Raw genomic sequence first — 72,089 nt, 5'->3', positions numbered from 1 at the left:
AGTTTCAGCTGCAGAGGATTGCTCCAAAAGGAGATTTGACCAAAATAGGGCAGGTTCTGGGATGGGGTGAACCACCCAGAAGAGGGTCGTGTGATCCCTCTAAGAACTCCTCCCAATGCCCTCTGCCAATCAGAATGCAGCACCATCACCCCATAAGTCCCAGCGCTGGGCAGAGGAGGCCATCTCAAACCAAGAAGACGTGTTTTAGAAATCATGGAAAGGCTGAGAGGAAACATGGACTCCTTTGCCACCCCTGTGAGAACTTTGAACTTTGTTTTAACCCCGAGGACCTTTGGACTTGTGTGGAGAAAACGTTACAGCAGCGACAGTTCTGAAGAGGATGAGGGAGCAGCCAAGGGGATTCCTTTGGCCCAGCCATTGATGGATATGCCAGAAACCAAACCCGAAGTCCAACCGCTCATGACGCACCCCGATGAGCATGGTGGCCTCTCGTCGTCCACCACCCTGGAGGAGGAAGGGGATCATGGCTTGGGGGAGTCACCGGCGGACAAGGTGAATGGAAAAGACATCGCTCAGGTAAATGAATGATTAAGAAGTGACAGTCGATGATGGGGTGTAATGGGGTTAGGAACCTGGGGTTGTGTAAATCTAAAAACAAGCAATGGGAAAAGACGGTTACTCACCGTTGTAACTGTTGTTCTTCGAGATGTGTTGCTCATATCCATTCCATTAGGTGTGTGCGCGCCGCGTGCACGATCGTCGGAAGATTTTCTACCCTAGCAACACCGGCGGGTCGGCTGTGGAGCCCCCTAGAGTGGCGCCTTCATGGCGCTGAATATATACCCCAGCCGACCCGGCGCCCCCTCAGTTCCTTCTTGCCGGCTACTCCGACAGTGGGGACGGGGGGCGGGTTTGGAATGGATATGAGCAACACATCTCGAAGAACAACAGTTACAACGGTGAGTAACCGTCTTTTCTTCTTCGAGTGCTTGCTCATATCCATTCCATTAGGTGACTCCCAAGCCCAACTTAGGTGGTGGGGTCGGAGTGAGACATTGCCGTGTGCAAAACCGCTGATCCGAAGGCAGCATCGTCCCTGGACTGCTGCACTAGTGCATAGTGAGCTGTAAACGTGTGGACTGATGACCAAACCGCCGCTCTACAAATGTCCTGTATCGGAACATGTGCCAGGAAAGCAGTCGAGGAGGCTTGGGCCCTCGTGGAGTGAGCGGTGAGGTGCGGTGCTGAGACACCTGCCAGGTCATAGCAAGTCCGGATGCAAGACGTAATCCAGGAGGATAGGCGCTGTGAGGAGACCGGTGAGCCTTTCATTCGGTCGGCCACTGCAACGAAGAGCTGCGTCGTCTTTCTAAAGTGCTTTGTGCGGTCAATATAGAAGGCCAGGGCCCTTCGTACGTCCAGGGAATGCAAACGTTGATCCTGGCGAGTGGCATGTGGTTTGGGATGAAAGACCGGGAGAAAGATGTCCTGGTTGATGTGAAAAGGAGAAACCACCTTAGGGAGAAAGGCAGGATGTGGACGAAGCTGCACTTTATCCTTATGGAAAACTGTATAAGGGGGCTCGGATGTCAGCGCCCTGAGTTCAGAAACGCGCCTTGCTGAGGTGATGGCTACGAGGAAGGCTGTCTTCCAGGATAGGTACAGAAGTGAACAGGTGGCCAGTGGCTCGAATGGAGGACCTGTGAGCTTGGAGAGAACCAGGTTGAGGTCCCACGTCGGGACGGGCTGACGTTGTTGTGGGTACATCCGGTCTAAGCCCTTGAGGAATCTAACGACCATCGGGTTAGAGAATACCAAGGACGCGAGTTCCCCTGGGTGAAAGGCCGATATAGCGGCCAGGTGAACCCTAATTGAAGATATCGCCAACCCCTGATGTTTTAGGGAGAGGAGATACTCCAAAATGAGAGGAATGGGTGCCTGCAACGGGGACGTGGCTCGTTGTTCGCACCAACAGGAGAACCGCTTCCACTTGGCCAGGTACGTGGTGCGTGTTGAGGGCTTCCTACTGCTCAGCAGAATCTGTTGGACAGAGTGCGAGCATTGCTGCTCTGCCTGGGTGAACCATGGAGCAGCCACGCCGTGAGGTGGAGTGATTGCAGGTCGGGGTGACGCAGCCGGCCGTGGTCCTGCGTGATGAGATCCGGATACAACGGAAGCGGGATCGGTGTCTGAACCGAGAGTTCCAACAGTGTGGTGTACCAATGTTGTCTCGGCCACGCTGGAGCGACCAGAATTACCTGTGCCTGGTCTCTGCGCAATTTGAGCAGTACCTTGTGGACCAGAGGAAACGGAGGGAAGGCGTAAAACAGGTGGTCTTTCCAGGGAAGGAGAAACGCATCCGAGAGGGAGCCCGGAGCTCGACCTTGTAGGGAGCAGAACACGTGGCACTTCCTGTTGTCTCGGGATGCAAACAGGTCTATCTGGGGAAACCCCCACCTCTGGAAGATGGAATGTATGATGTCCGGACGGATAGACCACTCGTGCGTCTGGAAGGACCTGCTGAGTCGGTCCGCTAGAGTGTTCTGGACTCCAGGGAGGAACGATGCCGTGAGGTGGATTGAGTGGGCGATGCAGAAGTCCCACAGGCGAATGGCCTCTTGGCATAGGATTGACGAACGTGCTCCTCCTTGCTTGTTGATGTAAAACATGGCCGTGGTGTTGTCGATGAGAACTAACACACATCGGCCACGTAGGAGGTTGAGAAATGCCTGGCACGCCAGTCGTACCGCCATCAGTTCCCGAACATTGATGTGCAGGGCTAGCTGGGATGCAGTCCACAGGCCCTGGGTATGGTGTTCGTTGAGATGGGCGCCCCAACCCAGAGATGAAGCGTCTGTGACCAGGTGCAGAGAGGGTTGTGGGGCGTGAAATGGTATCCCCTCGCAGACCACATTGCGATCTAGCCACCAGGTGAGGGAGGCCAGGACCGAGTTCGGGACCGTGACCACCATGTTCAGACTGTCCCGATGTGGACGGTATATTGATGACACCCAGGTTTGAAGTGGGCGAAGCCGAAGTCTGGCATGCCTGGTTACGTGCGTGCAGGAAGCCATGTGACCCAGCAGGGTAAGGCACGACCTCACCGTGGTCGTTGGGAAGGCCTGGAGCCCTTGAATGAGGCTCGTGATGGTGCCGAATCTGTTGTCTGGCAGGATGGCTTGTGCACGTCTGGAGTCTAGAACTGCGCCGATGAATTCTATTCTCTGGGTAGGTTCTAGAGTGGATTTGTCCTTGTTGAGTAGGATGCCCAACTCGTTGAATGTGTGCACTATTATGTGGACGTGAGCTTGAACTTGCTCCTTGGTGCGACTGCGTACCAGCCAGTCGTCTAGGTACGGGAACACCTGTATCCCTTGCCGACGAAGGTATGCTGCCACGACAGCCATACATTTCGTGAACACTCTTGGGGCCGAGGATAGGCCGAAGGGAAGGACTGCAAATTGGTAGTGCACCGCGTTCACCACGAATCGCAGGAAGCGTCTGTGAGGTGGGTAAATTGAGATGTGAAAGTATGCGTCTTTCATGTCGAGGGCGGCGAACCAGTCTCCAGGATCGAGGGAAGGGATAATGGCCCCCAAAGAGACCATGCGGAACTTCAACTTTACTACGAATTTGTTGAGTCCGCGCAAGTCCAAGATGGGCCGCAGACCTCCCTTGGACTTGGGGATCAGGAAATAACGGGAATAAAATCCCCTGCCCCTTAACTCTATCGGAACCTCCTCTATGGCCCCCATGGCCAGGAGCGTAGAAACCTCCTGAATAAGAAGTTGCTCGTGAGAAGGGTCCCTGAAGAGGGACGGGGAAGGGGGGTGGGAGGGGGGGATAGAAGAAAATTGGATAGCGTATCCCCTCTCCACCGTGCGGAGGACCCAACGGTCTGAAGTTATAAGGGACCAAGCACGGTGGAAGTGGGAGAGGCGATCCCGAAAGGAGGGGGTTGGATCCTGGGGGATGACTGGGGCGCCGTCCTCGACCGCACCTTCAAAAGTTCTGCCTGGGGCCTGAAGGTGGTCTAGGTGGCCCCTGGTTCTGGCCGGGTTGAGGGCCGGTCCACCTTCTTCTACCACCTCGCCCTCGCCTCCTGGCCGAGTCCTGTCTCTGACGAGGTGGGGGGGGGGGTAGAAGCGCTGAGGCTGCGGCCTAAATGGCCTGCGCTGAGGGCCCACAACATGCATCCCCAGGGAGCGCATGATTGTTCTCGAGTCCTTTAGGCTCTGCAGGCGAGAGTCCGTTTTGTCTGAGAACAATCCGTGTCCCTCAAAGGGGAGATCCTGTAGGGTTTGCTGCAGCTCCGGAGGCAAACCCGAGACCTGAAGCCAGGAGATCCTACGCATAGCGATACCCGAAGCCAGGGTCCTCGCAGCTGAGTCTGCTATGTCCAAGGAGGCCTGCAAGGAGGTCCGAGCCACCTTCTTGCCCTCCTCTACCATGGCTCCAAACTCTTCCCTGGACTCTTGGGGAATCAGCTCCTTAAACTTCCCCATAGAGTTCCAGGAGTTGAAACTGTAGCGGCTCAGCAGCGCCTGTTGGTTCGCTGCTCTAAGTTGTAGCCCTCCGGCTGAGTAAACCTTACGGCCAAACAAATCGAGCCGCTTAGCCTCTTTTGATTTAGGCGCTGCAGCCTGCTGGCCGTGGCGCTCTCGTGCGTTCACTGATTCCACCACCAGTGAACACGGTTGGGGGTGGGTATACAAGTACCCATAGTCCTTAGACGGGACAAAGTATTTCCTTTCCACCCCTCTCGCTGTGGGTGGGATAGAGGCAGGAGTCTGCCATATCGTATCCGCATTCATTTGAATCGTGCGGATCAGGGGTAACGCTACCCTCGATGGGGCATCCGCTCCAAGGATATTCACGATCGGGTCGTGAACCTCCACTATCTCCTCCGCCTGCAGGTCCATATTACGGGCCATCCTGCGCAGAAGATCCTGGTGAGCCCGAAGATCTATTGGAGGCGGGCCTGTGCACGATGTGCCCGCCACTGCCTCATCGGGAGAAGAAGAGGAAGATGCCTCCGGTGGAACAGGATCCAAGGGCTGGTCCTGGTCTCCCTGTTCCTGGGCTGGAGCATCACCTGTGCCTGGGTCCAGGGTGTCAGGTGGTGCGGACCCAGAGGCCTCCATGCCCCCTGGCGGAGGCCGAGAGATGGTGGACTCCGGGGCCCCTCTGACGGAGTGACCGGAGCGAGAGGTCGACGCAATTGGAGCCCCTTGCGCCTGATGGTACGCCCACGGGGTCCAGAACGACCAGTGAGATGGGCCATGAGCAGGGTCCTCTGCTACCTCCTGCCAATGGCCTATGTCCTGCTCCTCGGCTTGACCCTGAGGGGGGTATGCCGATCTAGATACTTCCTCAGAGGAGCGGGACACCGATCTCGATGGCCATGGCGGTGCCGAGTGCGTCGAGACGAATCCCGTGGGATGCGGTGCCGCACGGTGCCGGTCCGGGGATGTTCTATCTCCACGCGGTGCCGGCGATCGGTGCCGGGACCGCGACCGGTGCCGATGACCTCGTCGGTGCCGGGAGTCGGATCTGGACCTCGACGAGGACCTGGAGTATGCCCGGTGCCGGGAGCGGCCTCTCGACGTCGAGCGTCGACCGTAGCGGTGCCGAGAGCTACGTCTCGACGTTGATCGGTGCCGACGATCATATCGGTGCCGAGACGTAGAGCGGTGCCGCGAAGAAGATCTTGGCCGCGAGTACGACCGGTGCCGAGATGATATTCGGTGCCGGGACTGCGAGCGGCGTGGGGACCTGCTTCGGGACCTGGAGCGGTGCCGAGGTTCCAGTCCTTGTGGAGGGCGCATCAAGGCAGGTTTCCCCCTCGACTGGACCGGGCGAGTCAGCGGTGCAGTCGGTGCCGGTGGTTGAGGCGGTGCCGGCTCCGTGAGAGCTATTAAGTCTCTCGCCGCCGCGAAGGTCTCTGGAGTCGACGGTAGGCACTGTATCACCGCCGGCCTCGGTGGAGACGCTATCTGCACCGGACTCAACGGCCTCGGTGCCGGAGTCGACGGTGCTGGAGGCACCTGTTTCCTTTGCTCCACCGGCGGACGCGGCTCTACCCCCGGCACTGGGGGAGCTGGCGTCTTCGGCACGGACGTCCCCGTTTTATGGGCTTTTTTATGCCCCGGGGATAATGATCGGCGCCGAGGCACTGCTTGCGGTGCCGACGAGGTCCGGTGCCGGGGAGGCTTGTCTGACGCCACTCGCGTGGTCGTCAAAGCCGGTGCTGCCGGTGCACTGCGCACCGAGGTGCTAGGCGCCGGGGTCTGGCCCGTAGAGGGAGTGTCCGGGCTAAGTGCCGCCTCCATCAGGAGTTGCCTGAGCCGAAAGTCCCGCTCCTTCTTGGTCCTTGGTCTGAAGGCCTTACAGATCTTGCACTTATCTGTTTGGTGGGACTCTCCCAGGCACTTCAGACAGGAGTCGTGCGGGTCGCTCGTGGGCATAGGCTTCGCGCAGGAGGCGCACTGCTTGAAGCCGGGAGCGTTGGGCATGAGCCCGGCCCCGCGGCCGGGGAAGAAAGGGGGAGACGACCCCCTTAATCCCCTGAGCTACTTAGAACAACTATAACAACTTTTTTAAAAACTATTTAACTATTCAACTATAAACACTATAACTATAACTGCTAATAACCAACAAAGCTAGGGAGAGTGGAGAACAGCTAAGCAGCGCTCCACAGTTCCAACGACCGTCAGGGGCGGTAAGAAGGAACTGAGGGGGCGCCGGGTCGGCTGGGGTATATATTCAGCGCCATGAAGGCGCCACTCTAGGGGGCTCCACAGCCGACCCGCCGGTGTTGCTAGGGTAGAAAATCTTCCGACGATCGTGCACGCGGCGCGCACACACCTAATGGAATGGATATGAGCAAGCACTCGAAGAAGAACTTACACTTGTTTCTTGTCTAAAAATCTCTTGACAGCTCAACGATGCCTTTCTAGAGGACCCGGAGGCCTGGTCAGCATTGCATCAAGCAGCGAAGATGAACTCCAAGGATGATGGCTATGAGGAGTTTAGGAGGAGGTTTGGCATGGAACTCGCTGAGCCAGTGCCACGTCGTGAGCGTAAAAAATTATAGGGACTATTGTACGCGTTGCTGTTTGTGCTGTTCTTAATCACTGTCTTAGGGAAAAGCTTTTTGAAGATTCTGAGGGCTGTGTCATAGATGCACCAGCCCCCCGGCACCATGACCGTGTGACTTGGACTTCAATGGATATAAACTGCAAGCTCCGGGGCTTGTGTGCTGAGCTGTGTTTGGAAAGCTTATTGAACACTATTATTGCCATAGGTTATGCTATGCAATTTCTGTGCCTAACCCAAGAACATTTAATGCAAGGGGTGACCTTGATAAATGCTGTGCAATTCAGTGGAGACCCTGATCATGTTTTAAAGAAAATGCCCAAACCGGAAGATGCCTGCTTACAGTGTTATGTTGACCGTCTGGTCCACATAAAAAGTGACAGAACCCTGCTTAAGAAAAAGACATTTTGTAAGAAATCTAACAAGATTAAGTTAGAGAATGGTGAGGGGACAGCCTTAGAAAGCCTGAATCCTCAGAAAAGTATATTTTTTTATGATTTTGAATACACGCAGGAGACTGGGTTGCACACTCCCAATTACATTTTTGCTATGTCCCTAAAGCCGGAAAAGTCCTGGGAATTTAAGGGCGATGAGTGTCTTTCTATGGCTGTTAAGACCTTTCTTGGCAAAGAGTTCCAGGACTACATATTCCTAGCGCACAATTCCAAAGGTTACCATGTGTACTTCATCGTTAGACAGTTACTGAAGGAAAAGATGTGCCTAGAATTGATCACTCAGGGAAGTAAACTAATGTATGTGGAAGTTAAGGTCCTGGGCATTCGTTTTATAGACTCTTTAAACTTCTTGCCCATGAAGCTTAGCAAGCTCCTGCAGGCGATGGGGTTTGAAGGGTGCAAAGAGTATTTTCCACATTTTTTTAACACTTGAGAAAAATCAAAATGACATGGGGCCTATGCCCGGCGTGGAGCACTATGGTGTAGAAAGCATGATGCCCAGGGAAAAAGCAGAGTTTCTCGACTGGTATCGGGACCACAGGTATGAGATGTTTGACTTGCAGAAAGAGCTCGCGTATTACTGTGAGCAGATGTCAAAATTTTGAGACAGGCTTGTATCCTATACAGAAAAGAGATTATGAAAATGACGGAGAAGGGAGATATAGTAAAGAGAGGACCTAGTAAATTCACTGAGATATAACTGTGTATAGACAAACGATATCCACCTATATTACAAACCTAACCCCAGGGAAGAAATTCACTATTATGATTTTACCAGCCTGTACCCTTTCGTAAGCAAAACCCAAGAATACCCTATCAGACACCCCAATATACTTTATGACAAATTTGGACCCCTTGCAAATTATTTTGGAATTGCAAAAGTTAAAATGTACCCCCCACGAGGCTTCTTTTCATCCTGGGGACTTGGTGCACTGTGGAATTGAATGAGGCCATAGCAAAGGGGTACACAGTGGCTAAAATATATGAAATATGGCATTTTAATGAAAAATCTGATGAACTGTTTTCAGAGTGCATAAAATTACACCTCCACCAGAAACAAGAGGCTTTAGGGTATCCCAGCTGGTGCACAGACAAAGAAAAACAAAATAAGTACATTAACGATTTCTACCAGAAAGAAGGCGTGCATTTACGCCAACACGAGATCAGGTTTAACCCCGCTAAACACCAAATCGCTAAACTGTTTTTAAATTCTCTGTGGAGTAAATTCGGCCAAAGAACAAACCTACCCAATAGCAGCATCGTGAGAAACCCTGACGAACTCTTTCAGTACCTGTTTCCCCCCCCACTACGAGGTTTCATCCTGTGAGTTTATCGAGGATGAAACAGCGTGCGTGTCTTGGAAGCATGCAAAAGACTAGTACTCAGTCTCTGGAAATACCAATGTTTTCATAGCCTGTTTCACCACTGGTTACGCCCGCTTAGAACTATACAACCTGCTAGACAGGTTGCAAGAGCAGTGCCTGTACCATGACACTGACTCGGTGATATCTGTGAAAAGGGAGGGTGACTGGAATCACCTCTGGGAGATTATTTAGGGGACCTCACGAGCAAGATCCCGCCAGATCAACACATCACCCAGTTTGTGTTGGCAGGCCCGAAAACATATGGGTATAAGCTGTAGAGAGGAAAGGCCTGTATGAAAGTCAAAGGTATTACCCTGAACGTAGCAAACTGTGAAAAGATCAACTTTGACAGTCTGAAAGATCTAGTCCTGGACTATTGCACGGGTCTGTGAGAAAACACCTCAAAAAAGATAGAGGTGCAGCAGCCCTCTATCGTAAGGAACAAAAAATCAATGGCAAATAGAGACAAAAACCCTTCATAAAACACAGAAAGTCGTTTACAAGAAGAGGGTCCTAGGAGAAGGGTTTAAAACCCTGCCCCATGGCTTTTAAAATGGATACAAGGTGGAAACACCCCTTTTCTGTAATTCGTGCGGGGCCTAGCAACTGTGGGAAAAGTTACTTTATAAAAAATGTGTTGGATAATGCCAAACAAACATTGTCTGTTATGCCTGAGAATATTGGATAACATGGCTATCAAAATCATTGCAAGATACGCATGTCTGGGCTTGTTGAAACATGTTTTGAGCAAGGCTAGGCATGCCCAAGAATTTAAATTTAGTTTTTACAAAATTCATCACCATCCGGTCATTTTGCACTAAGTCGTTAGAATACAATTTTTAAATCCGGTCAAAAGATAAACCCTTGCTACAATGATGTAAGAAAAACTCGCAGTGATAGCCGCAGGGAACAGAGCAGGGGTCTTGTAATTATCTATTGTGAAACACAATGTCTGTGGAATTTTTGTTTAAAAATTTCATAATGCTTTTAGGAAACAACACGCTGTTTGGGGGGTGCCCGTATGAGTCAAAAAACTCTCCACGGTTACGCTCCGCCAGATACAAGGCGAGCCAGTGTTCACCAAGTTGGTTGTGTGGATGCGTGTTGACCACCAAAGCTAGGGGTCTCTGAGATAGCTTGCTGCCAGGGAGCCAATCACAAGGGAACACATCTAAGAAATTCTTTTTCGTGTAATGGGCCATTGATAAGACATGTAAGAGCTGCACGGTGTCCATGTTCACGTATAGTCAAACAGAACGTTTCTCCTCTGATTTATCTCTCTGACGTTGTCAAAAACCCCATACACGATCATATTGACGGTGATGGTTAAAGCCTTCCCAAAACGTATTTCTGTTCTCAGGTTCCCGGTTTTAATCAGGGAATAGTGATCGGCGCATTCCTGGTCGGGAGACGGGTCAAAGGCAAACAAGGTGTAACCCAGTGTAAACTCCTCACGGTCGATTAACAGAGAATGATCTTTCGTGTGTTTACCAGCTGTCTGTACCACATTCATGTATTCTCTCACGCAGCGTCCTGCCTCGAAGTCTGGTTGCAGAGGCTTGGTTGGTATCTGTTCACCATCTACATACAAGGCCAAAAAATTAATATCATAATGTTGAAAATGAAAGGGATTTTTTGTGTAACTTCTGCTAAAGGCATCATTATCCACAAACCCCAGGACAAGCATTTTGGGTAACTGTCCCAAAAACAGGTTCTCTTGGTTACTGACCCTGCTTCTCGCGGGGATGCTAAACACTCTCATTCTCACACGGTCCATGGGATATTTAGCATTAGCGGTAAGCAGGGCCTCCGCGTGCCCCAGATGAACACTCGGGGTCACCTGTACTTTCTTCACAAAAAGCGATGCTGACACAATGCCATTAAACAGAAGGCGTCTTTACTGCGTGTCAGTTTAATTTTCACATCCACTCCGTTCAATAAAAGTTTTTCATGAAAAAACAGGTCGCTGCGTAGATGACCCAGCAGCTTTACCATCCTGCTCTGGGCAGTCAGCTTTGCACGCCTCACAAACCCTAGATTCCCGCCATCCAACTCTGTTTCTTCGCTTGTCTGGCAGTGTCTTTGTAAAACAGGCCAGTGGAAAATTGCGTGGTAAAGGTGTCGGTGCTGTAATTGAGCGCCGATTCTATAAAGGCCCTGTAAGGGTAACAGTTGTTGCTTTGGCTTACAAGGGCGTCTCCCAGCGTGACATTCAACTGACTGAAAACAGAGGCCATGGGGTAATTCACCAGGCCCACTTCAGCGTCCATGGCTTGTTCAGTTCCTTCTCCTTTTACAATCTTGCAACATAGCTACAGCAGTGTGTTGTTTAAATCCATATAATTGATGCCATTCCATGCTATAAAAACATCAATGGGGACAGACTTCGTAACAGCCGATAGAGGCGGCACCTCGATGTAGATGCTTTTCTCAATGCTGGTCTGGGTAGGGGCTATTTGAAACAAGTCTAGTTCGGATTTGGTGCACTCTTCAGACCCGCAGTGAACAAAAGCCATGTTGATTAAAATATCTCTCTTTTACCAGGCGGAGAGCGTCTTCTCTTTCGCCCAGGCTTCCTCTTGGACTTTTGCTTATGGCTGGCTCTGCGCATCAAAGCCCTTCTTTTAAAGGGTATTGGGGGACCTGTGCGTTGCAGGTATGATACATTTCTCTTTCTCTTCCTCCTTTTAATGTACATCAGCCCCAATCCCTCCTGTGAAGCTGTATTCGAGCCGGTTTGTGTAAAGTATAAGCATGCTGGTCTGAAAGCCAAGCTGTTACCTGTCTTCTAGTTCAAGTTTTACTATGCTTTTTGGCCACTTGAAAAAGAGGATTCACCGCGCCAAAGCTCCCAACTTCCCTGGGGGTATAATATATTTTCTTTAACAGAGTCATCTGTGGAGACATGACTGTTCCCAGTACCGTCTTTTACTAAGACAAGTATGGAGGGGGACACATTCATATGGACACATTTAAATAAGTTTTATTAATTGCCTGGTTTAACACAACCTTTTACAGCCGCCTGTAAAAATGGATGCCATGACCCCTACAATGAGGGAGTCTGATCTGGTTCATTCTTCTATTTTGTCCTTTTCTGGATTTTCCTCTTGCGATCTGTATCTCAGACAGGAGCAAAAACAGCTGATGCATGATATATTTACTTCCACAGGGCTACCGATGTGTAAGTTCTCCAAGGCCTCTAGAAAGGCATCGTCGAGCTGTTGGGAGATTTTCAGACAAAAAACAGTGTAAGCACCCCACTGCTTGTTTTTAGATTTATGCAATGCCAGGTCGATTCCTAACCCCATTACGCCCCCATGAATAACCGTCGCTTCTTAATCATTCATTTACCTGAGCGACGTCTTTCCCGTTCACCTTGTCCGCTGGTGACTCCCCCAAGCCATGATCCTCTTCCAACTTTAGGGGGGTGGACAATGAGAGGCCATCACACACATTGGGGTGCCTCACGAAGGTTTGGGTTTCGGGGTCGGGTTCCAAGGTATCTATCAACGGTGGAGTCAAAGGGCCCTCCTTGGAACTGTCACTGCTGTAGCACTTTCTCCATACAAGTCCAAAGGTTCTTGGGGCTAAAACAAGGTCTGAAGTTCTCACGGGGGTGGTAGAGGAGTCCATGTTTCCTCTCAGCCTTTCCACAATTTCTAAAACATGTCTTCTTGGTAAGAGATTGCCTCCTCTGCCCGGTACTGGGACTTATGGGGTGATGGTTCTGCACTCTGATTGGCAGAGGGCGTTGGGAGGAGTCCTTAGAGGGGTCACATGACCCTCTTCTGGGTGGTTCACCCCATCCAAGAACCTGGCCTATTTTGGCCAAATCTCCTCTTGGGGCGGTCCTCTGCAGCCAAAACCCATCGCAATTGGTAAAGGGTGGTGGGAGGAGTTCTTAGAGGGGTCACACGAAACACTTCCGGATAAGTCACCCCACCCCAGAATTCCCCCCAGTTGGTCAAATCTCTTGGGGTCGTCCCCAGCGGCTGTAACCCCTCCTGATTGGTAGAGGGCGGTGGCAGGAGTTCTTAGAAGGGCCACAGAAACCATTTCCAAACAGGTCACCCTGCCCGGAACTCCCCTTCATTGGTCAAATCTTCTCTTGGGGCGTTCCTATCAGGGGGAAACCCATCCTGATTGGTAGAGGACAGTGGGAGGAGTTCTTAGAGGGGTCACACGAACCATTTCCAGACAGGGCACCCCGCCCTGGAACTCCCCCCACTTGGTCAAATCTCTTGGGGTGGTCCCCAGTGGCTGAAACCCCTCCTGATTGGTAGAGGGCGGTGGCAGGAGTTCTTAGAAGGGTCACACAAACCATTTTCAGACAGGTCACCCTGCCCCAGAACTCCCCTTGATTGGTCAAATCTTCTCTCGGGGCATTCCTATCAGGGGGAAACCCATCCTGATTGGTAGAGGACAGTGGGAGGAGTTCTTAGAGGGGTCACATGAACCATTTCCAGACAGGTCATCCCGCCCCGGAACTCCCCCCAGTTGGTCAAATCTCCTCTCGGGGTGGTCCCCAGCGGCTGAAACCCCTCCTGATTGGTAGAGGGCGGTGGCAGGAGTTCTTAGAAGGGTCACACAAACCATTTCCAGACAGGTCACCCTGCCCCGGAACTCCCCTTGATTGGTCAAATCTTCACTCGCGGCGTTCCTATCAGGGTGAAACCCACCCTGATTGGTAGAGGACAGTGGGAGGAGTTCTTAGAGGGGTCACATGAACCATTTCCAGACAGGTCATCCCGCCCCGGAACTCCCCCCAGTTGGTCAAATCTCTTGGGGTGGTCCCCAGCGGCTGTAACCCCTCCTGATTGGTAGAGGGCGGTGGCAGGAGTTCTTAGAAGGGTCACACAAATCATTTCCAGACAGGTCACCCTGCCCCGGAACTCCCCTTGATTGGTCAAATCTTCTCTCGGGGCGTTCCTATCAGGGTGAAACCCACCCTGATTGGTAGAGGACAGTGGGAGGAGTTCTTAGAGGGGTCACATGAACCATTTCCAGACAGGGCACCCTGCCCCAGAACTCCCCCCACTTGGTCAAATCTCTTGGGGTGGTCCCCAGCGGCTGTAACCCCTCCTGATTGGTAGAGGGCGGTGGCAGGAGTTCTTAGAAGGGTCACACAAATCATTTCCAGACAGGTCATCCCGCCCCGGAACTCCCCCCAGTTGGTCAAATCTCTTGGGGTGGTCCCCAGCGGCTGTAACCCCTCCTGATTGGTAGAGGGCGGTGGCAGGAGTTCTTAGAAGGGTCACACAAATCATTTCCAGACAGGTCACCCTGCCCCGGAACTCCCCTTGATTGGTCAAATCTTCTCTCGGGGCGTTCCTATCAGGGTGAAACCCACCCTGATTGGTAGAGGACAGTGGGAGGAGTTCTTAGAGGGGTCACATGAACCATTTCCAGACAGGTCATCCCGCCCCGGAACTCCCCCCAGTTGGTCAAATCTCTTGGGGTGGTCCCCAGCGGCTGTAACCCCTCCTGATTGGTAGAGGGCGGTGGCAGGAGTTCTTAGAAGGGTCACACAAATCATTTCCAGACAGGTCACCCTGCCCCGGAACTCCCCTTGATTGGTCAAATCTTCTCTCGGGGCGTTCCTATCAGGGGGAAACCCACCCTGATTGGTAGAGGACAGTGGGAGGAGTTCTTAGAGGGGTCACATGAACCATTTCCAGACAGGGCATCCTGCCCCAGAACTCCCCCCACTTGGTCAAATCTCCTCTCGGGGTGGTCCCCAGCGGCTGAAACCCCTCCTGATTGGTAGAGGGCGGTGGCAGGAGTTCTTAGAAGGGTCACACAAACCATTTCCAGACAGCGCACCCCGCCCTGGAACTCCCCCCACTTGGTCAAATCTCCACTCGGGGTGGTCCCCAGCGGCTGAAAACCCTCCTGATTGGTAGAGGGCGGTGGCAGGAGTTCTTAGAAGGGTCACACAAACCATTTCCAGACAGGTCACCCTGCCCCGGAACTCCGCTTGATTGGTCAAATCTTCTCTCGGGGCGTTCCTATCAGGGGGAAACCCATCCTGATTGGTAGAGGACAGTAGGAGGAGTTCTTAGAGGGGTCACACGAACCATTTCCAGACAGGGCACTCCGCCCTGGAACTCCCCCCAGTTGGTCAAATCTCCTCTCGGGGTGATCCCCAGTGGCTGAAACCCCTCCTGATTGGTAGAGGGTAGTGGGAGGAGTTCTTAGAGGGGCCACATGACACATCTTGCTTCTGGTTATGTGTCCACCTTGACCCCAGAAGTAATACCCCATGGATGTGGGACTTCTGGTGACGGGTGGGCAAGGGGTGGGTTAACATTTGATTGACAGTAGGGCCCTTATACCACTGGAGCGCCTTCTTCTGTTTGTCTCCGTTCCGCTTCATTCCCCAATCACTCGGCCAGAACAGATGTTACTTATGATCTCAGTTGCCACCAGCTGGACAGTGGGACTTGGGTCTTTCTGTAGGACCTGGAGAGCTGAAATTACAGAGGACAACACGTTAGTGAACAGACTGTCAAATCACAGCTAAGTGTGATCACAGAACCTTGAACTACCTGAGCAGAATGATCACATGGAAAAATGTGAGACTGGGCTCAGTCCTTCTAATGGGATGGAAAATACATGAGAGATGAATATACCCCACTTTTCATATAGTCACCTCTGCCTGAAATAGCTGGTGACTTATTACCACTGAATACCACACTACAGCAGCTCTCCAATACAAACAAAGCTTTAGGTTCCTCCACTGGGTGACTTCCATGCTCTCAACTAGGGGGAGACCCTGACTCTACCAGCAAGTCATCCACTCTGCTGTAAATGGAAGAAGGCCCATTGTTTCAATAGCTTCCACTTTTAAGTTTATTTTCCATCTCTATTCAGGAGACACTGCCTGAGCTCAAATAAACCTGGAATTTAACAGAGGCCAGGTCCAAGCTGGTTTATGCAGGATACAGGGCACCTACTGGAAGAAAAAATGCTGGTGGGAAATTTGAGGTAGCAGAAAGTGGCGACAACTTCTTCTCACCTGGGGAGTCCACAGAGAGCCAATAAAGCCCAAAGAGTGGATAGCACTGGCTGTGGAGGGGGCATTGCCAGGACAACCAGGAGATGTACTGACTCATATCACACCTTCTGCAGCTTCCTCCTTTAGGGAAAATTAAAGCGGACTTTCTACTGGGCAAGAGTGAATTTGTCCTTTGCTGTGGGGCTGATGCACTTTGCACCAGTGGTATCGGTTACTGCTGCTTGCCAGCTAAATTCCTTTAGAACTCACTAATGAACAGGACTTCAGCTGTATTTATTACTTACACATCAGCAGATATTCCAGGTCCAGCCATTTCATACGCTGCCTGTCTGTGTGTTCCAGGATGATGCCTAAATACACAATGTAAAATAAATAACAACAATAATAATAAAACCTTCCCTTGTGGAGTGCAAAGTGATATTAGCAGCCCCTAGACACGTCTTTGGCGTCTCCTACTGTGGGCCTAAAGGTGAGCTGTGGGCAAGAGGATGCTAGAGCAGTTTAGAGTCCACACTGAAGAGAATGAGAGAGACATTTTTTAAAAAGTATGTTTCCATAAAACCCATTTGCTTGAAACAGTCTGTGTTCCTCTTGCCACTGCTGTCAGTTATTGGAGACATACTAAGATAGTGTCTTGGTCAAGTGGTCTGAGCAAAGGACTGGGGCCAGGAATAAGTGAGTTCTAAGCAGGGATCTCACAAGGTGACTGATAGGTGAGACGTAGGCCACAATGCCTGCCTGTCTCACATGGGTGTGCTAGGGTGAAGAGGGCACAGGGCCAAAGAGGAGGAACCTAATGCTTCCTTGACAAGGTGGTGTGGCCAGGAACCTGAAACAGCAGGCGCTATGGGGAGGTGGGCTGCATGCCTCCCAATGATGAAGTAGCAGTGAGGAGCACTGAACAACACTGTGGGTAGGTCTGCACTTTGATCTAGGGGTATCACTCCCAGTTCAATGGGACGGGCCCACACTGGCTCTGACAGCGATAGCATGCTAACATTAGAATGTATCTAAGGCAGCACGAGCAGTGGGAGGAGCTAGCCACCTTGAGAATAGACTTTGGGGTTTGGATGGGATCATACTTGGGGTGGTTAAACCTCCTGCTGCTCCTGCCATCGCAACTACTCTCTATTTCTAGCACGCAGGACTAGTGCGGGTACGTCTCATCAAGCTGGGAATTATACACCCAGCTCAAAGTGTAACCATGCCCTACATGACAATGTCCCTGCCTCTACTACTAAATGACTGCACCGTGCTTTCCCTGCAATGATCCCGAAGCACTTGATAGCAACTAATCCACCACACGGAGAGGTAGGGATATTAACATCTCCATCTATGGATGGGAAGCTGAGGCCCAGAGAGATTAATGGCAGCTCAGCGCTGCACAGTGGGATTGTTTCTGTCTCCCTCAATGGAAATACCGAAAGGGACACTGGGCATCATCTCTCACCAGCTAAGTTGGCTGCAACTGCCCGGATCTCTTCCCAGCTGCTATAGAAGTACGTGATGGTGGTTTGGTACAATTTCTCCAGCAGCTCTGCATTCTTTTTGGCCTAGAGGAAATCAGGGATACATGAGCTCTCTCTGGCTAGAAGTGCCCTTTGACTGCCAGCACATGCTTTTACGAACCACAGGTAAATAAGATAGAGAACAGGTGGCTGGGTAGAAGTGGGAACAATGGGAATCTGTGGCAGATTTACATTTCCCATCACCCTCAGTCATATATCCCACTCTTACAGTTATTTACATCATCCATCACACATCCCACTTCCCCACACACACACCTCTACACCACCACTCCAGTCAATAATCTCAGACAGATCAACAGCTCACTCACAAGGTGTCTGCAAATGTCCACCTGGAGCTCTTCAGGCTTCAGCTTGGCTGTGCCACCAAGGTGCTCATTAATTGCACTTTGGAGTCTCTTCAGTCCCAAAAATGGGAAACAGAGGTGAAACGTAGCTCTGCATTCCTGAAAAAGAGTGTCACACCATTGAATTGTTCCCTACTGAGTGCTATGTTCATTCAAAGGGAACTCATCTGCGTGCCTGCTCATCTATTCCAGGATCAAAAAAAGGGATTCATCTGGATGTAATTGGCAGAAAACATGCAGGAATGACTAATAGACGGGAGAGCTTCAACTGAAACCTGGAGATAGCATCAATGTCTTTTGGGAACAGATATACTGATGAAAGCTGCTACACCAGGCATAGCTGTGGTCTCTCTGTTCTGGGGAGGCAGAGGCCTGGGATGCAGAGACAGACAGGAACAGAGACCTGTCGGGATCAGACCCATGACCTCTCCTGGATTCTGGTGAGGCAGCCCTGGACCAACCTGGCTGGAACTGACTCAGCAGGAGGGCAATGAACTGAGGGGAGAATTTGGGCCTCCACAGCAGGCAGGAATAGCAGAGCTCCCCTGGCATTGGGAGGAAGATTCCTTTTGCTTAGTAAATAAGTCACTGTCAGTCTTACCATTGAAATCTCAGGGTTTGGGTCTTGCAGGTGCAGCAGAAGTGTGACCCAGCTCTTTTTAACCTGGTCGGCGAAATAGGTCTTCCATTTTCTCTTTGTCAGCCGGGCCAGGATGCCAAATAGGACAAAGGCCATTGAGCGAAGAGCATCATCCTCCTACAGCCAAGAAAGCCCCGCAAGTTAGTAATTAAGAGACAATCACATCATGCACTTTGCACAGCCATCTCTTCTACGCTAAAGTAGAGTGATTCCAACTACAGCTAGTTGGAAAACCGGTAATTAACCAATTTTTTGTTCGAATTTGCTGATTCATCAAAATATTTTAGAGACAGTTCACTTTTGATGAAATTCCTCCAGAAGCCAGGTAGGGGTCCTTAGAAACTTGCCTGGTGTCTTTCCAGTGCACCCATCCAGCTCTGTGGCAGCCAGTCCAGCAGGCTGATTGGGATCATGGGCTTCCAGGCCCCCAGCTTCTGGGACCTTGGGAGTCCTGGCTCTCAGATTTGCAACTCCCTGGCACCTCTAGCTCCCAGAGTTTCCTGGGTTCCCAGCACTGGGATAGTCTGAGAGCAGACTGCCCTGGGCCAAGGCTTCCAATAGAGCTAGGTTGAAAATAGTAATTCTGTTTCACAAAGAGTTTTGAACTTTGGGGAGAGGGGTTCCCACAAATAGGAACAAAACCCAAATTTGAAATCTCTAAATTCTGTGCAAAACGGAATTATCATTCCAACCCTCTCACATAAAAATGGTATAGAACAAGCCCAACACTCTCTATTGTACTCTGTAACCCCCATTTCATGGTTATCTAGCTATCTAATCTAGTATTCAGATTTTCTTTGAGGTTCTCAGTGGCAATAAAGAAGAAGAGACGGGTGAGACTGTGGGAGCAGGGATGTCATCCCCATCCTCCTAATGTTCTCCTCCTCCGTAAAACACCTCTCTTCCCTGGGGCCTAAAATCTCTTCACTCTGACATGAGCAATGCCCAGGGAGTCCACATCACGCATTGTAAATGGAGTCTAATCAAGATCGGTTGAACTGGGGTTGGAGAGATCTGTTCACATACATCGTCAAAGTAGGTCCGGATCTGTTGGGTGAGGTCTTTGAAAGAAGAACCTATGTCCTTCTCTTTCAGCTCCTTCAGGACTTTTGCCAGTGCTTTCATGCTCTCGCCAATGACTTCCGAACTGAAAATGTCATGTAAAGCCCCGATCAGTATGTCCAGAAGAAACTTCTTGTGCTTTTTCACCTGTACAAACATAGGACATTAAAGAACACTTATCACTGATCACACTTCTAAGTTTTCTTTAGCAATTATGAAGCTGTGGGAATTTCATCAACCCCGTCTCCCCCCAGAGACCTATAGCTATATTTCAGACCAGGTGCTAGCTACAATGAGCCCAACTTGGTGCCATAATACACCTGTGTAATTCTATTATTAGATTCCTAGTTACTTAGATTCCAAGGCCAAAAGGGACCATTGTGATTATCCGGTCTGACCTCCTGCATAATATAGAACTTCCCCGAAATAATCTCTGTTTGAACTAGAGTGTATCTTTTAGAAAAACATCCAATCTTGATTTTAAAATTGCTAGGGACAGAGAATCCACCACAACCTTTGGTAAATTGTTCCAGTGGTTAATTAAAATTACCATGAAAAATGTATGCCTTATTTCCAGTCTGAATGAGCCTAGCTTCATTTTTCCCCATTGCATCTTGTTATACCTTTGTTTGCTAATGTGAAGAACCCATTATCCAAATTTATTCCCCATGTGAGTAGTTATAGACTATCCTCAAGTCACTCCTTAACCTGCTCTTTGTAAAGCTAAATAGATTGAGCTCCTTGAGTCTATCACTAAAGGGATATTTTCCAATCCTTGCGACTCTTCTCTGAATCCTCTCTAATTTATCAGGATCCTTCTTGAATTGTGGATACCTGCTCTGGACACAGTATTCCAGCAGTGCTCACATGAGTGCCATATTCAGAGAGAAAATAACTTCTTTACTCTTCTTCAAGATTCCTCTGTTTATACCTCCAAGGATCATTTCAGCCCTTTTGGCCACAACTTCGTATTGGGAGCTTATGTTCAACTGATTATCTGCCATGACTCAAGTTTTTTTCAGCATCACTGCTTCCTGGGATAGAGTCTCTCATCCTGTAAGTATGGCCTGCATTTTTTGTTCCCAGATGTATACATTTACATATGGTCATATTAAAGTGCACATTGTTGACTTATGCCCAGCTTACCAAAGGATCCAGCTTGCTCTATGTTTACTGCAAAGAGGTTACTAGGGTATGTGAGAGAGCAGAATTTGGCCTAGTGCATTTTGTGCATCCTCTGGAAACTCTGAACAACTCTCTCTCTTGGTTTCTCTAGTTATGCTGCATTCTATTCAGTAATCTCTCTTACCTTCTCAGGCGCCCCATAGACTAAATTTCCCAGGCCTCTCACAGCCATCTGGCGGACAATGCTGTTCCTATCCTGTGACCTTTCTTCCAAGATGCTCAAGACAGACTTAAGGAACTTCTTCTCCCTGAGCATGGGGTCACTCATTAGCTGAAATAAAATCAACATGTCCATTAGCCCCAATATGATCATTAAGATTGGGAATATAATTTGAGCAGACATGGAATACAGTAAAAACAACAAGGAGTCCTCCTACAGCCACAGTCTTGTGGATACAGACTAATATGGCTCCCCCTCTGATACTTGGCACATAAGACACTGTAACTTTATTATTCCACACAAATGAGAAATGTCTTAAAACATGGAGCTTTCCTTTTGGGCCCCATAATAGGGATCCACTCACCTCTTGAGAGCCTCTTAGTGGCTGGGTCTGGTACCACAGTCCTTTTCTCACCCCTGGCACACCCTGCCAGCCAACCTTAGTGAGTCTTCTGTGTCCCAAAGTCCAAATGAACCCCTTCTGGGGTAGTCAAGAACAATCCCATTGCCCTCACTAGGGTCTCCAGCCCCAACTCTGGGTCCTTGAAATTCTGCCCTTTGTTCAAGCTCTCCATAAGCATTGTCCCCTCCATGGGGCTTATGCCACTGTAGATAGTGGGGAACCAGGGCCTGCCCATAACTCTGGGTTCCAAACCATGGACCCTGGAAACAGTAGCTAGGCACTGCTTGATTTCAGTTCATTTTTGCTTCTTCCTACCGGCCACTTTTATCTTCACCCTCACCTCCAGGTTAAAGTTCTTAGAGACCCTCTTCCTGCAAATCCAGCTTAAGCAAATGCTGCCAGAATCAAACTCTGGCTATCCCCTGAATTTCTGTGGCCAGAGAGCAGCCCCCTTTCTTGCCCCTCCAGGTCCTGCCAGGAACTGACCTGCTAAGGCCCTGCACCTCCTTTCAGCTGAGCCTGATGGGCTCTGATTGGCTGCTTTCGTGAGGCCTGTCTAGTCAGACCCAGATTTGTGGCTGTGTTCCTGGGGCAGGGTGTAGTAGGACCACGGGGCCTCTTGTAAGGGGCCTCAAAGCCCAGGTACAGCCCGTCACAGGCACAGATCGATTGTTTTTCTTCGAACCAGATGAGCCACTAAGATAGTTGCTTAGCATAAGTGGGAAATATGATGCCGATGTTAGAGGAAGGCTGTGGAAAGGGCGGATGGTCCAGCTGTTATCACATTAGCCCAGGACTTAGGAGACCCAGGTTCAATTTCCTGCTCCCTCAAAGACCTTGGGCAAGTCACTTAGCCCTTCTGTGCATCAGCTCCCTGCCTGTAAACTAGGAATCATTGTGCTTCCCTACCTCCCAGGAGTGTCGTGGGGATACAGACATTAAAGAGTTTTGAGGTACTCAGATACTACAGTAATGAGAACCTAAGATAGATGTGAATGTATTTGTATGGTGCTTGTTTTATAGTATTAGGACAGTAGGTTCATTCAGAAGACCTGCTGAGCTAAACCAAAATCAGGAGCGGTTGGTTAGTATCAGCACTAGGACTTGGCAAAAGAGGTCCAGGAATTCAAACTCTGTCTGTATCTCTCTCAGCCAGCACCAGTGGTTGTGTAGCTAGCATAGGCAATGATAGCAATAAAAATATCAGAGAGAGAATGACTCAGAAAGGTGTAATGAAATTCCTTGTGAGGTTTCCATATAAAGGAGGACCCATTCTACTATCTAAAATGACAATTACTCCTATGAACTGAGCTGTACAACTCCCGAAAGAAAGGCAAACATGAGACAACAGTCTAATGGTGAAACTGCTCTTCAGAACCCTGTGTCTTACCTGGGCAAGGAAAGCTGTGCTGGTGACTCGGAGGTTTTCTGTTGGGGAATTCACCCAGGGGAGGAGGCTCTGTAAGATCTCAGGTGTTACTAGTTCAGCTCTTAGCAGACCACTGGAAGACAAAATAAACCGCTTATGGGGTAGATTGCACACTTCAAAAACTCAGCTGCTCTGAGCATACAGCACTGATATCTATGAATGGGAGCTGTGTGTTTCCACCCAGGGCACCCCCCACAAAGCTATAAACTGGAGGTTCCCTCTCAGCCACTCTATTTGCTACTGATTCCCAAGGATAAAATCATGCCTCCTAGATCTCTTACCTCACCAGCAGACACACTCCCTCATGGTGAGTCTTGGGATTTTCAAGCAGAATCTGTGTTCTCTGCTCCCTGAGTGCTCTCCCCAGTCTCTCATTCCCAGCTTTGAAAAGCACAGCCTCTAATGCTTGGATAGAAAGCCTGGGGAAAGAGAGGCACAGAACTGCAGCAATCAGTAGGAAGGTGCAGCCTGAACAGAGTCAGGAAGCCCCGGTTACTTGTCAGGTCTGCTGTTCATCGACAGGTCATCCATTGGCAATATCCTGGACACCAGTGTCCCTGGAAGGACTTGATGCCGGGAGGTAAGTTTCAGTTTCATACATCTCATATGACTAGTTTTGCTAGGGACAAAATTTTGCAGTCATTTTTTCCTTTCTGCAAGGAGTCTGGGCACTAGTAGAGTCCAATGATATGGAAAAGATACATGATCAGGACCCAAACACTGGGGACATAGAGTGTGGTGATCAGTAATGGACATTTTGGGGTCATATCTCCAGATAGGATGTGACAGAGTGCTGAGGGTTTGCACTTGAGTCAGCACTCTGGTCACTATTAGTACTAATTTGGTTCCTCATAGAAGGCCTAATTGGACAGAGGTGTACCTGATTACAAGGTCCGATTGGGGCTAGTGAGTCAAGGAACCAATCATTCCATTAACAGGGAAACTGTATAAAAGGACATGGGCAGGAGCTCTTTGAGGGGAACAGACAGAGAAAGAAACTTGGGTGACCAGATGTCCCGATATTTGGGGCTTTATCTTATACGGGTAACCCTGGGAACTCCTGGGGAGTGTCACACAACTCTATTGGAATTCTCTTTGTTTCTCTCCCTTCCTTCTAATTACCGGCAAGGGTCGCCCTCAGTATGTTGTAGGTCTTTTTGGAATTCCCTCCGGCTGCTTATCCCTGGCAAAGGCATCTCTTGTCCTAGGGTTCGGGTGATCTGCTGCAGGAGAACAGGAAACAACTCTGGGAGCAGGTCCTGCACAGCTTTGCTCGACTGCAGTGCTGACACCACCTCAAAGATGGCACATGTTGCCTGAAAGGAGAGAATGGTAAAAACTGAGATCTCTTCCCAACACCATCACACCCTCTCTCCCCTTCTGAGATCTGCTGTACTAAACTCTCACTTCTGCCAGTAACTTGAATGACTGCGAGCAACTCGCTTAACTCGTGGCTCAGTTTCCCACATCTGTACAAATGTGGATGACCTACCAAGGCATGTTGTGAGCCTAAGGAATATTTGCAAAGCGCTGTGAGAAACCTGCTTCAAAGACTTTCTAATTGCCAGATATTATTAGGTAAATCAGCCACGTACTCTAAAACTGCCGTATTTGTTCCACAGACAGCAGAGCTGGACTCAGGGAAACAGTACATCAGAGGAGAAGTGCCCACACAGCAATATTATACCACACTTCTAGCTTTGCATCAGCAGGATTGTCACAGGGCAGAGGAAAGCCTGAAAGACGTGTCTGTCTTTACTTACTGAGAGAGGTTCAGCAGCTGCCAAATCCCTGTCGATTTCAGTCTCTGAGGTGATGCGGCCTTCTTGTCTTGTTGGAGTCTTTATCTTGTCTATCAGGATCTTTAGGACTTGAGTGGCAAGCAAGGGGTCTGCCCCCAGAGATCTCCACAGCTCAATGATGTCACTGCAATTTAACAGAAGTTACATGTGACCCCTGGACACTTTTGTGGCTCAGACTGAATACGTCATATTTAAGTAAAGACCAAATTTTCTCCTTGCCAATGATGAGAAAGTTAGGAGTACTGTCCTCCTTTAACTCTCCTCGTGTTTAAATATTGAGTTTCCAGTTACAGAACTAGGTTAAGTGACTTAGTCTTACTGCAGCCTCACCATTAATACTAGACTTCAGAAGGACAGGACACAGAGCGCCAACCTCAGTTCCTGCTTTCCCATTTTCCAGTAAATATGGAATCATGAACATGTGGCTACAAAGATCTAGGGTTTGGAAGGCAAGTTGATGAAGGAAAAGCCATATTCCTACTAACTGGTGTGATCTAGCACAGCCAGAGGACAGCAGGAGAGTGATAGGTGGGAGATATGTAAGCCCCAGGATGATGAGAGCCTTACTCCTTGTAGAGGGAAGAGAGACTGCTACAGCTTAATTAGAGCACCTGAAACCAATTAAGCCAATTAGAGCACCTAAAGCCAGTCACCTGATAAACCCCCCCTGCTTCAATCAGACAGTTGGAGGAGTTGAAACAGAGTGGTTTGGTGTTGGAGCAGAGAGCAGTTTGGAGGAGTTGAAGCAGAGTGGTTTGGTGTCGGAGCAGAGAGCAGTTTGGAGGAAGCGGTTTGGAGAAGTGCTGTGGCGGGCCAGGAGACCAAGACCCTAGGTAAAGGGAAACCCGGCTTGTGCAGAGCAGAGGGACTCTGCAGACACAAGAGGTTGGGAGAAACTTGGCCCAAGCGGAGAGCGGGCAGGAAGCCCCACAAGCTGAAGGGCCGGGGAGGGAAGTAGCCCAGGGGAAGGAATCGCTAGTTCAAGTGGTTCACTGCTATCCCTAGAGCCCCTGGGCTGAGACCTGGAGTAGAGGGTGGGACCAGGTCCCTCCCTCTCCACTCCCCTTTTCTGGGACACTAATGGGACAGTTGATACCCCAGTTCAGGGGTGAGAAACGGTGCCCTGCACCCCCACAAGAGGAGAAAATGTGGGACGCAACATAATAGTGCCAGCAATTTGCCACACTGGACATACAACTATGAGACCAAATATTCGTGGCTATCCTATGTCCCCTTCACAAAGGGTGTCCCTACCCTCTGTTTGCCAGAAGCTGGGACTGGGCAACAGGGGATGGATCACTTGACAATTACTTGTTCTGTTCATTCCCTCTGGGGCATGTGGCACTGGCCACTGTCGGAAGACAGGATACTGGGCTAGATGGACCTTTGGTCTGATCCAGTATGGCCCTTCTTATGGTCTTAGATTCCAGCTCTGATAACTGATAACTCAGTTAGGGATCTTTAAATGAAATGATGGATCTGCTTCCAGTCCAGTTTTAAGTACCAAGGACAGCAACTCTATTCTAGCAGCCACACCCTCACTGATACCAAGCAGAGGTCTGATGATAATATTGGCTCTATTCTTTGCAATCAGCCAGGGATTTGGACTTGAAGCTGTCATGCTACCAGGAAACCAACGGCCACTGCTAATTTCCAGAGTGAGGTCAATTCAGGTGTCTAGAGAGGTAGATGTTTCCAACAATACACTCCAGTTACACCAGTAAAGATAGGTCTTTAGGATATCAAAGCAGCTATTAATTAATGGAAACAGAATGACACTTAGTTTCTCTCCGCACCCCACCTTAACATGCTCTTGGACCTTCCTGCAGAAAGACCCAGGCTATTAACCTTTAGGAATTATCCCAAACTGTTTGTTGCTTAAATAAAGCCCTACATCTCCCAGTAAAGCTGTGGGATCCATGTTTCACCAAGATGAATGCAATAGGTAGCGGTATATACCTGTCCATCGGCAGAGGTTCGCCGAGGAGGCTGGAGATCACTGTCTCTAGGTCACGGTGAGCTAAAATGGACACCGCCTCCACCAGGAACTGCCTCAAGCTGCCCTCCTGGATAGCAGGCATGTGGCTATAGATTATAACCAGGATATCTGGCACCTGGAAGGAACAAAACCAGAAAGAAATGTCCCTTTTTCTTTCGCTCCATTCATTCTACAGAATCAAAACCTTTATTTAGCCATTTAGCCAGTTGCTGCTTTTTTAGAAATTCTTCACTTCAAGAAACAAATGTTCAAATATATCTGCATAAATTTAACCCACAAAAATTGCCCACACTTGGCTGTAAAAACTAACACTGACACACACATATACATACCAGGTAATGTAATGTGGTGGTGCCCAGCTATGCATTAAATAAACCAGTTCGCATGCACAAAAGAAGGCTTTGCTTGCCCACATTTTGCAGGTGTGATTTAAGCAGCCAAATCTGACCATTTGCCTCGAAGAATGTGGAGTTCATAAACAACCACAAGCACAAAATATGCAAATGCTTTAAACACAGTGTGCAAATGCCTGGGACTATGAACATGTGATGACCTTTTATATTCACTCCTAGCCCTTCACATCTTCAAAACACTGTGCAAACATGGCAGTTCTGCTGCGAGGGTTCCCTGTCCTGAGACCTTTCACCAGCCTTGTTAGAAGATTTGTGGAGTGCTCCTTTCATCTAGCCCTAACGCACTGGGCTCCAGAATAAGGCATATAAATAGTGGATCCCAAAGACACTATAGTTTTCTCCCTCCCTCCCCACTTCTATTCTTAAAGGGTACGTCTATACAGCCAAAAAAATCCCACAGCAGTGTAAAAGTGTAGCTGTTCCTGGTTGGGCTGGAGCCCAGGCTCTGAAACCTGGCAAGAGGGTGGGTCTCAGAGCCCAGGCTCCAGATTGACTGGGAATGACTACAGTGCTATTTTTATCCAGGTAGCCCTTAGCCATAAGCCTCCTAATAACTGGATGATTCCAAGTGCCAGTCATTCTGTCTTGTTGTATTTTCCCCAGAGTCTGTTTTTTCAAGCCTTTCTTGGCTGAATACTGTGGCAACAAGCTAGACAAATAAATAACCAACCATCTTCCTTTTCCCTTGGATTATCTCTGTCTACTGCGATTGATTCTGCCATTGCCTATCTTAGGGTAGGAACAGAGATGGAATCGACGCTATGTCCGAGATTTTTGTTCATTACACATAAGGGCAAAGATCTAAAAGCCTAGAGTTTAGGCAGAAAACCTCTCCAGTTTCCCGTTTTACCTTGTCCAGCATGGCATCTCCACACTCCTTCAGGATGATCTTCATCCACAGTCCAGCTGCCGTGGCACAGGTGGGGCTGGCAGACAACATACCACCCAATGTGGCCTTAATAAAGTCTGTGGCCTGTTCTGAGGGAAAGTACTCACTAACAACCTGGGAACAAATCAAAAACAGGAGAGACTGCAATGATGTCTGGCTTTTTAAAAATGGAGGCCTAATATCTCTATGAAAAGATATATGTATCAACAAACTGTTAATTAGCCTCATGTCTAGCGAGCCATTTGGGATTACAATTCTCTCTACAGTCTATATACGACATTTTGGTATTCTACACTAATGATATCAGGTTAGAGGCAAAGCCTCTGTTGCACAGTTAGCACAACATTGTACTGGATATGCAGGAAGTAAGTTTCCAGTTTGTATTCTCTGATATACACTGCATCGTTTTACAACTTATAAAATGAAGTAAAGAGAGGCATGCCCACAACTATAGGCTAAGGCAAACCCACCAAGTGACAGAATGAAGACTGGGTGGTTTCTCAGCTCGATGTTCCACTAACACAGTTTTTTCTCATGGCTGGCTGGATAGGTACATGTGTGCCCAGCTGCGTGCGTATTTCCATGTGTGTGCAACATTCTGTGGAATCTGCTTTTTACATGGCATTCATAGCACACTTCTATGAAAAGCATCTTGCTGGTTACTAGCAATGAATGCCCCGCTCCCACAGCTCACTCCAAGTACGGAAAGGCATCAGAAAAGCGTAAATGTAAAATGAATAGTGCCCTGTCACTAGAACATCCGCACAAGCTTTTTGAGTCAGTTACCCTGGCCATTTTGGAAGATGCCTGAAACAGAGCCTCAGGGTCTGGAGCTGTTAGTGCTTCACGGAGACATCTCAGCTCCTCCGCCGCTGACCCCAGGTTCATGGACTGGCCTGGAGTGGAGAAAAGCAGAAAAAGTACTGTAACGATTAGTGAAACTGAACCTCGACTGCATGGATATTCATACAGAAGGATCCATGTGCTATGCTGTTATCAGCATAGTGTAAAATCTTGGCACCATCAAAGTCAATGGCAAAACTCCTGTTGACTGTAATGGAGTTGGGATTACACCCTAAATGTCTGAAAGTTAACAGTAGTGGTATGTTATTGTGAATGATACAGGATTGAACAAGCACTGTATTCAGCTTGGAGCAGCTTTCTGGGTGTGTCTGGTTTCAGTAGCCTCCTTGCTCTCAGTATTTAAATCTACTCTCATAGTCAAGTACAAGTCATGCAGATAGATCTCAGGTTCCAATGTAGAGGTGAATCCCTCCACCAAACTCTCATTGTAAAAGAGATGGGGCTGGACAAAAACTTCGGCAGGAAATCCAGGCTCATCTGTCACTTCTAAACAATGCTGGGATTTCTATCTTGTACATGCAAAGATTGGAGTCCCTTCTTCTGTTTCTGAATCACCAACACTGTTTTTTAGGACTGATTAATAATAATTGGAAATAAGGTGACCAGATGTCCCGATTTTATAGGGATAGTCCTGATTTGGGGGTTCTTTTTCTTATATAGACTCCTATTACCCCCCACCCCCTGTCCCGAGTTTTCACATTTGCTGTTTGGTCACCCTAATTGGAAATGGCCTTAAACGATAACCAAGCTCTATCCCTTTACATCTAACCATTAGGTGAAAAGAATATCCTACTCTTTCACAGAGGGGAAAATGGCCTACACTTACTCCAGTAACTTTGAATGCTCATGACAGAGGGCTGCTGGAAGAACTTTTTGTTTAAAGAATTATTCCAGGAAACCCCTCCAATACAGCCAGTGGCAGGGTAAAGAGAATGAAAATGTTTAGTACCAAGGGCTTGTCTACATGGAGATAGTCAAGAAAACTAACCCAAATTCATTTTCAAAATGCATTAGTTAAACTTCATTAAACACCTATGGGGACACACTTATTTAGAATTAAAGGGGCCTTATTTCAGGTTAGTTTAATTCATGTAATTCACTAAAATTAATAAGGGCCATTTTAATTCAGAATCAGAGCATCCACACATGTGTTTAATGCCACATTAAATTTACACCTTTAGTTCATTTGGATTAACTTTCCTTAGTGTCCCTGTGTAGACAAGCCCTAAGGAATTTAGCAGTCATCTACCTGTATGCAAACCATTTATTATTTGTACAGTTCCCAAAAGTGTGCTAGGCTCTTTACACATCATAATCTTCTCTTCTAATGAGGTATTTACAAGATGCACACCATTCTGTTATCTAAGTGCTAACAGACAGGACAGAAAGAACTAGACAGGCAGAAAAATGAACATTACAACAGTGAAAGAAGGTGAAGAGTTACTTATACCTGCTAATGGTGAAGAATTACTTATACCCGCTAATGGTCTCCTCACCTTGTATACAGAGAAGGCAGCTGATACAGTCAACCACCCACTGACGGGATGTGGCCAGTGAATCACAGCTGTATGGTGCTATTAGTCCAATCAGAGATCCAAACTGATTAAAAGTTTCCTGAGTCTAATTACAAAAGAATGAAGAATGAACGTTCTCCAGCTGTACTAGACTTCACTTGCCATCCTTAATGTTGATACCAGTCAGCTCTGTGTTTTTGGGGAACCAGGGCGCAGTATCTAGCCTGTGTGACTCATGAAGGACACCCCTGTCTCTGTTTGAACCAATACCGATAGTAGAAAAGGCGTGCAGAGAACAATGAAGGGCATGGGGAGACACACCTAGACCCCTCCTGATAAGGGTGACAAGATTAAGACATCTCCATTTTTGCATACAGAATGAAGAACAGAGACAACTCCCCTAGCCTCATCTGCATGAAAGATGGGATAGGGATTAGCATAAAGAATGAGGAACGGGGAACCGCACTGAACTCTGGGACCAGAAAAGCAGGGACGCACTGCATCATGGGAATCCCTGCTCCAGATGCTAATGAACCTACGCCTGCACACACCCAGCTCAGCAATTATCAGAGCAATTCTAGTAATAAATCTTTGATTGACATCCCAAAATACTGAAGCAGCCTAGTTGCCTTGTGAGCTCCCTGGAAGAAAACAACACCCATAGCCAAGAGTGATCAGCTCCTATTGTCTAGCCCAGGGGTCGGCGACCTTTCAGAAGTGATGTGCCGAGACTTCATTTATTCACTCTCATTTAAGGTTTCACGTGCCAGTCATACATTTTAACGTTTTTAGAAGGTCTCTTTCTATAAGTCTATAATATATAACTGAACTATTGTTGTATGTAAAGTAAATAAGGTTTTTAAAATGTTTAAGAAGCTTCATTTATAATTAAATTAAAATGTAGAGCCCCCCGGACCGGTGGCCAGGACCCGGGCAGCGTGAGTGCCACTGAAAATCAGCTCGCGTGCCGCCTTTGGCACACGTGCCATAGGTTCCCTACCCCTGGCCTAGCCTAAAGAAAATCCTTGAGCCATCAGTTTACCCATAAACAAATCTAGTGTTCGCCCTTGAGCCATTGTATTTTCTCTACAAAACCCACGACCTATGCCCAAGTAAGGGTTCTGATGTATAGACCCAAACTCTGCATCAGTTCCACTGGGATTCCATCTCCTGACTGATTGTGCTGGGGGCTCTGCCTGTCTCCAGCACTCAGGACCCTGAGCTACCACCATCACCTGGGAACCCCGACCAGTTCAAGCCTCATGGAGTGGGTGAGATCCATCTCTCTCTCTCTCTCTCTCTCTCTGTTTTCTTTTTTACCTCAGGTATTAACCTTTAAAATGTAACTGGTATGTTTGTTTAGCTCCTTGTGTAGTTATCACTATTATTCAAGAAATAACTTTTATGGTTCAGCTGGTTGCTTCTCTCTCTCTCTCTCTCTCTGAATTTTACTCTTTTGTGTTTTAGCTTCCCCCATTTACTCTGCAGCAACGCTTCTTGCACCTAAGCTAAAGATCCCTGCAGCGCCCAAAATACTGTGGGGTTTGCTCATCAAGTGTGTTACTCCCAGTACAATTGTAATGTGAAAGTGTGATAGGGACGTGTTAAACTTGGGGCACATAGGGAGGGGCAGCTGAAAGTGCTGTTCAACCCAGCCTATTGAGACCAGGGGCACATAAGGGTACCAGCTTGAAAGTGCTGCTTAACCCAGCCCACTGAATACAGGGACATATGAGGGGATTAGCTGGGGAGTGCTGATTGACTTGCTCTGCTAGTGTGTGTGTGTGTGTGTGTGCGCATCTTCATCTAGAGAAGGCTCAGGCCTGAGCCTATCATAGGACAGAGATTTTCCAAATAATCATTTAGAATAACCTGGAAAGTGCATGGAAAAACTAACAGACTTTACATCTAAGCTGCCTTTGGATTCTGATCTGTTGTGATGATTCCAGAGAGACGTTTACAAACCAGCAGTTTATTCCATCACTGTTGTGATCTTGAACTATGAACATTGAAAGCCACTTGTATGGATATTGATCATTTAACCATTTGTAACTCTCTTCTTTTTTTTAACAATAAATCTTAGATTTAGTTATTAAGGACTGGCTGACAGCATGATATTTGGGAAAGACCTGAGGATAAGCATCTGGTCCTTTATAATCAGTGAACCTCACATATGGTGAGCCAGGTTTTCAGTAATCCCTCACTATATTAGACATAGAATATCAGAGTTGGAAGGGACCTGAGGAGGTCATCTAGTCTAACCCCCTGCTCAAAGCAGGACCAATTCCCAGAGAGATTTTTACCTGACTTCCCTAAATGACCTCCTTAAGGATTGAACTTACAATGCTGGGTTTAGCAGGCCACTGCTCAAACCACTGAGCTATCCCTCCCCCTTCTTCCAAGACATGGATGTTTAGATGGAAGCCAAGGTCTGGACTGCCAAAAGGGGACTGCATTTGGCATCTTGTTAACTAGGGTGGGAGCTCTTCTGTTGTTGCCTTGGTGAATCTAATTAGAGAATAAGCCATCAGTTTGGGGGATTGGCTGCCCTCTACTTCTTGCAGTCTGCCCGGAGTGTGGTCACAGCATTGTTGTGTAAACCTCTCTTCTGGAAGCAGGGGGATCTTAGTCACCTTGATATCCCAGCTGCTGCCCTGGAAGAGTTTGTCATGCATTTGCGTTGAGTGTCAGATCTGATACAAGCAGGGAAGTCAGCTCAAGGAAGAGTAAGAGGCTATACTCACTGTGCTATTAACTGCCTCTTGATAGGCAGTCAGCAGCTGGGTGCTGGCCTGCAAGGCCCTTTCTCTCTCCCACTCCTTCTCTGAACTGACCCATGTCGCTAGTAGCTGTTGGTAGAGCAGGGAATGGACAGAGTTAGTACCAGAAAATCCCTCCCAAAAGTTCCTCTTAAACAGGTTTAGTTGTCACTAAAATCCTTCTCCAAAGCATCTGACCTCGGTGTAGCAAAGGAATCACATGTCTAATGGAAGAGCCTCTTAGATATACAAGTCCCAGGGACCAGATTCACCTCTGGTGATTGAAGCCAAAGGAGTTACATGAGAGATGAATCTGGGCCCGTGTATGTGATGTCTGCTGTAGACTGTCTGATGGGAGCTGTCTAGCACATTGCATGCTGTTTGATGTCTGCTGCTGTGGTCTGTTTCCTGGGCAACTTCTCCCACGTCGAGTGGCAAAATGACAGAGAGGAGCATTTCTTTTTATTCATTTGAATAAGAGCAGAGAAGTCCCCCCAGCCCAGCCCCTTTTATAACTTCATTTTTATACTAAAGGTGCATCAAACTCCCCACCCCTCAGCTCTTCAAGATATTCTGTTCATGTCTGAGGAACAGGAAGTCTCCTCTGAATGAGTTTCCATACACAGGGCTTAACTCAATATTAATGAATTCCTCTTAGAAGAAGTGATCAGTTTCAACTGGTTCTCTTGGATTTGGCTACTGCAGTGGTGATTTTCTTGCCCGTCCAAGTAGTGTCAACTCCATTGTAAGAATTCAATCCCAATCCAGCCCTGGCATAAAATGGCATAGCTTCCGTGGATTTCAATGGGGCACATGCCCACTTATCACAAGGAAGAATGTAGTGCTTTCTCCCTAAAATTAACTCAGTTGTGGAAAATTCCTCCACAACTGAAGCTTGACCCCCTAAATCTCTGACTCTTCCCTGCTGTAACACAAGAAACAATCTCCACCGCGGTTCAATGGTCTACTCACTTCAAACATTTCCTGGAACCAGTCTGCGGTTGGTTCTTCCTCCAGCAGAGTCTTCATTAGCTTGCCAAGGGCTTCCAAGGACCCTACATACAGTGACTGAAACCAGAAGAGAAGGAGTGAGGCTCATCAGAGATTATTTGTGTGTGTGGGCCGGGGAAAGCTAACCATAACCTTCCCACGGAGGCCATGTGTGACTGCCGTCACCCAGTGCCTGCTGGGCAGAAATACAGTGGATGGTGCCAGAGGAGAACTGTTGTCACGTACCTGTATATGCAGAGCATCCTTCGCTGTCTCGCCTTCCTCTTTTGTCTTCTCCAAGGGAGGAAGGGGAAATAAACTTTTGAAACACTGATCAAGGAGCTCACGGTTTTCCTCCAGGGTCAAAGATGGTTTGAGTTTGCTGGCAGAAGAAAGAGAGAAAAGTCATGCATTAGATTCAGTACCACCTCCAAGTAAAAGAGTGGGTCCAATGGCTAGAGAGTGCCCCAGTCTAGAACCCCAAATGCAAACAACCCTTCACTTTGCAGCTGAGCACCTCTTTGCACCGCTATTAAGTATTGGCTCATCTAGAAGTAAAGCTAAAGCTTCAAGTCCCCTTTTTAGAGAAATCCACAAGCTTCCTTCCCCCTGCCAGCTAGCCAGACACCTCCCTCCCCATCTGAACTCTCCTCCATTGTACTGCATGCCCCACAACCTCCAGCCTTGTGTCTTGCAAGCACAAAGCTCCAAATGGACACATTCAAACCCTCAAGAACGGAAGTTCTGCTGGTGAGCAGCATGTGAGCCAAACCCTGCTCCCAACCTGACACTCATGAATTAACAAATAAGAAGTCATCACAGTGCCAGGAAATATGGCAGAAAATAGCCTACCTCAGATGTTCAATGGAAAGAATTGCCTTGTAGCGAACTGGAGATGCCAGGGAATCCAGTGGTTCCTTTTTAATGAAGTCCTGAAATGCATTAATAGGGACATAAAAATGGGAAATGGATTTGAAAGGCAGAGAGGTCTTCCTCTCTCACCCTGAAATAGGGCCATATGCCAGACCTGTAATAAACAGACACCGGGCTCAGCAGGCTCTCTGCCTCTGAAATGGACCGTAGGGCCATCTGCAGGCTATATGGAGGACAAAAAGATAACTCCCCAGACACAAGCCATTCCTTTCAGTTACAGCCCACAATATGTCAGCATCCCCGCCGAGCTCAGAGTGGACCCAGCATTCGGGTGCCATGCAGGTAGCTCATGAGACTGCAGTAGTACAGTCACAGCCAATGGATAAAATAACATCTCCCTGGAAAACCAGTCTTATTGCATTACAACAAACTCCTTTGTACTTCAGTCCTCAAAGCTCCTCATCACTCACCAGCATGTATCCAAGGAGCTCCTGTTTGTAAGAGAATTCGAACTCCTGGGAGTCTCTGGTCTCCAAGATGGCACAGCTAATCTCCGTGACATTCTGGATGAGGGTTAATTTTAGGTACATGTCCTACATAATCCAGAAGGAGAAACAAGAGGATGTGGATGAGAAACTGAGAGAAGAACCAGAGTCCAGAAGATAAAGATCAGGAATTAAATCTAGCCTCAGGAGAGGAGAGAGGTATCTGCAGATCCCAGAAGGCAGAGGACCCCAGCTCTGCACCAACCTCAGAAGAAAACAAAACCCAGGTTCATCAAATAAATCCAGGTCCACTTACACCAGAGCAACCAGGACTCCTGCTTGAGGTAGCAAGGAAATCAAGCTCTGTGCAATTTAAACAAGCAACTTGTGTATAGAAAATACAAGAGCTGAGGGCAGATTATTTAGAATTTACCTTGTTCGTAACAGTGATGCCCAGCACCTGAAAAACAAAATGCAAAACAGCTCTTAGCAATGTATGTCCAACATAACACACATCCTCAAAAGGTCCTGGCTGGTGAATATGGAGCAGAGAGAAATCACTATTGTTAAATCTTCCAAAAGGCAGGAAATGTATCCAGAGGGGGTGTTTTGCAGAGGTCAATATCAGGGGCCACACTACATAATATTTGCATTTGTGAACTACTAGAAGATATCAGTTTGGTTCAACTGTTTTTGACAATGCCTAAGTGAGAGTCTCAGTCAGACAGGGCAGAATTGAATGGCAAAGTGACGTGGAGAGGTTGCACGGAGATGAGAGTCAGTGCCAGCAGTCAGACACCTAGGGAACAGAAATAAGGAGCACGCAGACAAACAAGAAGGCAGATAAAGGTAAGGGAAGTAGTGTGTCCGAGAAACAGAGTGACAGCAAATCAACTAAATACAAGCTAGCACGAGTCTCTCTTGGGTAGCGAAAGATAGCGCTAGATACACATACATATTAGGGGAGTTAAAGTGTTATTCTGAATAGCCTGAGTCTGACCGCATCTGAATTACTGAGTAGCTAATTCTGGTCTACAGAATTTCAGAAGAATAGAGAGAAACTAGAGAAAATACAAAGAAGAGCAACAAAAATGATACAACATGTGACAGCTCACGCTCCGTCCATTACAGTTTTAAATTTGAGTTATGTGACAAATTATTGCTCAAAGGAGAGTTTTAGAAAATACAAACCCTCTCTCTATAAACTCAGAGGCAATGCTATAACTTCAGGGTAATGCCCCTAACACTTATCACACAAAAGCTCTTACCTGACAACTGGCTCTGTAATGGTGAAGGATGTTCCCTGTGATGTCTGCCTCTACTCGGGAGAGAAGCTGGTCTTTTGGAGCATGAACAGCCACGTTGCTGTATGTCAGCATCAGGGTGCTGCGAGTCTTGCCTCTTTTTCCACGGTGGTAGTCCTAGACAATCGGAAACGTCACTAGAGACAAGTTCTTGTGATTCATTTTGCCTTGGAATTCTGATCTGCTGCTGACAGAGGAATTGCTCACAGCAGCAATGGCAGTTTGCACTTGCAAAGCTCTTTTCAGCCAAAGATCTCAAACCATTTGCAAACAGTATTTAAGCAATATAATAACTGTGTGAGGTAGGGAGTTATTAGTATCTCCATCATTCCCATGGGCCACTCTGACACAGAGAGCCTAAAATGCTGAACATAGAGCAGTGAAGTACACGGGAGCTTAGTCGTTGACACTGGTGGGTACAAGATCAGGCGCTAAATGTCTTGCCTAAGGCTGCACAGTGAGTAAATGCAGAGCCGGCAATGGAAGCCCAGAGGCCTAGCCTCCTGTTCTATCCTTTAGATCAGTGGTTTTCAACCAGGGGTACTTGTGTACCCCTGAGGGTCTGCAGAGGTCTTCCGGGGGTATATCAACTCATCTAGATATTTGCCAGTTTTAGAATCATAGAATATCAGGGTTGGAAGGGACCTCAGGACGTCATCTAGTCCAACCCCCTGCTCAAAGCAGGACCAATTCCCAACTAAATCATCCCAGCCAGGGCACTATCAAGCCTGACCTTAAAAACCGCTAAGGAAGGAGATTCCACCACCTCTGTAGGGAACCCATTCCAGTGCTTCACCACCCTCCTAGTGAAAAAGTTTTTCCTAATATCCAACCTAAACCTCCCCCACTGCAACTTGAGACCATTACTCCTTGTTCTGTCATCAGGTACCACTGAGAACAGCCGAGCTCCATCCTCTTTGGAACCCCCTTTCAGGTAGTTGAAAGCAGCTATCAAATCCCCCCTCATTCTTCTCTTCTGCAGACTAAACAATCCCAGTTCCCTCAGCCTCTCCTCATAAGTCATGTGCTCCAGCCCCCTAATCATTTTTGTTGCCCTCTGCTGGACTCTTTCCAATTTTTCACATCCTTCTTGTAATGTGGGGCCCAAAACTGGACACAGTACTCCAGATGAGGCCTCACCAATGTCCAATAGAGGGGAACGATCACATCCCTCGATCTGCTGGAAATGCCCCTACTTATACAGCCCAAAATGCCGTTAGCCTTCTTGGCAACAAGAGCACACTGTTGACTCATATCCAGCTTCTCATCCACTGTAACCCCTAGGTCCTTTTCTGCAGAACTGCTTCCTAGCCATTCAGTCCCTAGTCTGTAACAGTGAATGGGATTCTTTCATCCTAAGTGCAGGACTCTGCACTTGTCCTTGTTGAACCTCATCAGGTTTCTTTTGGCCCAATCCTCTAATTTGTCTAGGTCCCTCTGTATCCTATCCCTACCCTGCAGTGTATCTACCATCATTTTACAACAGACTGCCTGCAGTTAAGCAGAGAGGAGCACAATCTGGAGCTGGGGTTCTCTCAAATGATTTTTATCATCTGATGTCTCATGGCTTGAGCGCCCCTCCCATGCACAATGTGTGGGAACTACATCAGTCGCTTGCATGGAAAAGACATCAGACGATAAAAATCATTTGAGAGAACCCCAGCTCCAGATTGTGCTCCTCTCTGCTTAACTGCAGGCATCACGTAGAACGCATACATTGGGGGACAATGCTAGCTGACCAGAGCAGACACTACCGCGGGGTTGCTGCCCCTGCTTTAGAGGGAGAGGAAGTTTGAGAGAAGCCCCTGGCTCCTTTACCTTCAGGCGGCCGATGAACCCAGAAATCTTAACCTTGCTCATTGCAGCCCCAAACTCCTGAAGTGCGTTCAAGGTGAGGTCCAAGTGGCTCTCAGCAGACAATGCGAGGATGGAAATGACTCCCTGTCACCCAAGAAAAATACTGGTTAGGATCGAACCAGGTGCCTGATAGACCCCACGACTCCATTCCTTTCACCTGAAGTGGTGTAAAATGCCAGCGAGGCCTGAGACACATGGGGAGCGGGGGGCTGAGTGAAATAGCAATGAAGAGGATATGAAGCAAAATGGCGTCTGTCCCAGGCCAACTCAGAGCTGAGCCCCACAGGGAGCATTCAGGGATTCCTTGGTACAGTGGGGAGAGGGACAGAGTCCTCACCTCTCTCTCAGGGGCTTCCGTATAATCTGTTGTCGTCAGAAATGTATTAATCTGTGATTTAACATGGACCAGGTCCTGACAAACTGCTAAGGACGTTCCTAGCGCCTTATACAGGAAACTCTGAAAGAAAGAGACCAGCACTGAGACATCACTAACACAACGTGCCTGTCAGTACAGACCCAGCTCAGCAACACTCAGGAAGGAACACGATAGCCAAGTCCAAGCATCCAGACCGCAGAAACATCCCATCATCTAGCCCAGCCAGAGAACCAACAATGCAGTACAGACAAGCAGCCTGTCCAAGCAAATATTGGAAGGGCGGGCGGGCGGCAAGAGAGCAGGAAACAACTAAAAACAAATTTTATATGCAGAATAAAATATAAAGTAATGAAGCCTTGAGAGAAGCCTTATGCAGCCCCCCAGTCAGAATTTCAAGGGAAATTAATGACAGGTTTCAGAGTAGCAGCCGTGCTAGTCTGTATCCGCAAAAAGAAGAACAGGAGTACTTGTGGCACCTTAGAGACTAACAAATTTATTAGAGCATAAGCTTTCGTGGACTACAGCCCACTTCTGCATCCGAAGAAGTGGGCTGTAGTCCACAAAAGCTTATGCTCTAATAAATTTGTTAGTCTCTAAGGTGCCACAAGTACTCCTGTTCTTCTTTTTAAGGGAAATTAACTAGAAACTAAGCCTTAACAGATAACAAACCTTCTCTTTGGAGGGGCTGGCATAGCCGGCCATCTGCTGGCTCAACTCAAGGCTTATCTGGCTGCTCCAGGCACTGTCGCCAATCATCTCCAGAGATGTTCTTAGGAACTGAGTGTAAAACAAGAGTTAAAGCAGATGGTTAATTGCGAGAATTTGGGGGTTGTTGTGGGGTTTGTTTGTTTGTTTGTTTGTTTGTTTGGTGTTTTTTTTCTTCCTTGTTCTCTATTGTAAACTTTCCAATATTCAGGTGTCATGGGAAGATTATTTCCCTATTGACAACTATAAACATCAACAACCCAGACTTCCTCTGCCTGTTGTTCTTTAACCTTTGCCTGATGATTCCTCTCAGTCCCCAAACCCAGATGGACAGTGAATTGGAGAATGAGATGGAGCCAAGAAATCTGACCACTGAGGAGTGATTTTATAGTGGATGGAGAATGGGTCTAATACATTTTGAACAAAGGGCCCTGGACTATGAAGGACCAGGCACCTTCTCTGAAGTGTTATGGACCCTTTATGCCACCGCCCGAGGGTCCCCAGGGTTGTGAGGTACCTCACTACCACCTGCCCTTAGCATGAGGAAGCCTTCTCTGTGCCTGCCACATGTCAGCTCCTGACTCTGCCAGCCACAGGAAACACAAGCACGCCCTTCTCACCCCATCCAGCTCCACTGTCCTTCTACAGATAAGCAATCAGTACAGGCCAACCGCCGAGCCCTCTGTGCATCCCGAGAATGTCCAGCCCCTGTTCCACTGGACACTCACAGAATTCATAGGTTTGCTACACACCACGTCACTGCTGTCACCTCAGCATCATCGCTCCATTTAACACACTTAGATACGTTTAGAGTGAAAACAACTATACTTCACTTCGATACGTTTATAGTGAAAACAAGTAGAGTTTAATTCACAAAGGACAGAGATTTGAGAAGCAGCAAGTAAAATTAATGTAAACAAATGGTTACATAAAAATAAAATCATAACACACTTCTAGAGCTTAAACTTAGATAACCAAACATTCCCCTGTCTCACAAAGGATAGCTCCCCCAAATCTCTCTCCCAGCATGAAACACCCAAACCAAATGGGATCCTCCATTCATGAGACAAGCCAGCTGGCAGTTCGTCCAATAGGTGAAGGATACCTGGTACAGGATACCTCTGGACCTCCAGATATAGTTCCAAGCATCCATTGTCTTCACTTGTAAACAGGGTACCCCCTATTGTTTGTTTGTTTTTCTTGTATCGAATCTCCTCTGGAAACTTTGCAATCACTTGATTAGAATGTTGCTCTATTGATTAGCATCCACTGTGAAGAATTACTCATCTACATACAGCCATTCAGGCAGATAAGTATCTCCTGCCTGAAAGAAACTTATTGATCACTTTCTGATAACCAGCCCCTACTCACAGACCTTAAAAGCATACATTTCAGTATACAACCATAACGCCTTATATATTATCCATCCAGTTACTGTGCAATGATTATGATGATCTGTGTGGCACAGGTATCCAGTAAAGGCTTTACATGACACCCTTTGATTATATGGAGATCAGATCCAGGGAATCCTGGTAATCCTATGCACTCCTGTGGCCTCTCCCACTGGGTACCCAAAGGACCTGGGGTCACACCCTCAACTCCCATTGAAGTCAGCGAGAGGTTAGTAACTCTCAGCACTTTGCTGTTTCAGGCCCGAATTTTGAACAGCAGCCAGAAAATATCAGAAACCTCACAAGAGAACCTAATCTTCTTTGATTTTTTAGCCCAAAGAATTTCAAATGAGGCTGGATCTGGAATGGGAAATTCTAGAGTGTAATCCAATCCCAAATGGAACTCCAAACCTTCTGGGGCTTATTTGTCACTAGATCCTGTCCTTTCATTTTCAGCGCTCGCCATAAAAATGTTCCTTGTCTGGATTTACACGAGGCTGTAAAGAGCTCTTTCTGACCAGAAAGGCTTCTCCATGAGATACAGTCACCAAACCTTGTCTCGTCGCTTTTCCTTTTTGGGTTTCTCAGAGCAAATTTTCTTTTGAGTGGCAAATAGAAAAAAAGAATCCTTTAAATGTCCCCCAGTGATGCATTAGCACCATTAGCATGCTGGTTTTCTGGTTAAGTTTTGTGCTGTTCCCAGTGGTAATACAGAATTATTTATAACTAGAGCTGGTTGAACAATAGTAAGTCCATTTCACAAAACAAGTGGGATTTTTTTGTTTTCTTGATTTTTCAACACACAAATGAAAAGTGAAAAAACAAAAAATATTTTGCTTTTCAAAATCAAAAATGATCATTATTCAATTCTTTGTTTTCCCTCTTTCCTTCCCTTTACCCCTGGTCCCCTTGCCGGTTTCCCCCTCTTCCACTTCGTGACTGAAAAAGCTGGAGCGGGGAGGAGACAAACAGGAAAGCAAGTGGAAAAAAAACCCCAAAATCAACTTCAGTTTCAAAAAACTAAACATTTTCTATTTGGGTTGGAGTTGCTTTGTTTTGTGTAACAAAAAAAATCCTGAAAAATTTGAAAATGTCCCAAGAAAATAAAAAAGGCCATTTTTCACTGAACAAAAGTTACAAATGAAATGGTTTGACCAGCTCTGCTTATAATGAATAATTTATCATTATTCTTTCCCCAGCTGATACATTTGGAGGGGGGAGGGAGGGCTGTGACAATACAGCTGAAAGCCATCTTGTACCTGAAGCAGCATGTGCTCCCACTGTTCATAGTCCAGGGAATTCTCTGTGTTTCCTATAAAGGAGGAGGCAAAACAATAATGTCACTTAGGTTAGCAAGAAGAGTCGTCCCAGGTATCTCCTTTGCAATCAGTCCTTCTAAAACTCCTGGTCTGCCAAGCTGTAACATACCTGGGCTTTCAAGGCTAAATGGGACCTATGCCAACGTTCTTTGTTGGACCAACAGAAAGTATCATGTTATGTACCCTGCTGGCATTTTTATTCAGGGTCAGTCAACCCACCAGGAGTGAGATGCTGAGCACTCCCAATTCCTGTTGACTTTAATGGGAGCTGAGGGTGCTTAGCACGTCACAAAACAGTTCAGCACATCAGAGGACTGGGTTTAATGTGAATACAAACTTTTCCTGCATAATAAGAGATTCTGGACTTGATCCTAACTCAATGTAAATCGGTGTAGCTTCACTGAAGTCCATGGAATTATACTGATTTACATCAGCTGAGAATCTGGCCCTGTTTCTGAAGGTCCAGCTCTAACCTACACTTCTTTAATGTCGGCACAATGTAATACTGGGGACTCTGTACAGCAACAACAACTAGGGAAGATACAGCTCATTTCTTAGATCTTTTTTTGAATATCAAACCCACTTGAACATTTTGGGGTCCGATGTTCATGAGAAAGATGTCGGGTTTGTGCTCCACATAGGGTCTGTCATACTCCACAGAGACTGTACTGGCACAGCTATGTCATTGGAGCTCTGCTGGCATAACCCCATAGTGTAGACACAGCCGACACCAGGGGTCGGCAACCTTTCAGAAGTGGTGTGCCGAGTCTTCATTTATTCACTCTGATTTAAGGTTTCACGTGCCAGTCATACATTTTAACATTTGAAGAAGGTCTCTTTCTATAAGTCTATAATATAGAACTATTGTTGTATGTAAAGTAAATAAGGTTTTTAAAATGTTTAAGAAGCTTCATTTAAAATTAAATTAAAATGCAGAGCCCTCTGGACCAGTGGCCAGGACCCAGGCAGTGTGAGTACCACTGAAAATCAGCTCGCGTGCCGCCTTTGGCACGTGCCATAGGTTGCCTACCCTTGGCCTACACTGATTGAAGGGTTTTTTCCACGGAGGTCAATAGATTCATACCACTGTAAAATTGGTGAAAGACATTTTTAGGCCCATAATACCTACATTCTACAAAGGGCACCCACTTGGCCAACCTAGCTTTTATGGCTTGGGTTTCCTTACAGAAAGAAAAACTCTGGGTTTTTGAATTGAATCACCCTTGAAAGTAAACATGGGGTTTAATTTTCAGAAAAATTCAGTTTCCAAAATCAGACGATATATGTAACTCCAAAATATTTCACTAACCTCCAGCTTCATGTGTATTCACCTTCCCAACTGATAACCTAGCAAAGGCGTGGGGGGAACTGCTGTAAAATTTCTATTCAGCTGAAACCTTCCTGGCCTGATTCTGCCCTGATTGAATTGGCCTCAGTGGTTCAACTCTGGCTTTACCCCAGTGGTTCCCAGTTATCCAGGTGAAGGAAAAGTGAGGGCCTAGAAGCCCAATTTCAATTCCCCACTGTTCCCATGTACTGCAGCAGGAATGGCACAACACATGTCAATAGGAAGCTGCATTTTGTGGCTTCCCTTCTATTCTCCATGGACCGCACTCCTCCTAACTAGCACTTTACCTTCAATGTACTGCAGCAGAGGTGGGATCTTCAGTACCCACATCTCACCCACTGCTGCGTGGATATTGTGGTGCAGGGCCTTCAGTAATTGCAAGGCAGCACATCCATGTCCTTCTCTTTCATAAGGGGATGAGGCTACTACCTATCAACGAGAGAGAAAGAACAGGCTAAGTTTTGTCAGCACAATACCAGTTTGTTCCTGAAGGAGGGAATAGGTCAGACTCTCTCATTGTGGAGACCATACAATAGAGTTGTTGCTTCTACTGCAGTGTCTTCCTGAAGAAGCAAGCATTCTAGCTAGTACGAGGATGCAGAACAGTGTGTCTCAGGAGAGGGTGGAGAGAGAGAGACCCAATCATACACATTGCTCAGCCTGTCTATAAGCATCTAGCTATAATACCGATTTTTATAGTTAACTGTCCCACTTCACATTTCGCAGAAAACCTATTCTCATGGTCTACTCACCAGGAGTCGCGCCAGCAGCCCCTGGGGTGTAGGGAGTTTCACTAGGGAAAGAAACAGAATAGCATTAATTATGCCAGGCTTTGCAGAGAGTCCTGCTGATGTTATTCACCTATCCATTTCCAACGTGCCCACCAATGTTGAATACAGCTGATAATAATTTGCATTTCCATAGTGCTTTCAGTCTGAGCATCTCAAAATGCTTTACAAACAGGAATGAATTCCGCCTCACAGCACCTCTATGAGGTTGGCATTAATTACTCCTTCATTTCACAAGTGGGGAAGCTGAGAGAGAAAGATCAAGTGATTTCCCCCAAGGGCACATCAGAATTTTGGTGGCAAGCTGGGAACAGAACCCACATTTCCTAGCTCCCTCCATGGCCATGTTGTAATCACAAGACCAGCCCTCATTCATTTTAGCCTCCTGATTGCAGACGAGAGAACTGGAGCAGACTGAATCTGTTCATTTCATAGGGCCTGGAGAGAATACATGAAAGAGTTTCTGTTATAAACCTGGTCCACTGTAGTCGAGGCAAGCAGCTTCTTCTCCTTCCTGCTGCTTTTTCTCAGCCAGTTCCCTAAGGCATCTGCAGAGAGGCTTCAAAGTACCCGTGTACTGAGCTGGCACCACATACTCCAGAAGCCTTGGCCATAACACCTGCAGAGAAGAGCGAGACTGTTCAGTACACAGCTATTTCCATTCCCCCACCTCCAGTATCCTGCTGTCTGAATCCCTCCCTGTCATGTAGCTTCTCCTTTTATTCCTCACTGACCCTTCCCTAACCTATCACCTCATCTCTCTCTCCCCAACATCTCACTCTACCTGTTTGGTGTCCCCGCACTCTGTCTTTTAAATACACTGCCTAGTTTGGTGAATCCTCTTTCCCTGCATTAGAGCATTATGGAGCTATTTAGATAGCACCAGAAACTCACCCAGAACTTTACAGACCTATATAAGGCACAGTCTCAGCCCCAATATCTGTTCAAATCCAGGATCACCAAATCAGAAGTATTCATGGGGGATCTAAGGGGAAGTTGCACTCAGACAGTGGAAAGAATTAAGGGAAGATCTCTGCAACATGATTCCTTCCAGTTAAGTTGCTTTATATCTTTTCTCTAATGTGAACCACTTACTCCATGATGAAGGGGTCACACCATCCCTGACATGAATTTGATATGCTGTTCCTCCATTATGCTGACTGTGCAAAAAGCTTCCTTGTGGAGAGGTACAAGGAACGTAAGGAAGAATGTCCCTATTTCAAGAAGCAGTAGCAACAGGTCACTTACTTGGGTCATTCCACTGACTGAGGTGTCCAGACATTGCAGGATGTCAATGCACAGGGTTTGGATAGTGCTTTCTTCCTGAATAGCCTGGGTGAGAAGTGTTGTACCCTGCTGTGAGATAGTTATATAGAACTTATTAGCTAGTAGTAAGATACTGGCTATAGAATCAGTGTCCTTCTCTTACGAAGCCATCTTGAACATTGACCTATGCCTGCTTTTATATTGCACTGGAAGTGCACAAACGTCTGAAGGAAAGAGAGTAATAGAAACTCCTAACTGGTGGGTCAGATCCCAGGCTTAGGAAAACCCTAAAGCGAAGGGAATGATTCACTGAACACAAAAGAGTTTCCCCAACAGTGTTAAATTTCTTTTAAATTTGAAAAAAACTGTTTCATCTTTTTATCTCTGAGGAAAAACATTCAGCCTCCGCCCAGTGGAAATAAATATGCAGAACCAGGGGGATCCACTCTGTTTGTTCTGATGCTCCAACCAACTTGGTCATTCTGTGTGTAGTGAGTGTGAGTCTATCAACAACTTACAGTAAAGTTGAACTGTTTATGTTAATACATATCATGGATCCAGTCATGGAGCACAGAGTGTCTGGAGCCCCTGGCTGTGTCCATGGATAGAAATACAGATTGAAGAGATTTTTACACTAGTACATGTAGAGTAGAGTATGTAGTGAGGGAAATACGCAGCAAGCTTTTCCAGGCTCCTGACAGTCTGGGATGCAGCCTGCATAACCTCGGTGTTTTGCTGATAGTTTAGGTATGCTTCAACAGCCCCAGAATTGGGCAGCATTATGTTCTCTGGAGAGTCTATTGAAAACAAAAAGATGTGCTTCCTTGTACAAGAACATTTCACTGAAAAATGGTGGTTTCAGCATTTTCAATGTCTCATCAGAGGTTTGAGTAACCTAGATAACTCTGTTAGATGTAAAGACCCAGTGTGAGATTCTGATCTCTGTTACACTAGTATAAATCCAGAGTAACGCCACTAAAGTCAGTGGAGTTACCTTGACTTTACACCAATATAACTGATCAGATTCTGGCTCTAATCATTCAGTCCAGCTGTCCTTGAGTCAAAACTCCCACAGAAGGCAAGGGGAGCAATCAGCATGCAAGTATGGTAGGACCGAGTCCTAAGTGTTAAGAACTCTCCTTACCAGTTTGCTGGTGGACACACTGAACTCGCGGAAAACATATGCTACCACATCCCATGCTGCACAATTCTCCACACTTCCTGAACTGAGCAGCCTCCTGATGAAATGAAGAACTGCCTTCCTCACCTGCAAGGGTAGAGATTACACACAAGAGTTCTTGTTATCCCTTCTGCCTGAAATAGGAGATAGGATATGAGAGACCTTATGCTTTTGAATTTATCTCCTTAGATTATAAACGTGGATACATTTAACACTGGCAGGAGAATGACATGCCTTCTCTAGTCTGCAGTCTCTCCTCTGGATCTGAATGAAAGCTCCACCCAGATATCCATTCATCCCATATCATTGAAAAAAACTGAAATATTTCACTGCTCCACACACAATCTTACCGTAGCATTCTGATCACTGAAAGTGGATTTCACTGCCTTCACAATCAGAAACTTTTTAACTCTTGTCTCGGGCACTGAAAGATAAGGAGAAGTGTACAGTACTTCTTTGTTCCACTCACTCACTTTCCACATTGGAATTAATCCTGGACTTCAAAGGGCCCTATTTAAGAATAGTACCGAGCTTCTCTCATCTACAGAATCAGTGGGACAAACATAGGACCAGACTCTGGTCTCAGTTACACCAGTGTAAATCTAAAGTAATTCCACTTCTATAACGAGTGCCATCATACTACCATGATGGAAATATTATAAAAGCATTAGATAGACTGAGGTCATTGAAGTTAATCTGTGTTTACACCAGTAGAACAGAACTCAGAATCTAGTCTATAGTGTAGAATACTGACGAATATCGAGTCAGGAGTCCTATTTTATTTGTATCTGATTATTGTTAACATACATTAGCCCCAAGTTAACTTCTGTATTTGAAGTTGAAAAATATCTTGGGCTACATTCAGCACTTAGTTGAACCTGTTGATTTCTGGGTGGCCATAGGGGGGTAATTTAGGGCAGCATTTGGTCCCTTAGTGGAGATCCAAACCACTGGTGACTGTGTGTTATAAACAACAGAGGGTCCTGTGGCACCTTTGAGACTAACAGAAGTATTGGGAGCATAAGCTTTCGTGGGTAAGAACCTCACTTCTTCAGATTGCATCAGATTGCATCTGAAGAAGTGAGGTTCTTACCCACGAAAGCTTATTCTCCCTATACTTCTGTGAGTCTCAAAGGTGCCACAGGACCTTCTGTTTTTTACAGATTCAGACTAACACGGCTACCCCTCTGATACTGTGTGTTATAGAGACTCTGTGCCCCATTTGCAAAGGCGATGAGTCTGTTAGAGCCCTGCCGTGCCTACAAACCCTTGGTTCTTTAGCTCAATCTATAGTAGCTCATGCTTTTAGCTCTGGATCAGAGCCGGCTTTAGGCCGATTCCCCCGATTCTCCTGAATCGGGCCCCGTGCCTCAGGGGGCCCCGCACCCCACGCCTAACAGGGCCCCGTGCCCAGTGGCCTTTTTAATTTTTGCTCATCTAGCGGTGCTCCGGGTCTTTGGCAGCACTTTGGCGGCGGGTCCTTCACTCCCTCCGGCTCTTCGGCGGCACGAGCGAGTGAAGGACCCGCTGCCAAAGACTCGGAGTGCCACCTGGTGAGCACAAGCCCCACGAATCGGGCCCAGCACTTCCTAAAGCCGGCCCTGCTCTGGATGTCCCCAACTCAACCCTCAGCATGTCGGCCAAGAGGGCAGCTGGCACAGTTGCTCCTGTGTTACTTACAGTCGGCGCCAACAATAGCTCTGAGCAGATTCAAAGAGGCCACACGAACAGCCTCATTCTCAATCTCCAGCTGCGAGTGCAGAAATGCTATCAGATCATCAGGAGAAGAACGGGCTGCAAGGGAACAAATCACGTCCTCACTGACAACAGAACTCTTATTCTTACCATACCTGACAAAGGAAGTTACAAGGAAACCACTGTGTAACTCAGAGTCTCTTCCCCTTACCTAGCAGAACTACACAATCCAACAGCTCTGCGTGATTTTCCGTGCTGAGCGGCTTAGCTTGAGAACAGATCTGTGGAAAGAAGGGAAATGGTCAAAGAAAAACTAATCAGAAGCAATTGACAAGAAAATGTTCAATGAATTTCTAAGCTTCCACTTCCTACTTGTCCAACTAGAGGTCTGAACCCCAGGTAGATGGTACTGAATGCACAGCAAGAATCAAACCCAATGTCCAATACATTCGATAAGAGAAGCTAAAGGGTTTTGAGCGGCAGAGCTGATCGAATCAAGACACAGCCACAGTTTTTACTAGACAACTCTGACTCCCCCGATAATCGGCTTATGGTGAAATTGCTTTACAAACTGAGCTGGAGATTAGCTAAGAAAATGAGACCGCTACCTGCTTACTCCCGAGCCTGCAGAAATCAGTAAGGCACGAGGAGGTCCCCAGGCTCTGCACTATCATTCGATAGATTTTTATTGTTAATATGCTTCAGCTCTGCTGGGCCTAAGCTCAAGGGATCCAAGAAAAACCACCCCTCACCTGGATGTGCAGAGCACTGCAGATGGCTTGAAACTTCTCTTTAGGTAGAGGGATCTTATATTCACAAGAGACCTCCAAGAGCTGGCTCAGACTCTGCAACAGAGGGTGAAAGTCAGATGGTGGCGCACACAGGAGCAATATGTAGTGACTGAAGCAGCTTCAGGGGATTCGTCGATTCCAAGGCTGGAATGGATTATTGCCATTGTCTAGTCTGACCTCCGGTACAACACAGGCCATAGACCTTGCCCAGAATAATTCCCAGAGCAGAGCTTTTAGAAAAACATCCCAATCTCAATTTAAAAACTGTCAGTGAGGGAGAATCTGCCTCGGCCCTTGGTAAATGGTTCTAATGGTTAATTATCTCACCATTAAAAATGTACGCCGTATTTCCAGTCTGAATGTGTCTCGCTTCAGTTTCTAGCCATTGGATCAAGTTACACCTTTCTCTGCTAGACTGAAGAGCCCATTATAAAATATGAGTCCCTCGTGTATGATATTATAGACTGTCATTAAGTCACCCTGTCACAGGATAGGTCCACCCCGTCAGGTTGGTACCAGGTTGTGGAGGATTTGAAGTGGATCTGGGACGGCCCAACTGGCCTAGTCTCCCTAGCCACCGCAGCAGTCCTGGCTCCTAGGGCAGCGTAGCCTAATGATCGGGATCAGTGCAGCAGCCCTTCGGTGAGGGTCCTCTCCATTATTTACCACTCCCCAATTTTTATCTCATCTGCCAACTTTATCAGTGATGATTTTATGTCCTCTGCCAGCTGACTGATAAAAAAGGTGAAAATCTAATTCCTTCCTGCATCTAAACACTTTTCTCCTTTGCTGCTTGAAGCTTCCAGAATGTCTCTGATGCCATCTACATATTTTACTATGTTTAAGCAGTTGTGTAGTGCCCTGATGCTATCAAACAAGTCCATGATGCATTGGTTCCCTCCAAATCATGGGTATTTCAACCCCAAAAGTGACCACATACTCTGTACCAGAAAGCTTCAACCAACAGAGATAGTGAGTAAATATCACTACCAAGTAGTTATAGCTGTCTCATGACTTCATTTACAACTGTGTAGCCCCACTGAAGACAGAATATGGCCCATTACTTCTTGCTCATGTGGTACTGAGGTAGATGAAATAGAGAGACAAGGGGAGTGAGACGATATCTTTAATTAGATTATCTCACCCACCTTCTCGCTCTAATATCTTGGGACCAACATGGCTACAACAGCACTGCATAGAACGGTAGATGCAATAGACAGGCAATACTTTTATATCGCTCTAGTTATATAAGCCAAAGCAATCACCCTCAAGCCTCCTTAGTATTAATTTTCAACCACTGACAGTTGGTTTGGTATTGACCAGAGACAACATATGGCAGCCCCTGCTCTGAGGAGTTTATGATCTAAAATAGAGACACAGAGTTGACAGGATGTACTGGGAAATCACAAGGAGGGAGTATCTTGTTGGGGAGTGGGGCAGGTGTTCTGTTTTTTATCTCCTTATCATCCTCCCCAAGAAACAGAGGATGCTTTTCATAAGAGGCATTTACCTACAAATCTTGTTGCCTGGGTCACCATGCGCATAAACCCAGAACTCGTGTGGATATTTATTATCTAACAAGTCACTGTCTAAACCAGGAAACCCCATTGGCAGCAAATTCCTCATGCAGTTCATACATGCACACGCATAGACAGTTACCTTAACGAGGGGTACCTCACCTTGGTGACGTGAAAAACATCAATGTCCTCCTTATATTGCTCAAGGAGCCATGAGATCAGTTCAAATATCCGATCGTGATGCTCCTCTTTGTGTAGCAGGAGGCTCATCATGGGACCAAGGGCTTTGATGATGGCCTGCTTGAGCTGCATAGATGAGATACAGAATTTATGTTCCTAAGAATTCATTCAATATCATCCAATGGGCACACCTTTTCTACTTCTAATGAGTGCAACTTCCCTTGTTCCACTGTAGGAACGGCCCTATCTCAATATTTCCTGGTAAAGAACCGGGATTCATAGGGTTGATTTCAGGATTACATTCTAATGCACTTCACTGCTATACCAGGGAAAATATTCCCCAGATTAGTATGCATTCTCAGCCAACTCAAAACTGCTGTAATTCCACTGGGGTGAATGGACTTATACCGGGAATTAATTTAGCCCATTATCCCGTCTTCATCTGCACATTAGGTGCAGAAAACTAGAAGCTATGTACACTGTGTGCAGACAGAATTTCCATGATGTGGTGACATTATAAATATATGGGGTTTAGATGTTTTACATGACACTCTGGTCCATCCAAAAGGACCTACCATTAAATGCCATATCACAGAGAGTGACAGACATATAGAATTTAACATTACAATTTCTGCTAAAGGTTTAGAAAGCCAGCAATTCTCACCTTCAGTTCCTCGCATTTCAGCCAGTTGCTGGTCACATGACAATAGAATGGAAGAATTGTATCGAAGAATCGCAATGTACCCATGCTGGGGAATGTGTTCTCATCCCAGTTAGTCAAATATAGATTTATTGCCCTGGACCATTTTTCCAGAACTGTATGGAAGGCGAGAAGACGGGCAATGTGAAAAGGACATATTAGTAACGAGGAGAAGTTGCTTTATCAGTGAACTCACCCAGGCCTAAAGTTTACTACAATTCCATGGCAGCTACTGCTTAGTTCAGGACTAGACGCTGAAATCCCATATCAATTTGGAGCTATTTCTCTTCCCCCCATTCCATGTCTTGTTTCTGAAAAGGCTTTTAAATTTGCACATCTCTCAATCTTTTTTCAATTACCATCATTTGAAGACAATTTTTTTCTCCCTTCCTTGTTACCTCTTCATTAGAGCTGGTTGAAAAAGCAGTTTAAATTAAATTAAAAATCTTTACTGATAGGTTTGGTTTTTTTTCAAAATTGCAAAGTATAAAAATCATTGATATTTTTCAAAAATCAAAAAAATGCAGCCACCTCTTTAGCTGCCCCAAAACACTGGCTGCACACTTCCTGATCAAAATTGTCATTGACATTTTTCAGGTTTGTTTTTCATCAAATTTGGAAAGAAAAATTATGGAAAATATAGTTAAAAATCAAAATATTTCAACCAGCTCTCCTCTGAATGACTCGCGTCCTCTGCAGTTATTGTTTAGTTAACCCTAACACTGTATGATTTCATCTTGAGTTACAGTTTGTCTGAAAGTGCCCCTAACATCCATTGGCTTTACTGGGATTTGAAGGTATTGGGGAGCACTTTGCCCTAAAAGTGGTGTATCTAGTGTCCTTGCTAAGAAGAATTAGGCCCCAATCCTGTTCTCTATGAAGTTGATGGCAAAATTCCCATTTACCTCAAAGGCACAGGATTAACCCCTTACTGAGCATCACCTGAAAAGCAAAGGAAGAGAGAAGTGGAGAGGAAGAGAAGATAGAGAAAGAGCATGAAAGGAGATGATAAAGAAACTAAGGAGCGAGAATGGGTGGAGGAGTGGGAAACGGGATTTTTAAATGTTCAGTAATGAAAACTGCTCCCTTCACCTCCTCCCCCAGGAGCCTCCTGGCAGATGGGGAGCTTCAGCCTTTGTGTGTGTTTATTTTAAATGATATCCATGAGTCATAAAGGGCCTGAACTTACAAATGCTCAGTGCCTCCTGCAAAGTACAGAGCACTCTCAACTTCACTGAGTGCCACGGGAGCCAAGGAACGCAGCACTTGGTGCAATCCAGGGCAGGGAGCACAGTTCAGGGCCTGTTTGCAAACTTGGCCAGTCACTTCAATCTGTACCAAGACCCCCTCAATATCCATTTTGGGCACCTCCAGTAAGTGCTGCACTTACCACCACAAAATGCTTGTCTCAGCCTGCTGTCCTTGACTAACCCCAACATGGAGAACATGCGCTTCAGGGTCATTCCCACATAAGGGATACACTCAAGTGCTGCAGAAAAAGGCCAGAAGAGAAGGAAGAAAGATAATCAGCTGCTCTCTGCCTTCTTACAACACACTTAGAAACACCGTGGGGCAGGATGCTATGGGCTCCGAGGCCATTTTGTGCTGCGTAAGCAGAGCAGAATGGCTTTAAAGCAGCCATTGAAAGCCAGTGGGGGATTCACCCTGAAGAGGGGAATCCTCCACCAGTGTACAGCTGTGCCCGATGCCCAACTCACTCCCAGAGTAAGGGGAGAGAGCACTGGGGCGGGATGGGAAGTGGGGTGGAGAAGAGCTCCACTAGACCTGACCTTCCCCCAGCCGATCCTTAAGGAACTTCAGTCAGGGACATAAGTTAGAGCTTGCACCTCTGTCTGGATAGCTCATGATCTGGAAGCCAAGAACTAGCAACAGCAGTTAATCTTGTGTCTCTCCCCAGACACACCCGCATGCACACACGCAAACAGAGCTCTGTTTAGCTGTAACATTTTTCGGTAGAGAGGGTAATCCCCTGTCCTTAAATGAAAGACAATAACTTTGAAACAAAAGATGGAAGTTACCATACCATAGGCTGATGACAGGTTGCCCAGTGTAACGAAAGTAAACTCTTCAGGCAGCCCCAGTAGTTTCAGAAGACACTGCAGCTCGTACATCACCTCATAGAAATAGCAGCGTGCCAGGGTCACTAAGGTGTTGCTGGCTGCCACTTTTAGTTCATTTGTTGCTTCCTAAAAAAAAAAACAGAGAGAGAGAGAGAGAGAGACTGAGGTGACTGAAGCCGGTTGCACTAGCCAGAGTTGTTTATATGAGTCAAGTCCTTATTTCTGTGCATAAGTTGTGAATGAAGCCTCCCAACTTTCTGTGGAGAGAGTCATTAGTCATAAATATTCATCGAGTCATTTGGCTAAACAATTTTCAGCCTTTGAGTTCCTTGCAAGCTGCTTAGTTAGACTATTTACTATTAGCTACTTGTGGTGGATGTCATATGATATTTTTCCCTGCTCTTCCCTGAGGAGGTAGACAGACACAGACTGGGCAGCTTCAAGATATTCAGAGAGCTTTCCTGGAATAAACTGTCCCCCAAAAGGAGGCTGACTTCCTTTGGAACAAGAGAGGGATTTTTCCATGAGTTTTCCTGCTGGCAAACTATATTCTAAATCCAATGCTGCTTCTTTTGGAGATAGCTAAGATTCTGTCTGTCTTGGGGCTTTATACTGCCACTTATCGCGATAGTATCAGAGCGCCTTCCACATAACATCAGGATCAATAATGAAATCCCTAGTAGACTTTGGGAAAGACTTGCTCGTTAAGAAACCATAGGCCCGTCTCTGTGTCTGATATCATGTGTCTCGGGTCCTGATCCTGCAAAGCACTTAAGCACATGTGTAACTTTTGCATGTGAGTTCTCCCATCCTATGCATGTGCACAAGTGCTGCCTAGGACCTGGGCTTTGGTCTGGAGGGAGGTGTGGGCCTCTAACAGGAGAATCTATTTTTGTTTCAGTATATAGTTTACCCCCAAAAAAAGAGAGTTTTAATTAGTTAAAGCTTTGGCTCCTTTGATTAGTATCTCGGGAGAACTAACTTACCTGAGTCTCTCTCATGTGGTTTGAGGCCAGGGTTATTATTTTGTTAAGTAGCCTACTCTCTAGGCCCCCGGTGTCCTTCTGTAATACTTTCTCCAGAACACAGTAAATGTCAACTCTGTCTCGCTGCGGACAAAACATAAAAGAGAATCAACAATTGGAAAAAGGTTTTCTTGATGACCACACAGTAATTTGGCTAATAAGCCCCTGCCCTAAAGAGTTTACAATCCACACATGAAATGACTAGCCCAAGTCTTATCATAACAGAGCAGGTCCGTGGCCAGGAAGAGACCTCTACTTCTGAAGACAGCCTGAAAGAGCTGCCTATGGCAGATGCGGCCAAGGGATGACTATGAGGGAGACATGAAAATACCATACACCTATCTGACGGGTGTGAACACCAAGGAGGGAGAGGAATTTTTCAGTATAATACATTTAGGTAAAAGTAGGAGTAATGGGATTAAACTAAAAAAAGACATACAATTTAGACTTTAATAACAGGAAAAATGCCCCAACTGTGAGACAGGTCTATTAGGCTATAACATAGTCTTCCTAGGAAAGTGGTGGAAGCTCAGTCATTAGGGGATTTTAAAATTAGTTTGGTCCCAAACAGTGAAACATGACTGCTGGGAATTCTCCTGCATTAGCAGGGAAATGGACTAGATGATCCAATAGGTCTTTTCCATCTCTGTCTCTTGTGAGTCTCTAAATCTATGTGACCTGCATGCCAAGGTCATAAAGCACTTTGGAACGTTCAAAGCCTATCAGATCTCTTGACTGGCTAAACATTCCAGTGGTTCTGCTTGAAAAGGACAGCTTCTGCACACTGCAATCATACCAGACAGCTCCACTGGGGAGAAGCTCCTTCCCTTCATTTTTAAATGTAAGGAGGATTTGTTTAATGGAAAATTGTCTCTGATAACTTATGAATATATAGGCACTATGTAATTCAAGTAATTAATCAAATTAATTAACATAATTAATTGAGTAATTCAAATAATTAAAGTAGTAGGAGGCCAAGTTTAGTTCTGAACTGAACTGCTTATCTTGGCCTCCTAGTACTTTAATTGAAACTAAAATGCCTTCTGTGTTGGCCCTTAATAGAGAAATGGACATTGTTGGATACAAGTATTAATAAATGGAAAAAGGGGTCTAAATATTACACCTAGGGGAATTCTGCACTACTGCGCACGTGCATAATTAATGAGCCTAGGATTTAGAGCAGGGAGTCAGTTCGCTTGGGTTTTATTCACATTCTTTTACTAACTTGCTAAGTGGCGTTGAGCAAGTAACTTAATTCCCTGTGACACAAATCATCCATAAATGGGAATAATGCTTACCATTCTCACAAGGGTGCTGTGAGTCTTAATTCATTAGTATTAGGTAAGTGCTTTAAGATTTTTGGATGAAGATGCTAAAGAAGGGCAAAGTATTATTGGAAGAGCTTACTGCAAGTCCTATAGTGTACTTTTACTATATCCAGCCCATGTACTCCACTGTGTGTAAAAGGACAACGCTCTCTTTATAGAGCATTATATCATCCTGATCTGTAATAACAGCATTTTGCATTCTGAGTTTATGCCTGAGGACAGAAGGGTGAATACTGATTATACTGATGGTGTGCCAGGCCAAGTTCTATACTGAATTACCCCCATGCATTCCCCTATACCCCCATGAAGTCAGGTAGAATTTGGTGTGGACACATGGAAAGCAGATGTAATTTCATGAAATTGCCCTACCTCATCCTGTTGCAGTTTCTCTAGCAGAACTGTCACAACGCTAGCCAGCTTGGTCTCAGCTATAAAGGCAATCCTGAGGGCAGTTTTGCCCTTATCTTGGTCATCCATATTTGCCAAGAGGGAAACAACCTCGTTATAAACACCTGAAATTAAATAAAAGGATTCGGCTGGTTACCACTGATAGTAGAAATTGATGCCGGCCTCTTTAATTCACTGTCCAGTAAAGATTCTGCAGGAGCCCAAACACTGTGAGAAATAGATCTGGGAATCATGTAAATCCTCTTCCTTGCGCATGATGACCAGGTTTGTTTGCTGAACTACCCAATGTGTTTGGGGGGAAATCATAATGAAGAAAATTTGCTCCTTTCAAGTAGATCCCCACATAAAATAATTTTCCTTTCCCTCTTTACTATCATTTCAAGAGTTTTGATCGCATACAGAATAATAATTTATGGTCAAAATTTTCAAAACTGGGTGCCTAAACTTAAGCTCCTAAATCCATATTAAGGCACCTATGCCCTGAGTCAGCATCCTAATCACATGCTTAACTCTAAGCCAACAAAGAGACCTAAAGTTAAGCACATGTTTAAGACTTTTGCTTAGCCAGGGCCTCATTTTCAAAAATCCTGAGCACCCACATGTATCTATTGGCTATGCTGGGAACTTTTTGGGGCTCAGTATCTCTTGAAAATCAGGCCACTTTTTTAGACATCAGTATGAATTTAGAAGCCTAACTTTAGGCCCTCTGTTTTGAAGAAAGCCTTTAATCTTATTTTATGGTCGTTTAAATACTTGCAGACAAGACTCATGGAACAGAGTTCATCCAGTTGCCTGTAGAGGTCATAAAGGACTTTTCCCCCCATGTACAATTGACTAGATGTACGCTGTGAGTGGGGTCAGGTGGTTCCCTCCAACCTTCACCTGAAGCATCAGGGATTGACCATAGCAGGAGAAGGGACACCTGGTAAGGTGGACCAGTGCTCCAAGATGGTTCAGAGAATCTGTTTCCTTAGATGTCCTGCTCACATGCTCAGGGTCCAACTGATCTCCAGAGTTGTGGGTGGGAAGGAATTTTCCCCTGCTCAGATTGGCAGGGACCTTTGGGTGGGAGGATGGGGCACTGATCACCTGCTAGGATCATTTGAGTATATCTGACCTATTCAATTCTCTACCATTGCAAGGGCCTCAGGCATTGGTGGAACCGCAGTCTCTCCTGTTCTCTGCCTATGGCACACAACAGTTTAGTCTCCTAAAGACTGAAATGTTTTAGTCCAAGACAAGTTTTTGGGTTCAGTGTAGGGTTGCTAGGTGACATTTTAATGGCCTGTGAAATACAGGAAGTCAGGCTAGATGATCTAATGGTCCCTTCTGGCCTTAAACTCTATGAAACTATGAAATAGCTGATATATTAAAATAATCTGAATTTTATCTCCCATGTATCTCTTAGCTGTGGGCAGAAATTCTCCAGGAGACTTAATATTTAACAAGAGCTCTGAAATGTCATATTTATCTGTCTCCATTGTAACAGCATTCCAAAGCATGAAGGAGGAACTAACAAGATTTCCCCTTCCCAGGAAAGACTGCTTGAGGTTAGGTGATTGCCCATCCTTTATGCAAATTGCATCCTTCACTTCTAACACCTAGATTCAAACTGAATCATAACTATCCTACATTGCCCATCTAGCTGCAGTAATGATATTGTTGGATTAGGAGCACTAGTATTGCTAAGAAATGTGACCCCATGCTTTCTTATCCTGCATTTAAGATATTAGCAGAGCTTCATTTAGACAGCTAGAGGAGAAGTCCTTCTGCATTTTTTGTTCTAATTTCCCCATCTCTGATGGATTCCACAGCTAGATGTTGGCTCCATGGATGCAGAAGACACAAAATGAGGACCCATACTAAACATAAAACAACTGGGAGAAAAGGAGGAAGATTTCCCCCATAACATTCAATAGAAACTCAGATTCTCAGGAAAGTTTCCAGGTCCAGAGGCAGTAGGCCAACTCCTCAACTGGTGTAAATCAACACAGCTACAAGGAGGTCAACAGAGCGACACTGGTTTACAGCAGCTGAGGTTCTGGTCATAGAAATGGAGACCATTACAGCTAATCTATCCGTATCCCTATGCTTTCTAAATGTGTTTGTGATTATAGAATGGATATAGAGAATACAATGCTGACCCTTACCTCTGTCGGTTACCTCCTCCTCACTCACAAATTTATTCATGTTTAATACTTCCTCCAGTCTGACCTCCAAAGAGCTCCCGTACTGATAGGCAGCTGACCTCTCAGTCAGTCATGTCCAGGCTAACCAGTTAAGATTATGCAAGCACTATTATGACATCCATGTGACTGTGGCACACCACATAAACTGTTGCTGACCAGGTGCTGTAATTACATGGTCAAGATCCTCAAAGTTATTTAGGCTCCTAACTCGCACTGAAATCAATAGATGTTAGGAACCTTAATACATTTCAATATCTGGGCCCATACATGGAAGCAGTCTAGTGGATGGCTAAATTTGCTCCAGTGTCGAATTTCTCCTTCTCTCTCCGTCATTTTGAATTTTGGTTCGGTCCCCCCCTCACTTTCCAATATTGGTTTAATCTGAAAATCTGCTCCTGCTTGAATTTATATAAAATAAAAGCACCAAAGAAAGAGAAGAAACTGCCTTGGAGAATGCACAGTGACACTTGAGTGTGGTTGGTTGGTTTCCTTTGCTTTTTAATTTGGTTGATCAAAAAGCCAGATGAAACCTTATTGAACTGTATTACAAATATTGATTTTATATTGGTTTACAATGAATTGAAATTTATACTTCATTTCCATGTCCTGCCAAACAAATCAACGACATTAATTTTTATTGTGTTTAATACAGTGTGGTGTCATATGTATGGCCATATGTAGAGCCAACACTTGATTTTGGAAGTTATGTTGCCTTTAAAGCATTCAGAGTGATGACACTCTTTGCAGTAAACCATATGGAAGAAGAATTCCAATTACATTTGTCCCTTGCTATGCATAACTTATTTTGTGCCTTTCTACACTTTCTGCTTTTGTCCTTACACATATATGCTATTCTTTTGTACTCCGCCTTAGTAATTTGTCCACTAGTGCACATTTAATGTTGAGACTAATCACACATATGCACAAGATATCACCTACGAAGCAGGACAGGTAGTGCAACTTGTGCAGTATTCAGTTGCAGCGCTTACTGTAATATAAAATTCACCTGTTATCACTATAGGTCTCGGTGAGAACATGCACAACTGGTAAGCTGTGACTCTTACTGATGCATGCTGTCTCTGTGTTTAGCACTTCAACATGCAAGTTCTACACTAAAAAAGCACACTTTTGCTGGAAAAATGAAAGACATGTTTTGCTACCAACTTCAACCTAGGACCTGCAACGTCTATACTGGTGCATACCTGTTTAACTGGAATATGCATGCTAATACAAGTTGATTACTGTAGCATTCAATAGTTGCACTAGTACAGGTCCTGTTCAGAAATATGCAACACCTTTCTTGGTCAAATGAGTCCTGTTCTAGTTACAAGGTTTATAGGCTTGTACAAATTTTGGAACTGCAGTGTTGATTGTTGCTTAAACATAAAGAACATAGCATTCCTGAGTTTCCCAGGTATGAAATACAAAACAATGGTGTGTTCATTTTTGAAAGATGCTGCAGAGTGCACAATTACATCATTCACAGGCCGCGTGTGCTTCACAAGCTTGTATTCCACAGCATTTGGAAAATAACTTAAAAGATGATGCTAACGTTAATACTTTCTGAATTTCCCACATAGTCAATAGCCCCGTTAGGGTGGGGAGTGGCGGGGGGGGGAGATAGAAAAGCATATGTTTGTACAGGTAGTCGTTTATTTTTATAATGTACTGCATGATAATATAAAGACTATGCCTAAACAGTGTCAAAGTTGTGGGGGCACAGACAGCAGTCAAGAACATTAAATCGAAGGATGATGTTTTATCTTTAACTCCTACTTAGAAAAGCTGGGCCCAGCAGAGCCATTCTAGCAGCTCATCTCTGCTCCTCAGTATAAGGGGTCTGGGTGGGGTGGAGTGGAGTAGGCTCCGGCTGTTCTTGGATGGCTCAGTGCAGCTAGAATAGAAATTGAAGCACCTCTGAGGCTGCTCTTTTGTATAGTGGGGACTGGCCAGGCCTGTGAGTTTGGGTGGCACAGAGATGGCACAAAGAGCTCTTTTTTCCCAGCCCTGTGCTAAGTGCAAAAATGAAGACACGGAATCAGTCAAGGTCTTCTTTAGATCCATTCTGAGCTGGTTTTAAATTAGGTTTGAGACAAAACATATACATGTTTTTTTTCTTATATAGAATTTAAAATACATATTAATGACCAAACAGCTCTGAATTGCTCTCAAGTGAACCTGAGTTAATGTTTTTGAATTGATTATTTTTTTGTCCCGTGGTTCATTCAGAAGTCTTGCCAATTTGTCGCATAAAAAGTGCACAATGCAAGACCTTCAGAAACTCTCTTGGAAAGTAGTGACTCTTGTCACCAGCAGCAGCCTTTACTTCAGTTTAATATTTCCCTAATTAAACAGAAATAATTTCTTGATCAGTGCCATTTTTATTGGGTGATGTTTTTACAGTGATATAAGCTAGAACAGGTCAGTTATCTTCCATTTACGAGCACTCGTAAAAAAAGTACAAACGAAAATTTCAAACTATGAAACAGAATGTGATTCCAAGCTGGATTCCTGGACAAAGTATAACCCCTGTCAATAGAAATTCATAATAGCCGTGCTGCTCACACCGCTCACAAGACAGCATCAGCTAGTGTTGCCTTACTGCCACTAACCAAGACATTTTCTGCACCTTGTTTAATCTCTTTCGGGTGCGAAAGGGGGCTGAGGTCTGTGGAGGTTCCCTTTCTTTGCCAGCATTAGCAACCCGCCAGGAGTAAAAAACTGCACCAGATTTATGAAATGAAGGAGGATTTTGCCCCAGAAAATGACTGCTCTCCGAGTGGATGGTTCATCTGGATCTGAGCAGACTCCAAATACTGATACCTATATCTGCACCTTAAGTCAGGGCAGCCCTGGGCTGAAGTAGCACTAGGCCAAAATTTTAGGTGGGGGCTGTAACTTGTCTCAGCTCTATCTGCTAGTGATTCTCCTGAAGTCAATGCAGTTACTCTGCATTTACACAAGTGTAGCTGAAATCAGAAATTGCTTCTGTGACTTCATGTTGCTAGTACCCGTTTAAAATTTCCAAATGGTTGGTGCAAATTTTACATGGTGAGTTTTGGAATAGTTGCTCTTACTTGATCCTGGCCACCAACTGAAATCATAGAATCATAGAATATCAGGGTTGGAAGGGACCTCAAGAGGTCATCTAGTCCAACCCCCTGCTCAAAGCAGGACCAATTCCCTCAGCCTTTTTGTGAAGCCTAAAAATATTCACCAATGAAAAGCTTTTAAACTGGTGTCTTTAAAAGCAGAGTAAACACAAAGATTGTGGCAAAAAACTGGGGTCAGTGCTCTTGGTGCCTTTTCTATAATTGTACCTGGTTTTTAATTACTTCCTTTCACTACCAGCATTGAATTACAAATGTATGTGCTATATAGCTCTTTATCAGAACTCTGTACAGTTGTGAACTGCTGCTTTATGACCTGCTTCAATAAAAAAAAATTGTCTGGCTCCCACGCTGTGACCAGAATTTGAAAATAAACTCCTTTGGAATGAACTGGAATGCTCTGTATTAATACTGGAAATACTCTAACATTTTGAAATATAAATGTTTGTCCCATTAACTGGCATTATGACAAATATAATTGATCTTTTCCCAACAAGAGTAATGACCTTAGTGGAAACATTTCAACCTCTTATATTTGTACTTAAAATTTTCAGTAAAATACAGAGCTATTTCAAGTTACCCTTCCAGATCCATGGGCCTGGTGGTGTATCTACTGATAAAGACCCTGATAAAGCAAAATATTTACACACATGCTTAATGTTAGCCATATGAGTAGTTCCATTAACTTAATGGGAATACTCATGCTTAAAGTTAAGTATATCCTAAAGTACTTTGCTGAAGAGAGTTGTAACCTTTCAGTGAATGTGACCACTGATTAGTTAAAAATGTTCTCCCATTGAAAAATCTTTTCTGCTTACCCCTTTCCTGACTGTGGAACTTATTTCTGATAGAAGATAAGTAAATGCAGCTTTCTTGGATAATCGGGATTCCCAAGTGCCAGGAGCAGGATGACCTTCTGCCTCCTGAATATGGAATTGCTCCTTTGTGTAACACATTTGACATAAGTAATACCGTGTGAAAGAAATAAAGACTATAACATGACCTCCTTATATGGTTGCACGCTTACAGCAGTTCCACACAGTAGTTAGTGCCCAACAGGGGGTCCCCAAGACTGGCATGTAAAACTAGTATAGATGTCTCTTTTTTGTAAGTTTTATTTTTGTAACTGTGCATGTAAAGCATCACTGAATCAATGGATCTGTTGAAGAACTCAGCTCCTGGAACCATGCAAAATGTTTTGAATTGCCCTTAAAATATGGAAAATGTTTTCTGAATTCTTTATATTCTTTCTGCTGTAAATTAAAAACAAAATATTTCCCTTTACTAAGTGTATTTCTTTTAACATTTTCTCTTCCATTTTAATCAAGAAGGAGCTGAAGATTCCTCAAGTAATTATATATATCCTTGTAAAGTATGGATCTGTGTCACACACTTAGAAGACCTACTTGTAAACTCACATAGTCTCTTAACTGACTGAATTTCAAAGGTAGACAATTTTTTAAACCGAATTCTGCTTCTAGTGTGTGTACAGCTCCCACTGGATTCGATGGGATCCATGTACTCATGTGAGAGGAGAATGTGGTCCTTAAAGTCTATAGTTAACTGTTTCAAACGAGGAAGCTAGGAAATAGGGAACACAGTTATCTAATCAAAATGATCAACAAGAATTAAAAACATGAAGTCACTTGGACCTCTCAGCCTTACAGCAGAAAGGTAACCAGTTTCTCTGACTCTGGGGTCCCCTCTTGTTCATGTTGCAAATGACAATTTTGAGCAAGATGGATACAATTCACAAAAGCTTAGAAAATCCAACTGTAGTTAAATGTAGGGGGGCAAATTCATCCCATCTCTAGCTCAGTGGTGGGCAACCTGTGGTCCGTCAGGGTAATTCCAGCCACTGGGAGCTGCAGACGGCTGTGCCTGCGGATGGTCAATGGAAACACTGTCTCGCAGCCTGCCAGTGGATTACCCTGACAGGCCGTGTGTGGGCCACAGGTTATCCACCACTGCTCTAGCTCCTCTAAAACTAAGAAAATTCAGCAGAGCCTTATACGGAGATTAGAATCTGTCAAATAATTTATTTTAAATACTTCACAAAACACCTCGAATAAATCATGATACACATATATTTGTGAATTATTTGACCAGATGTGTAAGATGATAGAATACCAGTAAAAAAAGACGTCTAATAATGTTTTTGGAAAATAACTCAAAACTGAGCAAATAAATTATTCAATTTATATTATGATAAATTCCCCTAAGTATGAATTTGGCCATTTTAACCCGAGTATGAGAGTCGTACTGAGAAGTGCAATTTCTGTGTGCACTTCCAAAATGCTGACCAGGGGAATAGTTAGTTTTCCATTAAACAATAACGCTCCTTCAGAAAAAAGCAATGAAATGTTACATCCAGGAAGATTATAAATGCACAATTTTTATAACCGAATAAAATTAAACAGAAAAAAATAGAAGAACACGAGAAAGTAGGAAGAAATATTTGACCAGCACCTAGCCCAATGGAGCCCCAATTTTGATCAAGACCTCTAGACACAACTGTAACACAAATATATAATGAAATATATTTCATCGAGCTATTTTCAACTTTCTGAGAACACAATACTTTCTGTACTTCTTAAATAAGGTACTGTCTGTGAGGGCAGAGACTAAGTCCTGAGTTTCCAACAGAATCCACAAGGCAGTGTGTAGTAAATTCCAGAACTCTACGTAGAGGGACAGAATAAAAAGTAATTTTAAAAGTTCCATGAGGCCTTTAGAAATAAAATCCAAAAAGTCACGTTTAACAACAAGGCAGAATTAATTTCTGGTTAATGCATTTAACAGGCATATAAATGGCTTTGAACCAGAGCTGGATAATGTTGTAATATAGTAAAAAATTCTTCCTGTCTTTATAAAGCTATTAGAGCGTGCACACACCACACACACACACATCTATCTGTTGTGTAAAAGTGTGTGTCATTAATCTCATGATTAACCCATTCAACATATGATAGTAATCAGAGTAAGAACAGTTCCAGGTCAGAGTGTGGCATTTGGATCCTATATTTACCCTAAATTTGCCAACCACCTAGCGGTTGTCATGTGTCCAAGGTAAAAGAAGCTTTGCCATTAACATCGCCAGAAACAGGAGCAAGCCCTTAATGATTCAGTGAATGGGACGTAGGCTCCTAAAAGACCTAGGCATCTTTGAACTTTTTACCCCATTACAATCCATATCCAGCACAAGAAAAATGTAGAGGTCAATAATAAAAGATACAATTGGTTCATCCCAGAAAGTGAGTGAGTTAAAGTTCCAGCCGCATCCCCCACTTCCTGAGCTGTCAGTCTGGGGAACTGCACAGTCAAGCTCATGAGTGGTCGCTGGACTCCTTTAGTCAGCACTAAGTCAGCCAGCTCGACTGCCCCAGAGTCCACGGCTTGCGTCACACCCCCATCCCCCACGCCAATGGCCCTGCCCTGAAGGGACCCATCTAGGGGCAGAGCGGAGCTCAGGCTCTGTAGCCCCAGCGTGCCAGGCCCACAGCCGGCAGGAACTAGACTGAGCCCCGCTCCACAGCCACCACCCACTGTCAGACACTGCTCCCCTGGGACAGATTCGAACCCGTGCCACAGAGAGGAGAGACACCCCCCCACCCCACCCCCCCAGCCAGCCCAGAATATTATTATTCATCTTACATAGCGCTGTCCAGCAAAACACTTCTCAAAGGAGGTCAGTGTCATCATCCCCACTGTACGCATGGGGAAACTGAGGCAGGGGGCAGGGACGGGATTTGCCCAAGGTCACCCAGTGGCAGAGCCATACATAGACCCCCAGTCTGCTGCTTCCCAGTTCAGTGCTTTACCCACTAGCCCACACTGCCTCCCTTGACTCAGTGGCCATAGCTCGGGAGCTGCATTCCCCCCATGCACCACCAGGGGGAGCCATGAGATGTTTAGCTTTGTCTGTCCCAAGCGTGGGGAGGCATGTCCCACCCCGGGTCCCACACAGGTGCCTCTGTCCAGAGTGTGTGGCTGTCTGACTCTTCCCCTATCCCATCGGGGACACGGTGGCCACGGGGCACAGAGGGCGACAACCCTAGACGCTGTGCCAGAGGAAGGGAGCCTGGCCTGTCCCCTGTCCTAACAGCCAAGCAGCCTGGGGGTCCCATCCCCTCTCCCGTTCCTCCCCCCAAAACTGACCCTGCTGCCAGGAGTAGGGGGGAAGGTGCCTTGTTGAGAAGAGCAGGTGGAGCTGGGGGCAGCAAGCTGTGGGGGACAGAGTCTCTGGGGGCAGCGGGCTGCTTCTAGGCCTCCATGGGGGCCTCATGGTCAAGGGCTTGGAGATCATCCAGGAAGCGCTTGGGGTCAGGATGTGACTGGAACCTGGCTGGGAGAGAGGTGGTTGGCAGTGGTGGGCACAGTGGGGTGGGCATGAGGCTGGCATCACCAGCTCCCCCATCCTTGATGTACTACCCTATCCAGCCAGAAAGAAACGAGGCTCTCAGCCAAGGATGGCTTTTGGCTCATGCAGGAAGTTTGCCATAGTTTTGATATAGAACTAGAAACCCCTGGCAATTGTGGATTTCCACATAGCAAAGCTCATTCTCTGTCAGAAACCAACTGGAGTCACACAGTTAACACATTGGCTCACAAGATAGTCATCTTTGCAAGATCAGGTCAACACCTGGGAAGTATCACAGGTTTCCTGCAACGAATCTCAAGATGATAGTTCAGATCACAAGAAGGACAAACGATGAAGACATTCTAGCTTTTGGTTCATACACTGAAGCAGACAAATTTACCCTTTGCCCACACAGCACTTCCATGTGTCTTCCCTCTGTCAGGTTTCCCAAGGTCAAAGGAATGGTAAAGCTTCTCTATACAAGAACCATACCTCCTCTACGTAGTGTTGTGTCTGCTCAAGGTGACGGTTACTGCCAGAGGCACTACTTGAGCTTCCAGGGCCACTTGTTGACCTGCAGTGTAGAGACAGTTACACTACGATATCATACCGTTAATTACATTTATATACCACCTAGAAGTATGCTTGGTAATTTGCAAACAAAGGGTATACAAACCAGTGACTATAAACGTAAACACCAATGGTCATAACAAAGAAAGGTGGAACATTCCCAAGGAGCTAATATGCAACAGAAGAAAGAAAGTTCGATTTCTTTTGCAGTGGAGGAGTGAAGCTTGAGCAGCAAGCTTTAGCCATAGAATTCAGACAGTGGTTCCAAACTTACCACTAACGAATGGCTGCAATGCCACTGGAGATCCAAGAAGCAGGTGGGAGAGAGAAGAGCGGCACTACAGCTCAGAGCACAGTGTATTGTTGCTCTTGATTGACCAAGAACATGGGTTTAGGGATCCCCCCCTCTTTGAAATAAAAAGCAGATGAGCTTGTGTGCACTATTTTCCCTTGAAAAAAAGAACAGGAGTACTTGTGGCACCTTAGAGACTAACAAATTTATTAGAGCATAAGCTTTCGTGGACTACAGCCCACTTCTTCGGATGCATAATCCACGAAAGCTTATGCTCTAATAAATTTGTTAGTCTCTAAGGTGCCACAAGTACTCCTGTTCTTTTTGTGGATACAGACTAACACGACTGCTACTCTGAAACCTGTCATTATTTTCCCTTGGTTGAACTTGGGAATTTAAATTCTTTTTGGAAGCTACTGAACTCAGAAAAAGATTGTGTCATTCACTGGAAGCATGCAACATTCACTGCTTGTTTTCCTAAAAGTTCACCACTGAATAGAGAGGCAGGGGCCAGTACCAGATACTTCAGAAGAAGGTGCAAGAAGCACTGTAGAGCAGTGGGACTCAACCTTTCCAGACTACTGTACCCTTTTCAAGAGTCTGATTTCCCCCAATGAAGGAAAAAGAACAGTACATCTACAGTTTGTACACATAAGACATCTACAACAGTGGTTCTCAAGCAGGAGTCTGGGGCCCCCTGAGGGGGGCCGCAAGGAGGTTTCAGGGATCCACAAAGCATGGCCAGCATTAGACTTGGGGGATCCAGGACAGAAAGCCAAAGCCCCACTGCATGGTGCTGAAGCCAAAGCCAGAGCAACTTCGCATGGTGGGAGACCACTGTGGCATAGGGAACTGGGCAATTGCCTTGCTTGTACCCTCAATGTCCTTCTTGGCTTTTATATGCAGAAAAACAGTTGCTGTGGCACATGGGGGCCGTGGAGTTTTTATAACATGTTGGGTGGGCCTCAGAAAGAAAAAGGTTGAGAACCCCGATCTACAATATATCCTGTATTTTGGCTTTTTATCATTTGCCTGCTGTCCCACCTTTCAATATTGATTATGAACACAATTCTAAATAGGACACTGAATTTATACAGAGGCAACAGGATAGTTTCTGTCCTATTCTCTATCCCTTTCTTAATGATTCCCAGCATTCTGTTCGCTTTTTTGACTGCTGCTGCACATTGAGTGGATGTTTTCTGAAAAAGAAATGACTCCACGTTTTCTTTCTTTGAGTGGTAACAGCTAGTTTAGACCCCATGATTTTATATGTATAGTTGGGCTTATGCTTTCCAATGTGCATTACTTTGCATTTATCAACATGAAATTTCATCTGTCATTTTGTTGCCCAGTCACCCAGTTTTGAAAGAGTCTTTTGTAGCTCTTCCCAGTCTGCCTGGGTCTTAACTATCTTTAGTAATTTTGTATCATCTGCAAACTTTGCCACCTCACAGTTTACCTCTTTTTCCAGATCATTTATGAATATGTTGAATAAGACTGGTCCCAGAACTTACCCCGGGGGACACCACTATTTATCTCTCTCCATTCTGAAAACTGACTATTTATACTACGTTTTGTTTCCTATCTTTTAACCAGGTCAAATGACAAAGGATGAATATAAATAAATAACACAAGTAGGTAGGGACAAAATTAGAAAGGCCAAAGCACAAAACAAGATCAAACTACCTAGAGACATAAAGGGTAACAAGAAAACGTTCTACAGATACATTAGAAGCAAGAGGAAGACTAAGGCCAGCATTACTCAATTGGGGGGTGGGGAGAATAATAACAGAAAATGGGGAAATGGCAGAGGTACTTAATGACTTCTTTGTTTCAGTTTTCACCAAGAAGGTTGCTGGGGATTGGACATCTAACATAGTGAATGCCAGTGAAAATGAGGTAGGATCAGAAGAGGCTAAAATAGGGAAAGAACAAGTTAAAAATTACTTGGACAAATTTGATGTCTTCAAGTCACCAGGACCTGATGACACGCATCCTAGAATACTTAAGGAGCTGACTGAGGAGATATCTGAGACATTAGCTATTAAGACGAGAGAGAATCCAGATGACTGGAAAGGGGCAAATCTAGTGCCAATCTATAAAAAGGGAAATAAGGACAACCCAGGGAATTACAGACCAGTCAGCTTAACTGCTGAACCCAGAAAGATAATGGAGCAATAATTAAGCAATCAATTTGAAAACAGCTAGAAGATAAGGTGATAAGTAACAGTCATCATGGATTTGTCAAAAACAAATCATGTCACACCAACCTGATAGCTTTCTTTGACAGGGTAACAAGCCTTGTGGGAGAGGGGAAGGGGTAGAAGTGGTATATTTTGACTTTAGTAAAGCTTTTGATACTGTCTCACATGACCTTTTCATAAACAAACTAGGGAAATGCAAGCTAGATGGAGCTACTATAAGGTGAGTGCAAAACGGGTTGGAAAACCATTCCCAGAGAGTAGTTATGAGCGGTTCACAGTCATGCTGGAAGGGCAGAACGAGTGGAGTCCCACGGGGATCAGTTCTGGGTCCGGTTCTGTTCAATATCTTCATTAATGATTTAGATAATGGCATAGAGAGTACGCTTATAAAATTTGCAGACAATTCCAAGCTGGGAGGGTTGCAAGTGCTTTGGAGGATAGGATTAAAATTCAAAATGATCTGAAGTAAATAGGATGAAATTCAATAAGGACAAATGCAAAGGACTCCATTTTGGAAGGAACAATCAGTTGCACACATACAAAACGGGAAATGACTACCTAGGAAGGAGTATTACAGAAAGAAATCTGGTAGTTGGAGAACCACAAGCTCAATATGAGTCAATAGCGTAACTCTATTGCAAAAAAAGCAAACACCATTCTGAGGTGTCTTAGCACAGGGGTGGGCAAACTTCTTGGCCTGAAGGCCACACTGGGGTTCCGAAACTGTACGGAGGGCTGGTGTAGTGTACTAAATTGCTCCCCATAGGAATGTGCTACTTACAGTGTATTACTAATGGCTGCCAGTCCTGGTACTCTGAGCGGCATGGTAAGGGGGCAGGGAGCTAGGGGGTTGGATAAGGGGCAGGGAGTCCTGGGGGGCAGTAAGGGGACAAGGAGTTGGATAGGCATGGGAGTCTCGGAGGGACCTGTCAGGGGGCAGGGATGTGGATAGGGGTTGGGGCAGTCAGGGGACAGGAGGGGGCAGTCAGGGGATAAGGAGCAGTGGGGTTGGATGGGTCAGGAATTATGAGGGGGGCAGTTAGTGTGCGGGAACCAGGCTGTTTGGGGAGGCACAGCCTTCCCTACTTAGGTGTAATATATTAAATTGCTCCTCATAGGAACGTGTACTTATGGTGTACTACTTACGGCTGCCAGTCCTGGTGCTCCCTAAGTAGCACATTCCTATGGGGAGCTTGCAGCCCGGCCGCCCCGAGTACTGACTGCACGGTGAGCTAAAGCTGTGGGGGAGGGGCTGGGGGCTCAAGGGCCAGGCAGAATGGTCCCGCGGACTGGAGGTTGCCTGTAGTTTACCCACCTCTGTCTCAGCAGGAGTGTTGTAAGCAAGACACGAGAAATAATTCTTCCATTCTACTCTGCGCTGATTAGGCCTCAGCTGGAGTATTGTGTCCAGTTCTGGGTCCATCAATGGGTATTAGCCTATATGGTCATGGACGGAACCCCGTGCTCCAGGTGTCCTTAAACCTCCTTAAAGCTGGGAATGGAGGATGGGATGGATCACTTGCAACGGCCCTGTTCTGTTCATTCCTTCTGTAGCATCTGACACTGGCCACTGTCAAAAGACAGGATATTGGCTTAACTATTGGGTTATAAGAACTAGGGGCCACCAAATGAAATTAGTGGGCAGGAGGTTTAAAACAAATAAAAGGAAGTTCTTCTTCACACAGCGCACAGTCAACCTGTGGAACTCCTTGCCTGAGGAGGTTGTGAAGGCTAAGAATATAACAGGGTTTAAAAGAGAACTGGATAAATTCATGGAGGTTAAGTCCATTAATGGCTATTAGCCAGGATGGGTAAGAAATGGTGTCTCTAGACTCTGTTTGTCAGTGGGTGGAGATGGATGGCAGGAGAGAGATCACTTGATCATTACCTGTTAGGTTCACTCACTCTGAGGTATCTGGCATTGGCCACTGTCGGTAGACAGGATACTGGACTGGATGGACCTTTGGTCTGACCCAGTACGGCCAGTCTTATGTTAAATGGACCATTGGTCTGAGCCAATGTTATGCTATAGCTTCAACAGAAATTATGGACTTCCTGCATTGTACTAGGCAAAGAACTGCACCAAGTCAGACTAGATGATCAGAATGGTACCTTCTGGACCAAGATCATGTTTGTTGTAGCATCTATTTTAGGAGAAATCTTTGAACTATCCTCTGATTCTCTCTCTCTCTCTCTCTCTCTCTCATTTTAAAATGCTTTAATACTTTTTTGACTGCTCAATGTACTATTGTCACTATAAACACTCTCTGGTAGCTAACTTATAGAATGAATACTCCATCATATTATATGCCACCTTTTAAAAACAGCACCAAACAACCAGGTTCCTTTAATTTGTAAAATAAAGCAGTACAAAACCAAAATGAAATAAACAACCCTACAATACCTCTCCCTGCCTCCCAACTGGTGAAGCCAAAGAAATAAAAGGCTTTTTTTTTTTTTTTGCTGGTATATTTTAAAAGGCTCACTGAATCACTAGCTAGTGGCTCTGAAGAGTTCCTATGTTCATTTTTAAAACATTGGCGTCTAAGCAGAATCACAGAGCTTACCATCCCTGCACACTATAATCTAGAAATAAAGAACATTCTGCTTAATTTGTCAACCTAATATGAACTGACTAGTTAGCACTGAAGTCATTTAACAGCACAGCATCAAGCCGTCTGGAAGAGCCACAACCCACGATTTACCAGTTCTATGAACAAACAGGAGTATATAAATTCCCAGATTCCTTTCACTGGTGCTAAACCTTTAAAAAATAAAAAAGCAGCACTGGTCCTTTGATAGGGGAAAAAGTCCCCAAACACACTGCCCAAAAAAAATTGAACAAGAGCTAGTGCCATTCATCTTTTAC

The 72,089-nt window shown here is 45.8% G+C and overlaps 1 protein-coding gene across 1 annotated transcript; it reads right to left on the bottom strand.

The window, feature by feature from the left end:
* Positions 1-15,250: 15,250 nt before the first annotated feature.
* LOC128836164 (maestro heat-like repeat-containing protein family member 2B) lies at positions 15,251-56,564 on the bottom strand. Its single transcript, XM_054026181.1, has 41 exons — positions 56,457-56,564; positions 54,721-54,843; positions 53,698-53,860; positions 53,044-53,142; positions 51,618-51,769; positions 50,936-51,079; positions 49,218-49,310; positions 48,677-48,746; positions 48,451-48,564; positions 47,121-47,194; positions 46,735-46,857; positions 45,573-45,656; positions 44,799-44,943; positions 44,289-44,329; positions 43,824-43,965; positions 42,129-42,181; positions 39,443-39,550; positions 38,735-38,854; positions 38,359-38,481; positions 36,505-36,657; positions 35,670-35,696; positions 35,222-35,344; positions 34,731-34,810; positions 34,125-34,260; positions 33,861-33,956; positions 32,874-32,978; positions 30,112-30,235; positions 28,538-28,647; positions 27,713-27,865; positions 26,410-26,564; positions 24,412-24,574; positions 23,771-23,964; positions 22,930-23,067; positions 22,610-22,721; positions 20,781-20,927; positions 19,436-19,618; positions 18,371-18,526; positions 17,734-17,868; positions 17,347-17,449; positions 16,181-16,246; positions 15,251-15,348 (listed from the first exon to the last, which is right to left on the bottom strand). The coding sequence occupies exons 1-41, from the start codon at positions 56,562-56,564 to the stop codon at positions 15,251-15,253; spliced, it is 4,836 nt and encodes a 1,611-aa protein (XP_053882156.1).
* Between the last annotated feature and the right edge of the window lie 15,525 nt (positions 56,565-72,089).

Source organism: Malaclemys terrapin, chromosome 4 (genome assembly GCF_027887155.1).
Source record: "Malaclemys terrapin pileata isolate rMalTer1 chromosome 4, rMalTer1.hap1, whole genome shotgun sequence".
NCBI classification, from domain to species: Eukaryota; Metazoa; Chordata; order Testudines; family Emydidae; genus Malaclemys; species Malaclemys terrapin.
This window is presented reverse-complemented; position numbering and strand designations above follow the sequence as displayed.

Bases quoted from the DNA above. Each gene is read 5' to 3' on its own strand.
- LOC128836164 (XM_054026181.1), bottom strand. From the start codon at position 56,564: ATGGATGACCAAGATAAGGGCAAAACTGCCCTCAGGATTGCCTTTATA. The intron at 27,866-28,537 runs GTAACTGACTCA...ATTTGTTCCCAG, and splicing joins CATCTTCCAAAATGGCCAGG to GTTGTTAGTGAGTACTTTCC. The intron at 19,619-20,780 runs GTAAGAGAGATT...ATGTTTGTACAG, and splicing joins TCTATGGGGCGCCTGAGAAG to GTGAAAAAGCACAAGAAGTT.